General features: G+C 42.5%; 1 protein-coding gene across 1 annotated transcript; it reads left to right on the top strand.

Annotated features, from left to right (window-relative positions):
• The first annotated feature begins 45,875 nt into the window (after positions 1 to 45,875).
• On the top strand, positions 45,876 to 59,126 carry SHH (sonic hedgehog signaling molecule). The gene is made up of 3 exons (XM_074899922.1): positions 45,876 to 46,395; positions 51,185 to 51,446; positions 55,040 to 59,126. The coding sequence occupies exons 1-3, from the start codon at positions 46,087 to 46,089 to the stop codon at positions 55,744 to 55,746; spliced, it is 1,278 nt and encodes a 425-aa protein (XP_074756023.1). The 5' UTR covers positions 45,876 to 46,086; the 3' UTR covers positions 55,747 to 59,126.
• Positions 59,127 to 72,089: the final 12,963 nt, after the last annotated feature.

Raw genomic sequence — 72,089 nt, 5'->3', positions numbered from 1 at the left:
AACAACAAAAGCAATGTTAAAAGCAAAAGATAATTGTGACATGCTGCTGAAACATTTCATGTTAATTAGTGACCAACGGATAAAACCTGTCAAATGAAATTTAGTGTTGATAAATGTAAGATAGTACATACGAAGAGAGAGTATTCTAAATTTGAGCAAAGGCTGGTATGTTCTAAATTAGTTATTACCACTCAGGGAAGGGTATCGTATAAAATTATCAAGCAGCAGATTTAAAATTTAAAAAAAAAAAAAGGATTTTTTTTTTCACATGACGCATAATTAAACTGCGGAACTCATTGCCACAGGATGTTGTAGAGGCCAAGAGTATAAATGGGCTCAAAAAGCAATTAGACAAATTCCTGGCTGAAAAATTCATCGAGCGTTACAAAATGCAAAGATGCAGATACAATCTCTGGCTCACGATGCCCCTAAGGCACAGACTGCTGGGAGGGAGTGCCAGAATAAAGTTTCACTTTATGGTTGCTCTGCTTTTGCACTCTTCTCCTAAATACCTGCTACAGGCCATTGTCAGAAACACAACCCTGAGCTGAGGAAGGATTCCTGCAGCCACTGTTATGGGAATAGGTAGTTATGCATAAAGTTAGGGAAAGAAAATAAAAGCAGGAACTGAATCCATGTAGGTGCTTCATCATTTGTGATTGCTCAAAAAAACTGGGTCAGAGAGGCTTTGACAGTTTTAAAATGAAAAGGAATTGCAATAGAAGGAGAATATCAGTTTTAGCATATGGGCTGATCAACATAAAGTAAACTGGTGTCAATCTTGTACTGTTGCATAGAGAGGATATCCACTAAGTGGCTTCTAAGGCTTATGGAGCCATAAACCATGCTAACAAATGAAGTCCACACAGAAATGCTTTCTAAGACATCTTTTAATAAAAGGCATCAAACCAATCTGTGGAATTCTAAATGTCACTGATACATTGCTTGAGCTTACCTTGTTTTTCACTAGAACCCATGAAAAGACATTTGTATTTAGATGACTGCAGAAATAGTGAATTGTTTCATTTGGGAGTTTAATAAATCGTTTGCCCCAGTTTGTCAGAGTTTTCCGTAATTTTACGTGACTGGCCACAGAAATTTGCTGGAAATGATCAGATAGCAGGAGATTGGCACAGCAGAGGAATTCCAACAGAAACTCAGAGTTAATGAATCCCCACCCATGTCCAGACACGTGGATGGGGAGAAGTCCAGCCAGCAGCATCCCTCTGGGCTCCTCCAAGCTGAGCACACCTACTGTGTGACGAATTGTCTTGCACTGGGGATTGCACCCACAGCGGGTGGTAGAGACTGGTGAGAAACCAACTGTGTCTAGTCCCCTCTGAGCATGGCTATGAAGAGGTTTAAGACCATGTCGCAAAGCAAATTATGATACTATGACACTGAAAATCGTTCCTGTAGTGGATAGAGACTGCCATGTTATACCTCTAAGTGTTAAAAAGAAAAGTCATTCTGGCAACTCACACCCGTGAGCCGTGGCTTGGCGTCGTGTGGCATTTCTTCTTCCTGTTACAATCAATCCAAACTGAAAGCATTTGCTTAGGTCCTGGGTTTTATTTAAAGCATCTCATTAACAGTTTCAGCAATGAGGTAACTTCTTTTCAAGTTCACAAGTCTATTATTTGCCTTAAGTTACCCACGTAGAAACTCTTCCTAAAGTTAATGGATTTGAAAGGAAAAATATGCCCTGAAGTGCCTATGGTTTCTGATTATCCAGATTGTCTGTGCTCTGCAAATCAATGCACATGAATCTGGTCGAATCTATAGCCAGACAGGCTGAGAAAAAATAAATCCAGCAGAGGTTTGAACTTCTTTCATACATCTTAATAGGGATATTATGCTTAAACCCCTTTGTGACCATTTAAGTGATAAGACTATTAAAACCAGTGGCAAAAACAGCCCTCATCATGAAACTGCATTTTAAGTGTCAAGCGGGTGCAGTGTTATCAGGCACCTTGCACAAAAATTCACAAAAATCAGGAAAAAATGCATTGTGGTCCCAGTTTACTATCTGGGGACAATTTACATATTTTTCCTAGTTAGTTTTGCTGAAATGCAAAAAATTCTACAAGGACAAGACTCTTACGTTTACAGAGAAATGGAATATAACAGACTTTTTTTTTTTTGATTTTTTTTTTTTTTCCCCTTTTTCCTCTGCATATTTGGATTTCTCCTGCGCACAGTCTATGACTTTCAGCTACAGGCTATGACTGATCCCTTGACAACTCTAGTCTCTGCGATAAATTGTTCAAAGTCAGACCTGGGGCTGTGTCAGTTCCTAGAATATCTGGGTTTTATATCTTCTCTAGCCTCATTTTAAATTTAAATGATAACAAATGCAATCTGACCTCAGATGGAACACAGCGCATTTTTACATCAGATTGGTGTTTTTACTAATACAATTTTGGTAAGCATCTTAAAACCCCACAATCATTTGTGCTGAACCCCTACATGCTTTCTAAGAGGACGATGTGCCACATGCCACTGTGCAAATGATGCATAATGCCAACTAGAGGCTGGCACTGCCTTGCAAAGAAGCAGTGCCATGGTCTTCTGGAAACATCTATACCCACTTTCGTCCCCGATTCCTCTGTTTCTTTCTGAGTCGGTTTTAGCAAATTATTTATTTGTTTCTTGTGTGTGTTGGTAGAAGGATTTAATTTTTTAATGTTTTATTTTATTTGCAGAAGTTTCTATTACATTTTGAAAACACCGTATAATCTATGCTCTTCCTTGAATTTCACTGTAACAGGATTCAGACCCAAAAGGTAAGCTATTCCCTTTTCATTCTCCCACACCCTTTTTTTTGGACAAAAAAAACCCCCCAAAACTGTAAAATTCTTTATAACAGGCTGGTCCTACACCTCTGTTGTTTGGAAGAGGTGGTCAAAGAGATCCTCAGGCTGGAGAGGACAAGCCACACACAGAGGAGAGAAGAGAACAAACCTGACTATGCAGTTTCATGGCAAAAAGGTTCCTCTGTTTTTGTATACAAAGAGAAATGGCTCATGGCTTGGGCTTTATGGTGACAGAGCTAATGGTCTGAACTGGCAAGGCACTTCTTTCAAACTGGTTGAATTCACAAACCTTTTGCTCTGGTCTTTAAACCTAGTTCTCACCTGTCAGTAATCCCTTTCCCGTTTTCAACCAAAGAGAAGACTTGTGCCATGAACAAAGGGGAAAAAAAACGCCACATATTAGTAGCCAAGATAAGGTACCAGTATTTAAACAACACCAAATGCTCAGTTCAGACAAAGAGGGGTATCTCTGATGAGTCCAGTGCAAATACATGCCCTCACATCTACTGTGGTCATCTAGAGAACCCATTTTGGTTCGATTTTTTTCCCTCTTTGACCCCTCATCACCTCTTTATTCAGCCTCCCCCAAGCAGAGAAAGATGTCTGAGTCAAGCTTTTGAACTCTCTGCATGTAAGTAGGTTTCAAAGTAAGCAAACAAGCTCATACATCCCTTGCCTGTGTAGGTGTGTTCACATATTTTTATTTATTAAAAACAAAACAAAAACATCATCTGATACAATTAAGGATGTATTTCAGAGAGTGCTCTGTGCTGAGAAATGCTTGCACCTGGTATCATAATTTATAATGTTTAAGAAACAAGTTGGCATTAAAAAGAATCAAATGACAATGCAGACAATAGGACCCAAAAGTCTCTCACAAATTACCAAACAGTGGAGAAACGGATAAGATCACTCTGGCTATGTTTCTAATATTCTAGAGTAGTGGTTGCCTGCTACAGTCAAGCCTTTGTTCTCATAACTTTGCCAGATGACAATGAGATAATAAGTGTTAAGGACAATACAGCAAGAATAAAAACCAGCACATTTTTTAGGAAGGCACTGAGATGTGATGTGATTGGTGAAGTAAAGTCTATATTAAGGCAAATTTTTCTTTCAATTTTCTAATGTGCATGCAGAGTTCTGAATAAGGCCCGTTGAAGGAGAATTGATTCAAAATGATAATTCAGCAAATAAAGGAAAAAAGTTATTCAAACTTGTTGGGGGTTTTTTTGGTGTTTTTTTTTAAAAAATTCCCCGAGCTGATGGGACATTTATTATGCACAGTTTTTGCTGCATGTGTTTGTTAACCACATAATATAGTTAACACTGCTAAAGGAGAACAGCAACTGTATAATCAATAAAACAAATGAAAAATTATCCTGATCCAGAAGAAAAAGATGGAAAACCAGACTCACATTTCACATCTATTTTCTGAATTGCTTGAAGCAAAAGCTCATCAGGTCTGTAAGATAATGTCTCAGAGTTTGGAAAGGACCACGAGGCAGAACTCTGTGAGCCACTGAGCCTGGAGAACGCTTTGAGGTACTGAGCCCTCCAGACCCCAGTGTGTCAGTCACAGTTGTGCACAAAGTGACCATGAAAGCTGAAGGTGGATGTGTAGACATCTCAGTGTCCTTTTCAGAAATACTATGCAGCCACAGATTAAGCAAATGCAAGATGGTTAGTAGGAAGCCACAGAAAACAACTGGGTAGTTTACATCCAGGGACCCCTTTTTGCAGCCAGTGGAACAGGGACAGTCCCAGCTGTCAGGAGGGAAAGCTCCTGTGTGATTGCACAGACATCACACATGGTCTCTGCCTGCATCTGCCTTCAGCATCTGTGCATAATTCAGGGGAGAATTTGGACCACAATCTGCATATAGGTCAGAGTGGTGCAGAAATGACAGTGGTCAGAGTCCCCCACTGACTCTGCCTGGCTGTGCCTCTGTCTCAAAAGCTGTGATGCAGATGTGATTGTGGCTTATCTAAGAAAGGCTCCTGCCTTTTTCCCCTTCATCTCTAGGACAAGACAGGGATCATCTTATGGAGGAACAACCTAGTTCATCTGCTGCTCCTTTCCTGGGGCTGTGGGCCTGCCCAGGTACTTCCAAACCCACCAGATTTTTGTAGTGAGAAGAGAGATGGGAATCAGCAAGAAAACAGCTAGTAAAACCAGCTCTGCTCTTCTGCTTCCCTGGCTGGTATACTAGCTGCAAGCAGCTGGCTAAAATAAACGGATATTGCTGGCCCCTTGGCTTGGTCAGTAGAGGAATACATTCTTCTGGCCAGCCTGCTCAAACACAGTCTTCTGTACTTAGTTCTGTATGTATTAATTAGAATAGGCTGAAAGGAATACTCACATACATTTTTATCAGTATTATAGGAAAAAACCCTTCCGTTTTCTCACACCAAATAAACACCAATGACACTCAAAGACAATAGTCAACAAAGGCAGAATGAGGTTCAAATACCAAAGTCCTAAGACCTTGGTTTGTCACTCCTATAGGATTTTCCAATAGCATGTGACTGAAGTTCAACCTAGAACTTGGCTCTGAATCAAACCCAAGGCCAACAGAACCCAAGTTTGTAGTTTTTTAAGAGATCCGATCCTGTCATATGTTTACCAGAGATACCATAATTGTCTTCGCAGTACTCAGTCTGCTACGGATTTTGCAGCAGCTGTCAATAGCACTCATTCGTCACAGGCCCAAGATAATTGAAGCGCTCTATCTGCTGCAAGGCCACTATTATCAACAGTGATACTTGTGTCGGTAACTTACTGAAGAAGGGTCTGAACTTGCTCCTAGTGAAAAAATCAGTGGGAGGATTCCTGTTGGCGGAAGTGGAGGCACCCCTAACCCTTTCAGTACTGAAAACCTGAGCGGCTGCTCAGCATCCAACTGCATGGCACCCAATCCCATGCCCCTGGGTCCCTGGGAGGAAGCAAATGCAGGCAAAGCTCTGCCCTGATCACACAACCCTTGCAAACTAGTACTGCAAAGCACAAATCCCCACTGAGGGAAAGGGCAGGCAAAGTAGAAAATTCAGAAACGGGCTGAAGAAACAGATGATGTCAGCTCATACGGACAAGAGGCAGAATTCAAGTTATGCATTCAGTTTAGAGCCTCTGACTATATAAACAGTCAGGCATGTTTACGGGAAAGTACTAAAGGAATTAATCTGTTACTCAGCAACACTAATCAAGACTCCTACCCCATGCAGTTCATAAAGTCCTACATCCATGCATACCTTTATATTCATGTTCACAGTCAGCCCCATTCCATCTTCTGTCTGCTGTGCAAAGAGAAGGAAAAAAATGTCTGTGCAATAAAACTAGTTATTGTACTAAACCATTATTTTTTCTCAGAAAAAAACCACAATTATTTTCTGTCATTTGCAGTTCTCTTTTCTCCTATTTTTATCTACATGTAAAAAAAACTCAGTAAACAACACCCTCCTTTTTTTCTTGCATTTTCTTCCAAGAAAAGAACAAACTTTTGAAAACCAAGGCAAGATATGACCTTTTTAACAAAGAGGAAAACAGAAGTTGTTGTCTTGCTGTTGTGAATGCAGATGAGATCAAACTAGACTTTAAATCAGAACACCCTTGAACTTTCAAGGTCAGGTTCTATCTAAACTTTACTGCTAAGGTGAGTTAAAGCCTGTGCTCAGATGGATGTGGATAGCTCCCACTGAGTTCAGTCAGCATTCGCTGATTGAAACGGTAATATTTTTGTTGTTTTTGTTTACTACAGTGCAGATTCGCAAGGATCTGACTTCATTTTAATTCTTTCTTGTTTGTACCCTGTATAAGAAAGGCCACTTGCTTGATTACATGTAGGTGCTCTTTATGAAGAGAATGATGTAATATTAGGAAAATGAGAATTTCAGTGAGGACAGCAATCCTTGCAGTGTCACTTTGAAAGTGAAAAACAAAGAGTGCCAAAGGTTCAAAGAAGTTAGTGCTGCAAGGTCTCAAAATACAAAGCAAAACCATGATTTCCCTTTTTGTCAGAGGAGCACAGAATGTAAGGCACTCCTCTGCTGGGCAATGTTTTAGAAGTTTTTTGAAATGTTTTGTTGTTTGGTACGTTCTAGACCTGCAAGGTTTTAAGGGATAGGTAAGATTTTTTATTGTACAATAACCTGGACTGAATTCTCCAGGTTATTGTACAACACCACAAGATGGAGGAAGGTCATCTAAGATCTCTGTATTAAGGTGACTGGGAAGACTGTAAAGGAAGTTTCCCGTGTTGTTGTCTTTGTCTTCTGTGGATATCTCCTTACCTCCTCCAATACACAAGGAGTGAAGGTAGCCTTTTTTTTTTTTTTTTTTTTTTTTTAGCAAAATGGGCAGATGGAAAGGAGAGAAGAAAAAGCAACAAGGAGGAATAGTTTGATGAGTGGCTGAAGTCAAAATAGATATGATCCCAAGAAACACAAAAGTATTCCTTTGCTAAAGAGAATAATTTCATACTAGAAGGAAGAGATTAGATTTTTTTATTAAACTTTGATTTTTAGAAGAGGCGTAAATATTCTGTTTAAAAAAAGATACCATTCTTTTCAATATTTAATGAGCCTTTATTTTTGTGCATCTACTATCAGTACATGAAAACAAACCTCTAACACAGGAACACACTCTCCAGCTGCAGTGTAACAGATGTGCAAACCATTAGTATCTGCTATCCATTCCAAGTCATTAAATCTGAAACCCTGCAGGAGGAGTCAAAGGTACCATCAGGGGACCTGTGGCAGTTATGGTGTTTCTACTTAGCTGATTTCACTGGAAGGGCCAGTGTTTTACCTTGAGGCATAGAGGAGAGTAAGGAACTCAGTGCTGGATTAACTGTGGACAAAATGATTATGAAAATGTACAGCTTGAGTCATAAGATTGGTTTCCTGAGGCCTTCACCATGGTGAAGAGGAAATGAATGGTACCTCACTGACAAGGGAAGGTATAAATAGGATCCAGTGAACTTAAAATTAGAGTGAAAACAAAGAAGACTGTAGGTTAATATGCTTCAGTGTTTGAGGAAAAGGGCAGTGCCAGGATTTTGATTTATGGGGTCAGCTCCAATAGTGAAGTGATTAGCTCAGGTTAGACACTTCAACAGGGCAGCAAGGGAAACCAATACAGAAAGTGGTTAGTGTCCAGGCAGGGTCTTCATCCACATGATGATGGATGTGGAAATTCAGGATTTGGGAACCACCCTGTCATTTGCGTTCAGTGCTCCTGAAACCACTACTTCATCACAAGCTAACCAGCACTGCAAAGGGACAGTCCAAGACTGAATGGAAAGATGCACCTGCCTACGATGCCAACAAGGCTGGGGAGTTAAGGTGTCTTCTTCAGAAATCCTCTTAGCACCTGCCTGCTGAGAATACAGACTGCCCTAGTGGGTGCTGAAGCTGGACCTAGACAGAACCTGACTGATCAAACAAGAGCAGAAACCTCATGCATATTCCAGAAATTTGGTGTCTCAGGCATCCAAATTCCCTTCCCCATTCAGAAGACGCTGCTCCCCCTGGGACAGTATTTCTCAGCCTTAGAATGCCCCAAATTCACAGCATTTTTGCAGACTGTGTGGCATTCCGGCAGCCGGCTGACTTTCTGATGTTGCACGTGGGTGAGCTTTTGCTCACTCTCTTGCCATCTCTCTGCAAGCAGCGGGAGCTGGAGTGGGGCAAGTGTCACAAGCAATATTCAGAGGCAATTCCGGAAACTTTATTGCTCAGAAGTGGCACTTGGCCAGCAGAGGAGAAAGAGAAGAGCTCATAGTTGTGTGCTTGCACACACTGACAAAACTGCTACTGATGAATCAGACAGAGAAATCTGGAGAGGTGACCTTGGGAGGTCACAGAAGACTCGTTTTTGCCAACAAATATGAACATTTGCAATCAGACTGTGGCCTGGTGCCAGTCACTGTTTTATGTGCTATCTCATCAAAACATAAGAATTTTCAATAGCTGGATTGGAGGCCTACTTGCTGCAGTGTTATATCTTTCCAACTCCTACAGGTTTTGAATTGTACAGATACAAAAGCGGGGTATTGAGGAAAGCTGGCACTTGGATTTGCATTGTTCTCGATGAACATTTTCCTGCATTCTGAAAACCGCCGACTGGTCAAGTGCCGGAAGGTCACTAAGCAACATGGCAAAACTGATGACAGAAGAGAGGCAAAAATTCTATGGAAAATGAAACTCCTACATTGTCCAGCCTGGAAGGTCAAAAATTACCATTTTAAGATTGCTTGTGCTAATGGAGGCTCACCCACCCTAGGTGTCAGCCCTTCTGAGAGAACTACTGTAAATATCGCCATCTGTGATGTTCCTGGTGAAGGACTCTGCTGATGTAAAGGTTATTACTCATTTATAAACATATGGCTGTTGTAATCATTCGGTCTTCTATTCATAGCAGGATTTGTGTTTTGATGGAGCTCAATTTCAAAACAAAGATGTTTTTCCACTACTCAGCACTAAGGGGACATTATCAATTTAATTTATATTAATAAAAAAAACAGCAACACACTGTGGCAAATTCTTAAATCAATATATGTGATTTGGCATGGAAAAAAAATCCGATTGAAAGCAGTCGGTTTGAATGAACACCACCCAGTGCAGTTTGAAATCAAATCTACAGTGACTGTGAAAAAGATTGTGAACAGACAGAGGATTCTGCTGTTCATCATTGTCCCAAGTAAACAAAATAATAAAAGCTAACAGAACATGTATGCTTTTTTGACATTATTTCCCTTTTGAAAATCTAGAGATAAAATACTGAGGTTTACAGTACTTGAGGTGACAGCATCTTTTTAGCGATCCTGTGGTAGTGAAGGGTCTGAAAGTGTGTTTTCAAACTATGGATTTTATTGCCTGTGTGTGTGATATGTGAATATTTGAACATGTGCATTTGTGCATATACATGACTTCCAAATGAGCCCTTCAGATCTAAGATCCCATTTCCTCCATATAATCAACAAAGACCATAAAGCAATTTCTGTAGGAGCAAGAGTTCACGTAGAAGACCTGAGAGCTAAAAATTCCCACCAAACCAGTTCAGACACAATGCATAGCTTACCTGTTGTCTGTCTGCTTCCAGAAGCAAAGGGACTGGTTCATCTGACTTATTGTAAATGTCTAGCTCAGGCTGAGATGAATTGCTTCCTAAACTCCGTTGACTTTGTGGAGAGTTTTTATTAGGCCCTTGATTAAGAGTTTTGATGACAGTAGAGCCTGTGTTTGCATAGTTGTCCCTAATATTATGCAAACTCTGAAAAAAAAAAAAATTATTTTATTCATTGCTGTATTGAGATATCTTGCAATAAAGCACACTCTCATCCACAAACAGACATGGCTGGCTTCCACATGCCAAGACATCTCTCCATACTTTTCACCAGAAGATCAAATAAAGAATTACCAATACATGATTCTGTCTCCTAAGAAACATTTTTCCTCATGGGACTCTCATCTGCCATATTTTAGATGATGTCTAAAAAACCTCGTCACTGGTATTGCCTTGAATTACTCTAACATAATACTTTAACACCCAGCCCACAATTCGTCATTAATAATATTTATGTAATGCAGATGCAAGGCTAAGCAGCATTTTACGTCATCTCAGTTGAATGAAGAACAAGTTGCACTTTCTGTATCACAGCACTGTGATGTTTGCATTACATATGTTGAAATTCAATAATGAAAAAATAAAAATAATGGAATCAGCTATGTTGTCTTTAGGATTTTTAAAATTAAGCTTGGGGAATGAAGGTGTACTTCAGCATCAGGTTTTTAACCTTTTGGGTTTTGAATCAAATTAAAAATAATTTTGGGTTTTGGAATGCTGAGGTAGTGATTTTTATATGCAGTCTTAGGTCAGGACTAATTCTTGAGACCCTGAAATACAGTGAATATACACTGGAATCCACTGGAGAATCCATGAGAAAGGTTCGAATCTAGAGATCTGGATTTTTTTTTATGTGAAAGTGTGCGAATATCACTGATTTATGGCATCTGAACACCAAACTGTCATGGTCCTTCCTGGAGAGCTGTGGGACAATATTTGCACTACAACAGAACTGCCTGCACTTTCTTGAAGCAGAACTAAATATATCAGTGCAGTTAGAAACTTCAGTCTCTTGAAACTTCTTGAATGTGCACAGTCTCCCCAGAATTTGGAATTTTTGGATGGTAACAGCTAGTATGTTGAAAAACCTCACCTGTACATGCTTATGTTTTTCCTCTAATATGTCATTTAGTCTTTGAGCAAATACAGTTTCACCCTTGCTACATGCCTGTCATAGATATATTAATTATGAATATTTGAATGGTGAAGAATAGAAACACAGAGAGGATAAATGGCTTGGCAGAGCCAGAAATAGAATCAAGATTTCCTAAAACCCATTCCAATGCTTCAACCACAAACCCATTCCTGGGAAAAGACCAGGAAGTTTATCATACTTTTTTTACCCCTATTTTTTCCATTAAATCACCACAAAAGCTCTGTAGACATTCTTGCCGCAGCTTAAACAGTAGCTTAATTCAGTTTACCTTGAACCTGTTCCCAACAGGCTTGAGAGAAATCAAAACATCTGTGCAATGCAACTATAAGTTTTATTTTTAAGCCTGCTGTTTAACTGCTGATGATTTTGCATAGCCCTGAAACATGGGTCAGAAAAATTCAGATCTGCTTTCTCACACTTTGCAAAATTCATAGATAATCAGAATTCGGGACTTTTGTTCAATTAGCAATTACAAGCAGACTATTTGTTGCAGACCTGCTTCTCTGTGAATTTTAACATTAAGCTCTTAACTACAACCACTCTCCCCAAAGCCCAGAAAATTGTCTATTGTTTAAAAAAAAAAAAAAAAGTTTAAAAAATTGTTAAACTCATTGTTTAAGAGTTTTTACAAAACACTTCCAGAGGCATTTTCATCATTCCTAGACACCATGACTGGGGAAAATACCTGCAGTACTTCTTGGGCTTTTCTCCCCAAAATTCCATAATAAACACTAGAAGTGAGTTTGCAGACTCTGTACTTACAGGCATAATCTCCTATTGACACATGTATAAATTACAAGGGGAGAAGCACTACCCAGTCACAGTGTAACGCTCTATCAGTGAGATTTCTGGGATTTTTGAGGAGTGTACTCTGTATATGGCAACTGCCGGCTAGTGTTTGCCTATTCTTCACTTGCTTAAAGACTCTGGTTTTGTCTTGAGGGTCCACATAAGGTCAACTTCCCACCCCCCAACACTAGCATAGAAAACTGCACTGAAGGTGGAAGAAAATGCCTCTCCTTACTGAGCAGCCAGTGTTGATAAAACAACTCTCTGTTAGAATAGCTTTAAGGGCAAACAGTGAGGAGGTTTACCCTTTCAAACAAAGTTAAGAGTGAGCAAATTCTCTTAAAGATGTACCTATGTCTGAGATCTTTGGTTTGTTTTCAGTTACTTGATAGAAAATAAAGATAAAGCCAAGAGCAGGCTGCATTGAAAAAATCCTCTGTGCTCCTGAAAATCTCCTTTGTGTTCAGGTAAGAAACATAAGAGGAGGCCACTTTTGCCAAACTGGCATTAATACTGTAAAAAAAAAAAAAACCACCAACCCACAAAGTCTTACAACAATTTTTTTTTTTTTTTTTTTTTTTAGCCCTTTTAAACCTTTACTTTCTCATTATTTCTGAAAAAGAGCAAGCATGGGAAAATGGGCAACGCACATGTCTTGCCATGTCTAATTTACTCACTTTTATGTGCTCAGGGCTTAAGAGAAAGCGATCAAAGGTGAGGCTGTGTAGTTTGTAAACATGAGACTGTGGTTATATCATTAAATTTGCATAAAATTCTGTCACCTGTTTCCGTTTGCTTGTCCTCTCCTAGAGCTTCAGATGACATCTACACACGGACTTCCCTAAAAACATATCCATTAATAGTAGGACTGTGGGGTTTCCTTAAGGGTTGTCTGGCTTGGGGATGGGATTTGACTGGTTGGTCCAGTTTCAAATTTAGATGGGGATTAAACTGGAAATTCAAGATGCTGTTAGGAGAGGACCACAAACAAGGAAGGAGTTGAACCCCAAATGTGGGTAAGCCCAGAACCGCCTTTGCCATGCTCACCAGGATCAAATAATGACTCAGAGCTCTCTGAAAGAGACACAAGTCAGGAGCCTGTCCCACTTGAAACACACATTCTCCCACTTCCAGGGGAGTGTCCTTTGAAGTAGATGTCCTGAAATTCATATATAAGTCGCCAGGGATACAGACAATGGCTTCACATGCAGTTTCCATTTAAGGGGGAGGAAGAGAAAACCCCTGTGTCTCTTCCAGCCTCAGCTTCAGCTGGTTTTACATTTTCTGCTCCTTGGAGGTGGAGGTCTCGTCTCTGCTGCCCATAAGCAGACTGGCATTATGGCCTCTTCCATAAGGCAAGTCTCACACTGAGGCTTTCCTTTTCTCCCAGGATGGAGCCTACTCTAAGCTGACTCAACAGGCAAGCGGTGTTCAGCAGAACCATGCTGTAGACTATTCATCCTGCTGTGGGCCAAATCTTCAAATGCATGAAAAGGTTTTAGGCTTGTGTGAGGGGTTTAGGGGTGACCTTGGAGCTGGCAGGACAGCACCCTCCTCTGTGCTGTTCCCCAGTGGCTGCTCAGCCACTAGGAAGGAATGGGCTTTGCTGCCTTTGCCCAAACATGAGCAAACTTGTGGTGGTAGCCACAGCCTAAGAGATATGTTCTGCGTTGTGTGCCTAGGCTCGCTCTGATCCTGCAGACCCCAATGCATTTTCATAGATGGGTCCCTCATCATGCACTGCTTCCCTTGCATCAAGCTTTTTTCAGTGAAGGCTTTCCGCTACATTATTTGTGCTCTGCTTACCAAGCTCTGCCATGACAAAAAAGCACGCTATTGCCCTCGCAGTGTATATTCTTGCTTTAACAGGTTGTTACGGGACATGCCTATTTTTTTGATTCCCTCCTAGATGGTATTTCCACAGAGAGAATCTCAGACCTATTAAATGAGAGGGGGATGGCATCAGAAAAGACAGCACAGAGAACTTCACCTTCCTGAGAGCTATGAGCTCATTCGCAGAGATAGAGCACTTAAAATGAATTAGTGTATTCCAACACAGCAAAAGCTATAAATAGAGTGCTTATAAATAAACCAGTTTTGTCCCTTGCTCAGGCACCAATTCAACAGTCTCTCCCTCTGTGTCTAACACGAGGCGTGTACTTACATCCCACTGATTGCAATGGGATAAGGCATTTGCTTTCAATTAGGCATGTTTTGCTTAATTTTAACCATAATGCTAAAAAGATCCAAGTACCAACCAGGATTCTTTCCTGTTAGATCAATAGTGCTTAGGAACCTAACTCCCCCTGTGAATCCAGATCTTACATTTTAGGACAACTTTAATGTTTTATGAATGAGAGGTAGATATTTCCTCTTCCAAATGCTTCTGTCTGCTGTTCGTAAGTGACTATCCTTCCTTGCATAAAGGAGCTACTATTTGCATAGGACATCTTTCTTATTCCAACACATAAGCCGCCTCCTTATGTTGTGAAAGAAAAAACTTCACAGCTGTTACAAATCTCCTGAAACAAGGTTTAATTTGAAAGCAAACGCTGCATTTATCACATGTAAGCAACTCTAAACAGACAGTGCTATCATATCAAACACATTTTGGAAGGCCTAGCCAAAAAAACCTGAACCTTTCAGAGATGTGCATTTCTGGATTGGCAAGAAGAGCAAGAACATATGGTTCAAACACATCTGTTTGGTCAAACATCCTGAGGACAGTCGTGGCGTACTCAAGGAAGTGGTCGAAAGTTTGATATTATCACATGCAAACTTGGATACAGGTTCATGACTCTACTGCACACCAAGTATGCGCAGACTGAAAATAACCAGCAACCACGATTATGCAGAGATGTTTAAGGTGCCCAAATCGATCTCTGAGCCTATAAGCAGTTTTTTATGTAGCTGACAAGAAGACCGCAGTGACTCAAGCAGGGAGCCTAGTGTAAGTAGACAGGGTTTACACCACAATTTCTGTTCTAACGTACCGGCTCTGCTAGCAGTATCTGATCCTATAGCTTAAGCCTAGCTTGAAATCTTATACTGACACACAGAAATACCTTAGGTAATAAAGCAGCTTAAATACAGCTGTTATTTACCTGTAAATTGCAAACATGTTTTTGCCCTTGCCAAGTTTGCTAGCTCAAGAAATGTCATGTGGGTACGTGAAACGCCTCTGAGCGCTTGCCATCAGGTCACCAGCCTCTCCAATGAGTCTCACTGCCTCTTTAACCATTTTCTCCTTGGCTGATTTTTACATCAGAGTGCAAAGCTTTTTCCTTGTAAAGTTATGTGTGTTCCTACTTACCACCTCATATGTATTTTAATTTCTTTTAATTTAGCTGCAAGTTTATCTCCTTTGCTTATTTTCACATGCTTTCTGTACATGCACCAAAAATACAGTCATCTGTGCTTTATTTTGTTTTTAAATACAGCAGCTAGTTTCAGTATAGGCTGGCACAAGCAAGTGAAAAATCTACCACGTTTACATCAGTTGAGCAACAGGGCCACAGGCTGAAGGCCAAACAATGCCCAATACCAGGATAAGATATTGGGTTTTTAAATGGTCTTTTTACCCAGCCTTAAAAGCTATCTCTTCTAATTGAACGATAGCACTGGGAAGAATTTTGTTGCTTTAAAGAATTCTGACATAATTAATGCCATATATTAAGCTTAATGGTGGATCTGACTATATACTATGAAGTCATGCATTTAAAAAAATGCAGTTCCTCTACTAAGATGCCAGAATACGTTGAACTTCAGGTTGCAGAGCAAGACCTTTGTCAGGGCAAATGAAGCAAATTATATATTATTAATTATTTCAGCCTCTTTAAATAACAAAGTTCCTTGTATTTGTTGGTAGACAAGTTAGAAATGATTGCAGTATCACATGGACTGCCAAATGACCACAGTTGGTCTTTTCCTCTGTCTCTGAAACTTTCTGAGGTTGTCACCAAACCTCTAAGCACAAAAGTTTCTGTGAAGTCCTCTTGTCTTCTGTAAGATTTGAAGCAGCCATTAAGTTCGTCTGTGCACCTCACCACGAAAAATCAAGTCCATTTCTTGCAGGCAATGTTGAAGGTGGTTCTTGTCTCTTGTTTGGGTTGTTCACATCATTTCAGAGAAATCCAGCCTGCAACAATGGCAGGAAGTATTTCACACCCTTAGAGTCCATGCTGATGGTGTCCCAGGATCTTGTTCTGCACTCATGTTTTCTTTAAGAAACGCAGTCTTCTTGTTTCTCCTCAAAAGGGAAATAGTTTCTTTGTGTAACTTTGATTTTTCTGTTTAAGTAAAATGGTAAGAACTTTGAAGAGAGTAGAACATTTCATTTTGTCTTGGTCAATGCTAAAAAATCTTATACTTTAAAACAAATTTATAGTATCTTCCAGTCATGGTGTCTGGAGATGCTAAAAGAATCTGCCACTGTCACCCGGACCTTAAGAACAAACACATTCATCTTGAAAGAAGACAGACTAAAATAAAGGACCGAACTCTGCTCCCACAGAAATTTACCCAGCAGAAACATTTCTAATGCACCGAACAAACCCTGCAGTGGCTGAGTCCTCAAATATTCTGTATTAAGTACTGTCTCTGGAGAGGTGCTTAAAAATTCATAATATGGTGTATCTATTGATGTATTTAACGGAACTCTGGAGTAAGGAAGTAGAACTCTCCACCACTGTCAAGATAACTGCCAAATTTTCCTTTGGATCTGTACACCTCCAGATGAAAACCTGAGTTCCCTCGAGGCCCAGATATTATAGTTGGAGCTGACAGCTTGGATCTCTATTGTGAGAAATTATTCATGATATTAGCAGTTCTTTCCTCTTAAGGTAAGCATGTGAAATATTACATCTTCACTCGGATTTCCTGCAATAACCTGATACATAGCTCAATATTAGGAGATGTCCATCAGCAAGAACAAATGTGTAAGTGTTAGCAGGGCAGTATAATGTAACAAAACTTGATACCAGGATGTAGCTGTTGAAGCAAACTTGCAAAGAATAGCAACTATATAGACATTACATCAAGTCGGGAATCTTTTAGGGAAGGCAGCTATGTACATGTACTGGGAGGCTTTCTCACTATATACCAAGTCTTTCCTCTGTATGAGAGGAGTTTAGCTTCACAATAGAGCTGCAGACTCTATTGCACTGTGAAAATATTTGCCCTATTTTATCTCTTACCCTAGTATAACACTGTCAATAACCTATTTGTTGAATATATGGGAGTAAGCTGTGTGTTGCCATTGAAATGCTCCATCTGAAAACTCTGATATCAAACATGCAAGAAACAAGAGTGATGTTAAGCCCTGCTTTGGAACAGGGCAAAGCTTTCCATTGACTGTAGCTCCTTGGTTCATGTTTTTCTGCTAATGTGTCTCCCTGGTCAGAATTATACCATTCAAGAGTGGTGAGGCACAGGGAAAGGAGATGTGTAGGGGATGTACACTAACATACCTAAGTGAAAGAAAATTTAAGTCATAAGGGAGTCTCGGCTTGAATAAAGTGCAGATTAAATCAACTAACATTATTCTCTATATGTGGCCGAAAACTGAACATGCATAAAATGCTCTGAATCCTGTGAGTTTTTGCCAGGGCCACGTTCTTGGTGTTAAACCCCACCTTCCCATCAGCAAATAGACAAGGATGCAGTTGATGATTTGATTTCAAAACTTTTGTTTCAGGTTTCACTGTGCAATCGTCTTGTAGAAATAGGCTCTTTGCTTGCTCAGGCCAAAGTTATGCAGACTTTGAGAAAAGAGAAGTAAAGACTGAGTGCAAACTCTTCTAACTTCAACATCTGAGTGACCCTGTTCTCCTGAAAAGGAGATTGAGGTTTAAAAGCAAATACCATCCTGTAGTCTATGCAATTTTAAGCAATCAAGGGCACATAAAATGAGCATCTGTAAAATCCTAACAAATGAAGCATCTTTTCCCACCCAAAGCTGAACAGTTCTACAGTGTTATTTAAATTATGCTTTTCCAGATATGCTTGATATGAGGGGTATAGTTCATAGCTCATATCTGCACTAGATAGCTTTATACCATATCTGCTTTCTGGAACACAGCAATCCCTGAAGTACCCAAACAAGTCTAAAGTCTCAAAAGGTCACACATGCAAAAGATTTTGACCTGAATTATCCCAATGCTTCTCAGCACCACCTGTAAAATCAAATATTGCTGGACCAAAGATGAGGGACAGGAGGATGAGGGAGGCAGGGATGCTTTTGCATGGGAAATAATGGTAGAGAAGAGGTGGATGTACAAGGGATAGGAGGAGATTTGGGCTTGTTGATCTGTGATGGTGGAAGGAGTTGGGGCAGTTGTGCTTGCTGCTTCCTGAGACAGATCTCCCCCTTTCCCAGCAGAAAAGCTGCTCTGTCCCCAGCCTTTGTCCCATGATCATCAGCAGCAGCCCATCTAGCTCTCCAGGGCCCTGGCATAAGCAAAGTGAGTGGTGAGGCCCTGGCAGTCTTTGGCAGCCCTGACATAGATAAATGGGTGCTTTTCTGACACCAGATGAATTCATAATACTGTTCTGAAGGGGGTAACATTTTTTTTTCTTTTTCACAAAATTACAAATAGAAAGATTAAAGAAATTCCTTATGACTTATCTTGTGGCAAGTGGCAAGAATAAAATGTGCACTTCCTGCCTGAAAGCCATGCCTTTACCCATAAGGCTACCCTTGCGTCCCACTGACATAGCTGAAGAATTACATTGAATGAGTCACCAGTAACTATTTATATTTGAGGGCTTAGAGCACATGCTGTTAACTAGAACACAAAAGTTACGCTAGGCCGATGCAAAGAACAACTTGCAGAGGCCCAGGGAAGGTCTCACTTGCATTTCCAATCCATCCTCCCACACTATCTTTGTCATAGGGCAACAAGTAGCACAGTGGCATTTTTATGTGTTGGTTTTTTCCTCACCCACTCTGATTTCCGCCTCCAATTTGACCTTTCGTCTGCCACAGATGTCCACTAGAAAGCCAACTGGGTCACCACATCGCACAAGACCAACCCCTACCCATTTTGATGGGCAGAATTTTAGTAGTCACCAGACACTTTTCTACATATTTTCTACTATGGCTCAAAGATGTAAGTAGGAGAGCTGAAAGGTTTGCGTGGCCCATTTTGTAGAAAAAGGTCCCATGGACTCATGCAACATTATGGTCTACAAAGAATGAATCTGGTAAAGTATGTTTCTGTTCTTCATACAACTTACAATGTAACAAACTCTCATTAAGAGGTTTAATCAAGCACATGAGAAGTAATATATATGTTTATATATGTGTATATTTACATGGGATAGACCTTTGGGTGGTGTAAACCTGCATATTATTCTGTAATTCCCATCCACTGGCAATGCAGCCCCCTCCCAGTGTGGAATTTACTATGACCTATGCATATTAGGTTAAAAAGTCCAGATTTAAATGGAAGAATAAATAATTGAGCATTATGTTAAAAGCTATAATAAAGCTATGATCGATTATTAAGGTACGTTTAATAAATTGTGATTCAGTTGTAAGAGTCCAACAGGCTTCATGTAACCAGAGCTTACAAACATCTATTACATTTCCTTTTGATGTGCTTATAACCAGCTATAATAATTATGTATGTAACACACTCATAAATCCCCTGACTCTATATTAAACCTCTCTGAACCCTTCCTAAATGGAACCTTAATACAAAGAGTAAAAAAGGTACTCCATTATGGAAATAGCTCCAGAAAGCAAGAAACGTCGAACGCTAACAATTTTAAGTGCATGTGAGAGAACTACAGTATTTTGTCAGTTGTGTACAACTATGTGCACAAAATATATTCTAATCAAAACTGAAATAAAAAATTTATACAAATATATTCTGCAGTGAGTTGTAGAGTAATAGGTATCTAAATGCTGCCCTACTAATAGTTATCTCGCTGTATAATAGATATAATATATCTAATAATATATACCTCTTATTTGTTCCTTCAAAGCAATGATCTTTTCTAGAAATGTTTTTCCTTCAAAATCAATAATGAATATTTCTAAATCAAAATCAGTAATGCATATTTCTAAACACAAGTCAAGAATTAGGTGAAATTCTGCTCTTCACTGCAGCCATTTTCCTGAAAGTGAAATTTGAGCACTTTGTAGAAAAAACATAGGACTATCTTGGAGAGAAGTTTGCATGACAGTTGCCATACTGCTTTAATAAAATGCAAGTTTTGTCTCTCTCACATGCAAATTTGTTCCCATAGACTTCAGTGGCCAGAAGCTTTAACGCAATTTAAGCATTTTTAAAAGAAACTAATAGACGGATTAATGCTAAAGCAAAGCGTTTAGACACTTTTGCATAGGTTTGCATACCAGATTGTCCACAGAGGCATTTCACAACCTTCCTTAGTCCCTGACTAAGGAAAAGAAAGAGGCATTTTCATTTTTCAGTGGTGCATTTATACTGTGTAATCCTGTCCAAGGATCACCTAAGCTTGATTGTTTAATCATTTCTTTAAAATAATGCAAATGGAAGGCAAAGTTATTTTGCTCCACCACCACAGGCTGAAAGGCCTTGGATGAGATTTCATACCAGACAATAGAAGAAAGACTGCAAGGAGATAACAAGGAAAACATGATTAAATCACAGAAGTGACATAAAATCAATAGAAGCAGGCAAGGATCAATAATTCTTTGCTCTGAGTAACAGTCAGTAGCCCTTGTACTCATTTTCAGATTTTTCCAAGATTATTTCCTATTTGATTTGTGTAGACAGAGACTTTCTTTACAATACTGCTCTTTTAGCATTTTTATTAAGATTATTCTTTTGTAGGTATTTATTGCCCAATTCATTAGCTACATTGGCTTCATTTGTGCTGGCTTACACAGGAGCCTATGACTAATAACAAAATAGCAATCTATAGCAATTATTTAAGAAAAGTTGATGTGAATTTATAGTCATAGTAGAGAGGAATTTTCATCTTTTCATACCAGTATAGCAGGTTTCATCTAGTTCTTCATTTAGTGAGTCACTTCACAGCATTTGTTATTAAAAATCCAGAAGACAAGGACAATTTGTTAAATCAAGATGTTTTAGAACAGAGCAGCTGAAGCAGAGAGATTCACTGGCATGGAGTGAGAAGGATCTATTGTATTTATGCTGGGGCAAAAGAGGAAGAACACCAGACAAATTGCGTTTTGCAAGTTACCTGAGTTGTACAAACACATCCCAAATAAAATGTTGAAGCCTATTTCTCAAGGTTTCCTAAAAATGCCTGTTACAAAGCAGCCCAAGTCAGTACAATACTTAAGCAGAAACAGCATGGATGCAGACCTGTAACACCACCGATTCAACCCATGGTGGATCAAGAAGACAATATATAAAGTCCTAGATCTGGCTTAACAATTAACACAATGTTAAACCTCAGCCCCTGAGGACTGTTTGTGTACTTGATTGCCACTGGGTCTAAGGATATAACTGCCCCGTATGCTGTGCCTGCACTTTGGTGACCAGCATTCACAGACCCCAAGTTTGGGTAGCTTGCCCATTGATGTCAGTTTTCATCACTATTCTCTGTGGACCTATCTGACCATATCAGCAGTTTAAAAATCACCAGTCAGGGTACAGAAAATATAAGGCTGGCTTGCAAACCTCTGGTGGCTAAGAAAAGGTTATTTTTCTTTGCAATCTGATGTTTGTACTGATAGGTTTTATTCCTGTCTAGTTTCTCTCTACATCATCAAAGTTTATTTCTTCCTCAACAAAGAAGGAAGGGAAAGACTTAATTTGTCACTTGGGTGACTCCCATAGCTGACATTTAAAACACCATCAAACCCCACTGCAGTTGACTTATGTTTCAATATTTTGATCCCAGCAGGGCCAAGATTTTGTCCCAAAGACTTAGTCAAAATCATGACAGTTGGTAGTATCAAGCTGCTTTATGTCCTAGGAGGATTTTAGCTCTTACATCTAAAAACTGTGAAGACCCCCATCAGTTCATCTTGATGTCTCTCTCCCATCATGGCACAGTAATTGAAAGGGTTGGGTTCAGTTACAACAGTATGAAGTGGGAATAACACCATGACAAAAAAGGCCCTCAGAAAGGAGTGAGTGGTATAGAACTATTACCTTCGACTCTGTCATACCTGTAATCATCTACTAACTCTTGGTGTTATTTCCCTCAGGTGCTTTGATTTTAACTCCTTTCAAATACACCTAATATTTTAACAAGAAACTTACTTAAATTTCAATGTAATAGAGCTTTTCACAGTCTAGCCTTGATCCACTGGCCAGATGAAAGAGAAGGTCATTTTCTGGATGTGGCAGGAATTTAGAAAGAAAGATATTGGAAGGATGAACAGAAAATAAAAATAAAAACCCCCACAACTCTGCAGATATGTGAGGCTCAGATGACAGTTCATCTTTAAGTATAAGAAATAGGAAGCCTTGACAACACAGTCCACATATGCTCTCGGTAACTTCTAACTAAGGAAAGTGCAGCAGACATGGATACTTCCTGACTCAGTGATCATAAAAGGGGAAAATGAAAGAAAATCAGCTGAACTGTTTGATCACCAAAATGCCCTACTAAGATGAAGAAAACAACTGGAATAAAGCTGAGCTGGTAAGACTGTCAGCTGTGTGCCAGTGTTGCCTATTTTAGGTAATAATGATGTCCTCAAGGAAATTCACATTTCTGCGTGTGCACAAGACTGTGAAAGTCCTTGAACATTCATCAGTATAAATGATCGATATCCAAGTACATACTGGTTGATCTGAGTGCCTTAGGTACACGCAGTAGGTATCAGAATTATAGAAAGCAGTATTCTCAAAAAAAATATCCTTATTTCAAAATATTCACACTCAGTAGGATGTGTTTCATTATAGACAAGTATATTATTATCAAGCCAAACTAGTGAAAAACATCTTGTTAGATCTCGTAATTATCTCACAACATTTCCTCTCTAGTCCATATCCAGTGCTAGATATGGCCTAGACAGAGTGAATAAGAAACACCAACAATGGTCAAATTTTGTTCTTTGGAAGCTCCCCCAAAAAAGAGCACAAGTTGCCAAGGCACAAAGGAGCTAAGCAGACATTAACTTCATACATCTTTCCCATTCAAGCCTATTCTTCTAGAGATTAAAAAGGCCTTTGAGAATGGATAATATAAATGTGCTACAGGGAAGACTTAATACCACACATATATTAGAGTCAAGGATGCACCTTTAAAAGAACAAGTTCTTGTCTTTCATTTGCTTACACAGTAAATAAAGTGGAAGAAGATATATGTATTTTGGGGCCATATACAACTTCTTCTAGTGGTCTTCTTAAAAAGAACGAAAGAGACACACCTCCAGCATATCCACTGTTTAGACAGGACATTAGTATTTGACAGGGATATACTAAATTACACTAACCTGTGTGAGATCCCTATTGCAAGAGAAAATGTAGGAGAAATATGAGATTCAAGCAGTAGACAGCTCATGGAAAATCTCAGCCTCTCTGTGACTTTTTGGTTTGTTTCCGGATCAGAAATGTCTGTGTGCCCTAGTAATAGCATTTCACAAACTGCTGTAAGCACCAGGGCTAAAACTTTAGCCCTGTAGATGACAAGGCTAGAATAATACTGGGCAAATAGTATGGGACTGGATAGTGACAGTGATCCTACCAAGACTTGCAGCGTACACCTGCAAAAGGTTAAGCAAAATTCAAATTCAGCCTGCCTAACTATGCCTCTTACCTATAGCCCTCCCTATTGGTGACAAAAGTCTTCAGTGTCCAGCACAGCTGGACCCATGAGTCAGAAGAGAACAAAAAGTGATGGGTAAGATGATGGGTTTTCTAGACTCAAAAAATTCTAAAATATTTCACTTGTGAAGTATGTAACAAGCAACATACAATTATATGATGAGCTGTATAGTCTCTTCTTTTGACTGACAGTGAAACAATTCTTGAACGGTATAGATTCACAGACCCTCATATAAACCACAGTGGTATGATGATGTAACACATATACATAAGAATACAAACACAAAGGTTTAAATGGCATTCCTGGACTGTCTGCACCTGCTTACACCTTGCAAACTCAACCCAAAATGCTTTATATCTTGGTCTATGTAATCACATAACAATACACTCAGGAGCATTTTGGAGGTAATATTTTTCATCTGTAGACACTAACATCTCAGACTAACGCCATACTGGGAAATACTACTAACTGATAGAAATGGAAATACAATGTTTGAGGAAACTAGCTTGGGTAACAGCAAAATGGACAGAGACTTTCATTGTGGTACCAAGGAAATTTGTTTTCCTCTTCACGAGGACTTACAGGATTCAAGTTACTTCTTGGACAAGGAGCACTTGGGAGCACCCCAGATTGTTCTGTTGGTCCACAGTTCTTCTGACAAAACATGAGAAGAAGGTGTCTTCCTCTGGGCTGAGTACACATTGGGTGTATAAATAATGAAAAAAATAAGTCTGTAGCCGTTCAAGAGTGGTAAGGTAGCACGTTTCTAAAATACTTCTGGAAAATCCACAGAAAATACGGACTTCTAGAAGTTTCCTTTGCCTTCTAGTATGAAAGGACAAAAATAAACCCAACTATTGATTTTTTTTTTTTAAAGACCACATTTTAGTCCTTTATATCTTGCTGTGATAAACAGACACTGCCTTTAAGCTGAAAATTTTCATTTAACTACTTTTTAATTGCAATCAGAAGTTGATAGTCCAACTATATAACCCTGTAAATCACAGTTAAAATGCCTCCAGTCATGAAACAATGACCAGAACAGAAATCACTGTGTGTATATCAGAAGTGAGAGATTTACACTCCAAGACAATAGCACAACAAAGCAAATGTTTGCAGTCTTCAAGAATATCAATGTCATTTATAAAGTATGAGTAATAAAATCGATACTGTTGATATTAATCAGTATCTGGGTGGACCTTGTTCTTGAACTTAAGACAGGCTTTCTGATAAGATAGTTAGCTGTTCATATTCCTTTTTAGTAAATAAAAATATTTTTTCTTGAAGATATAACTTTCCAGCTATAGTAATGTGCCAGTATGTTGGTGATTGAGAAACGTATTATAAAACACAGCAATGCAACAGCTGTGGAAATAAAATAATCAGCCTTCCACCTCTCTGTTACATTAGGTCAAACCTCTTATGTGCCTGTAATGACAATAAAGAATAAATAAATACCCAGGTACCTGATGAGGGGTGTGAGGCTGGCTATTCTCAAGCTATGCATCACAATCAATGATGTGTACTGAGGGAGCTGAATGACACATTTAACCACTCACTATTTATAGGACATGTAGAGGATGTCTGTTCCAGAGACTCTTACCTAAGCTGAACTAGAAAGGCACTTATAAAATTGAATCTGCTGCTCAGAGCTTGAACTCTGCTGTAAATTGCAGTCTATAGTTCTGCCTGACTGCTGAACCACGATGAGTTCACTAAGCTGCTCGAATCCTTGCTGAGGCTGTGGTTTCAGTTTGCATTTTATGCAACTATCCTTCTATGTCAGACACACACAAGAAATAATAATCAGGAGACATAGAGACACATCACCAGGAAGAAAATATTTTGCAAGAGCAGCTTCTAAAAGGATGTATTACTTTGTCTTTACAACACACTCCTGGCTCAGCAGCCCTGCTGCAATCACATAGTAATGTTGGTAGAATTAATCCAAACTTGTACCGGTTTTATGAAGAGAGGAACTGATCCTTTGCAAGTTATAATCTTTCTCTCTGTTTTCCCTCTCATTTGTACCTCTTTTATGGAGCTCCATCACACTGTGGCATTTGCAGGCTAAGGCAGCATTCATTGGGTGTAACACTTAAGCTTATCTGCAGAAAAGAACCTGGCAATGATCTACCTGGAGTTCTTTTACTGTTGGAGATGATCCAGGTTTTCCTTTCCTTCCTTACTCCCACCTTCTCATTGTACGAAGAAAATACTAAACCTATCTCGCTGAGCCTGTATTTTGCAGGAAGGGGACTGAAGGTCCAAGATCAACAGAAAATCACTTCCATCACAACAATGGGACTATTTGGGGTTTTACATCAAATTGCAGAGAGCAGGTTTCAATCCCCCAACCAGCACTGTAAATAAATCAGAGTCATTTAGCTGTACAGGGAGACACACAACACACCAGGTAATTCAGCTGGCTAACAAGCTGCAGAAAAAAATTCAAGTTTGCGTCCAAAATTAAATTTGCATTTTTGCTGTTAAAGTCGATCAGAGAATGGTTTATTCAATTCTATTCAGTTCAAAGTCTCACAGTAGTACTTGCATGTTTCTTACCTTTTGATTAAAGTCACTAAGAATTATCCTCATTGTGTGGAGACTAGCAAAGTAAAACTAAAATATTAGCTGTTTTGTCTACCAAGAACAAATAAGTGTTAAGCTGGCAGAGCTTGAAGCCTACCAGAATATCATGATTTCAGTAGTTGCATTTGTCCAATAAAAATAATTCTGAGCATTTTAGATCTCAACACATCAACTCACAGAATAAAAATAGAACGCTTTTGGATATCAGTTTTGCAGGCAGACACACACTTTCATGGAAACCAACTAGATCCAGCAGACCTGGGACTGCTCCTGTAAAAAGTTCATGGTCATATGAGTTCAGCAATCCAGAACACAGGCTGCTAAAGCAGTGATCTCAGTAGCAAGATTTTTGTCTTGTCTCACCCCACCAAAATGGAAAATATTGTCAATCTGGAGAACAACTGATTTGACGTGTGAGCTGGACTGGATGAATTATAAAGAAATGAAACAAGTAAACCTTTTTTATTGATGTGTCCTAAGAAATATAAATCTTGATACAGAGTATACATATCTATATATACATATGTACACACACATGTGTAATGCATCATAACCCTAGAGGTACATCAGTGGTTCATGTGTCCGAAGTCTTTCCAAGACAGAAATGTAGTCTTACAACCAGATGGATTTATTGTTGTCATTGTTGTTGTTCCTCTGAAGACAAATACATGCTTATCTTGTACCAAATTTTCCTCTGTACACAAGTTGTCTTATCCAGGAAAGTGATCAAAAATAGCGCTTAAGATCAAAGGGACGAGAAGTTATAATCCAGCTGGAAAATTAGGTGTGACAAATCCTACATCTGTGAGCTGGCAGGGAAGAGACCTTGGAGGATTCTCCACCACAATTACCTTCTCTTGAATAATTCTGCAGCAGGAACTCCATTATCTCTGTGAGACTAACAGGTTTCTTCCTAGCTCCCCCTAGTGAACCCAGAGACTGTCTCCTGCTTCATCATACTGAGATACCCTCAGTCTAGGCCAGGATTTACAACAAATTGATATTTTCCTTTAGTGTAGACACTCCTTGAATGTAGTCACAGATAATATTTTTTTCCTGAGTCACTGACGGGTCAAGATGACGCCTTTGGAAATTAAGGGTGGGATCCACTTATGTCATGTCTAACTATAGCCAATGAGAAGTCAGACATTTACTCTAAACCGGTTGTCTGGGCTCCACCTATAGTCAACGCAGAGAGACATAAATACCTCCAGAAGGCCATTCATTTCACTCTATCTCTCTTCACTGACAACAGGGGAATCCTAGACAACCCAATTAGATTAGATAACTGTCAAGGAGATAAATTTAGGTGAGATGAATTGCTTGTGATTTGACTTCTCACTCTTGACAGTATCTTCAAGACCTCACCATTCCTGCCCATTTGAAAATTTATATATTTGATTTGGCGTGTATAAACCTGATCCTTCTGTTACTCTTCTTGTTAAAGCATGTTCATCTCTAACAAAGTTTGTTCCTAGCCACAGTCCGGAATTGTGAATGGTTTGATTGATTGAACAAAGCAGAAACAGAGAAGCCTTCTGAAAATGATGTGCCCAGCACCATCACAAAGCAGGCAGTAGGGTATCCATATCCTTCTCCAATGGAAAATAACTCTTGGATGAAAATGCAGAGTATTTGAGTTCACTGCAAATTCAGACAACCTTTGAACCATTGACATAGAAGTGTAAATCTGCAAGAACTAAGCAAATAGTTGCTGGGATGAGTTCATCCTTTCTTCTTCTGTGAAGTATCCATAGGAAAACATTTTCTTGAATAACTTCTCACTTTCAGAGTGGGTTTCTACATGTACCTAATAGACTATTCATAAAAATTTCACTCTGAGAATTGAAACAAACTGATTATTAAAGGCTGCAATGCAGCAGCACCCAAAGGCACTGACCGAAACTGAGGTGCCATTGAGTGAGGAGGTGTGTAAATACCTTGGGGCCAGACTCATGTACTTTTGCTCCCATTGGATAATCCAAATAGTCTCACAGAAGCCAATGGGATTGCTCAAGGAGTATGTTACTCAATGGGAATAGATGTACCAAGATTTGGTTTACCCTGAGGATCTTGCAAGACTAAAGAATACGGGTGAAATATCTGGTCCCATTAAAGACAGCAGCAAAGAAAGCAAAACAAAACAATTAATTTCAAAGAGTAATATTTCACCCAAAGAATAGGCAAAGAGAGAAGGACACATCACCTGCACAACACAGTCAGAATGGCAGCAAGCACTGCTTGTCTACCTGTTTTTCATTCCCAATGAAAAAAAAACAAAAACCCACAGAAACATGAAAAACTTGTGGAGAAACAAGCAATCAAATGTCTGAAAACGTTAATATTAGTATACAATAGATATGTACACTTACATTACCATTGTACACTTCTCCTTTAGTTTGTTTTCTAATTTGAAAATATGAATTACACTGGTTGGTTAGATCATACAACATGGCCTTTTTTCTCTTTCCTGATGGCATAAACCTACTCACAGTCAGAAATGGTTTTGATCAAAATATTTTTCCATCAGAAACCTCCAGTTAGGTGTAAACAGAGCTTGCAAAAAAAACCCACACTCATTTAGTGTCAACACAAGTCCAGAGCAGAGGTTCTGATCTGGAGTGTGTATATGAAAAAGAGAGAGTAAAAGTTTTGGTAAGTTAATGGCTAGGCCATAATGAGGGATTATAAAAAAAAAAAAAAAAAAAAAAAAAAGGGATACTGTCTCTATAGTGATGAATTATTAATAGAGATGATCAAGGTCTCTCAGGAAAGACTGACAAAATTTACTCCCCAAACAGCTCAGTGGTTAGGACACATACACCAGAAATAAGGGAAACCCAAACTTCAGTCTCTGCTCTCCAGCAGGCAAAGCAAAGCCTTCCTGTGGTCTTCTGCATCCCAGGTGCAAATGGAGACTGCTGTCAAGTATGTTTTTCTGTCCTTTTTTTTTTGGTGAAAAGTCTGCTGACTCTTACTTTCATCCTCATGTGGAAAGGGGTTGAAGTTCTCATTATGCTTTACGGTGGGAAAAATTCAGACCAAGTTCTGCCACTGAAGACTCACATCATTCAGACAACTGGGCTCACATCTGTTAGGGGAGCCAGCATAAAAGCAAAGTTACTGAGTTTTTGGAGGAAATCATGCCACTTTTAGTATCATTCCTTTTAGAAAAAAAAAGCTCTAAACTCAACTACATAATGGCAATTTCCTCATTTAAACCTTCAGCAGGGCAGGTAGGAGCAGGGCCCAGGAGTGAGCAATACCCACTCTGGGTCATGGGGTGGGGAAAGGACAGAAGTGCACTACTCCAGGAAATACCTGGAAATGCTGGGGCTCCTTTGAATATGAGCACTGTCTGATTGCACCATCACACCTGCCAAAAACCACTCTGGCTCTCAAACAGACTGATGCAACTTTCCGTGCAAATGCTATAAAGGTACCCTCTAATCCTTGCCTCGGTAAGTGCCTTCATGTCAGGATTCTTAAAAGAAGTTTGCTGAATATTACCATCCTAACAGCCTTCTGTCTCATATGAAATATTCTACTCCCAGTGGAAGTAGCCAGGTGTGGGGAAAACACAGCTTTCCACAGGAATTTCTATATGAAATCCCCTTTACTGAAAATCAACAAAATACTTGTGGGTAAACATAAAGGGAACAGAGAGGGGAACACACAGCATATGCTATACATAGCCATTTTTCTGTTCTGAATCTTCCTGGGTTTTGCAGCATTCACCCAGTGTTCTGCAGGTCATTAAGAAGATAAAGGTACATGATCTCAGTTTGCCAAGCAGCCGGGGACAAGTTGGGAGTGAGTTGAAATTTTTAGCTCTGTGTGTGTGTGTGTGTGTGTGTGCGTGCACACCCACGCATGTTACACAGCAAAATCTTCTAGAGTTTACAAAGTTCAGCTTTATTACAGAAAAAAAAAAAAATCAGTCAATGGTAGTATAAAAATTATAAAAGATTGCAGATTTTGATTCATAAACTGAGAAGTTACTGGAAACATTAATCAGGAACACAGTAGGGGAACACCTAGAAAGCTATTGTTTAATTAAAGATAGTTGACATAACTACAGAGAAATCATGTGTAAGCAAATCAGAATTCTTGACTTCTGGACATAGTGCTATGTAAAAGCATAACAACATACATAAGTATTGGTTGAAGAGCAAGCCACACTGTTGATAAGAAGCTGGCCTATAGATTAAGTCGATGTGAAATCAGGTCAGGATAGGAGGGCAAAGCTCAAAAGGGTTAGTATGTGGATGAGATCTGCTCATACACGTATGCCAGTGATGTTGAAGAATCCAATGAACCAGGTGATTAAATTAGCTGGACTGTACCTGCTTGGAAAGATGGTCATTAAAGAATGCTCCAAAGCTGGGATTAACTTCTTGAATTAAGAACATGAGATGAATGAGACTGAATAAGATAGAGGATATGTGCTGTCTAATAGAAGCTAGTTCTAAGGACAAGAAAGAAGTATTAAATAGAAGAGGAATATTTTTTGTGTTGGTCTAAATCTTCCTTTTCAATGTGGGTGAATTTTAGCACTCCCTCAGTGGCAGCAGCTGTTGTGCAATGCCATGTTAGACAAAGAAGGACCAAGATGCTATAGTAGTTGGTGGATCCAGAGGGAAGTTTAGAGAGTGAATTCTGCAGGAAACTGGACAATACTGAAATAAAAAATAAGAAATCTAAAAAAAAAAAACATTAAAAAAATCCACATAGCTCCAAGACTGAAAATCAAAGGAGACAGATTTCAGACAGAACAAATGATCTATGGTAGAGGTTGTAGAAATATAAATATGTTCAGGCCATAGAGCTCTGCCAACCTGAGACACAGACACAGTAGTGGGTAATAAAGTCCCCAGTCAAAGGGAATAATGTCACCTCTACCACTGTGCAAATCACTTCTGCACTTGAGTTACAGTAACACTCTTACCCTGTTGTATTTGTTTAAATAACAGTAGAGTTGTTTGTGACTTTACATTTAAATGTAGCTAAAAAAAATGGGACCGTGATTTCACTGATGGTTTGTAGTTGTCATTTTAATAGAAATAATAATAGCAGATGTTCATTTAGTTTTAAAAGGATACAACAGAAAAAGAAACAATCAGGGGCACTCAGAATGATACTCAGATTTAGGAAGTTCATCTGCCTCAGAAAGGATTGTTCATTATGAAGGAAAGTACACATATGGCACATGAGGGGCCTGATTCTGTGTCTTTTAAACTGACAAAGTTCTTCCAAATTATTTATTGTAAGGTTTCAGTGATGAGAGAGAGTATTAAAAAGGTCTAAGCATACTAGGGATGACAAGAGGTTGTCTCCATTATTGATAGACTTTTCCTGAAGACAAAAAACTCATGAAGATAATGCTGAAGATAGCTACTGAAGGCATCCTCATCTAGACTTCTTTTTGCAAAGCAGTTGTAAACAGGAGCTATAACTCACAACTCAGACAGGACGGATCCAGATGGGCCCTTTGGCTTCTTTCCATAATAAAATCTTTATTTTTTCTAAAGAAAATAGCAACTTCATGGACATGCTGCTTACTTCAGAGCAAAACTTCGTTTACAAACTCAAGTAGTTTAAGGATTAAAAAATTTAGTCTATCTCTGCAAATGAACTTTATCAAAGTGCAGGTAAAATCGAGCCTTCAGGTAAACAGGAGCATTTGCCAAGTGGAAATCCCAGCTCTTTGTATATTTAGTAATGAGTGAAGATAAGATTTCTCTTTTTGACAGCATGATGGATACAATCATAAAAGGAATCATGCTGCTGTAACAGAGTATACTTGAAGAGTGAATTTGATGGCTACGGCTTTATTCCCAAACATGTCTTACCTTTCTTTTATTTAAAGTACATGAAAGGTAGTTTTTCAGGCATGTGAAAATGTTAAAGTTCTGTTGGTTTTCTTCTTTACTTCCCCCACCCCAATATGGATATGTTACGTTTAATTGTCAAACTCAGGTCTGCTTCCCAGTTCAATAATCACTGACTCATTTAAGCATATTTATTTAATTTTTTTATAGATAGAAAGGTACAGTAAGCAAAGAAAAACAAGCTCTTGGGCGAACACGAGCTCATAAATTGTTACATGTGATTCTGCTACTGTGGGTTAAAGGAGGGGGCAGCACCAAGAATGTGGTGAAACCAGCTGGTTTGAGCCCTGGTATTTCAGTATAAAAGCCACATTCAAATCTGCCATAGATAAAAAATGCAATGAGTTTATTGGTCTCAGCCTGTGATTTTTTGGATGCTTATCCACATCACAACACCAATAGAATCTGACGTGACTAACAGTCTCTGCTCAGAGGAAAACCTCGTAGCTGCTAGCCACTTGTGACTGAAATCTAATGACCCAGGTCTATTGGAAAGCTCATGCAAAGATAAATTCTACTGTACTTCACTCAAGAGGTATAGCACCAAGATAACTATCTTTAATTAGTCTTAGCATTCACCCGAAACTTGAAGGTGCTTGAAGCACTCACACAGAGGACATAGCTAAGCATATGTTCTGAAAGTGTGGTGGGCATTCATCATTAGGGATGCTTTAGTAATTTGTGTGACATTCTCTTTTCCCTCAAAAATCTGCTGAAGAAAGCCCAGGGCACAATATTTCATAACACTAAGCTCACAAATTGCACAAGTAACAGAGTCATCTTGCAGCACACCTCCTTGGATCCTGGGTGCATCAAGAGATCCCAGCAGAAAGAATATAAAGGCATGAAAACAGGTTTACCCCACAACACACTCTCAGTGTTAGATTCCTGTCCCATGATTGGCCTGAAAATGAGGTTGTGAAGATGAAATTAAAATTTTAGCTGATGTCAACAGGCCAAGAGGGCCCAACTTACCTACCTGGGTAAAGATCCTGCAGGTCACTGACACCTGTGCCTTGTTCTTGGTCTATGGAGGAAAGGGGGCCTCATCTGAGCCAAGCCACATCCTTCCACAGCACTTAGATCATACAACAGACATTTGCAAGGTTGAACTTCTCTGTGTTTAATTAATCTCGGATCAAAAGTAGATACAGGATCCCAATCCAAAATAAGATCTACACCTTTGTACCAAATGCAGTCCCAGCTGAGGTCCTTCGCACTCTGGTAGCTGATGGTTTACAAATGGAGAAAAGTTCTTATATAGTGGGGAAAAATGCTCCTTTTCACTCTTCAACTGAGAGAGAGTAAGGAAAGTCTACCATTCTGAAAGGAAAAACCAGACATGCTATTTTTGATCATACTACTTTTGAAAATGTCTTTAAGTTCAAATCCTCTGCATTTCTCAGCTATGAAGAACATAACACAGTTCTCAGAAAAAAAATAAATTGAAAAAGTAGATTTCCATTCATGAATACATAGCAAATCACCCACAAAGGTACTCATTGCAAAGGTTGTTACCTGCAGACCTCTGTTATTCCGGGAACAATGGTGAAGGAGGGCAACTCAGTGATGATTAGAGCTGGGAGCACTGGTGGCAGCAGCCCAAGCACTGGCAAGAAGCTAATAGTTGTAAATTGTCCCATCTAAAATGCAATGGATTGGGAAATTTCAGTCATCCCAATAATAAATTGAGAGAGGAAGGATTGGAGATGAACTTAGTAATTTATTTTATAAAAAATGATCTCCTCATAGTAATTTTAAACATTTCTTTTGAAAAAATTGTTAGAGAAAAATTGTTAGGTTTCTATGTTAAGAAAAAAATTGTATATTTTGATCAAAAATTGCTATGACTTTGCTGCTTAGGAACAGGTATTTTGAGTTAAGGTCTGCATTTAGGTGAGAATAATTATATATTTGTTCTGGGAAGCCTTTATCAAAAGCAAAAAATAAAAAAATTAGGTTCATTGGCAAGGAATTGTTTATGATCTCTCATAAACTATATTAAGCTCCAATAACTCTCATGGGGGCATTCTGTGAGCTGTGTACATATAGAAAATCTGGTCTAACAAAGTCCTAATAAAACAGGTTTGTACAGAAAGGTGTCCATAAGTGCAATAGATATCATTCCCACAAAATGCTCTCCTCACAGTGCTCTGAGCAGCATGAAGAAAACACTATCTTTTTCTCTCTAATCTGAAGAGAAACAAGTTCCCTCATAGTTTTGCTTTCATCTGCCTTATTCTCAACCCCCAACACTTCTTTGTTTTGTAGGTATTCTATAGAAAATTAAGAGTAGTAATAACAACATATCTTAATTACTGCGGCATAGATCTTAGAAGCTATGCATTGTTTTACGAGGGCCTCTTCAAAGTCGTCGTGGTATTTTAGAAAAATATACAGTACAGATGCTTTGTCAAGAAGAGCTTTGCCTTCCTAGAGCCTGTCAATGTGTTGCACTAACATAATCAGAGGTAAATCTTCAAAATGATATAGTATGTGAATATGCCAGGTTAGGATATTACTCTTACAATTATTGACAGTATATGAACTAAACATGACTTCTATGGAGTCATTCCAGTGAATTCTGCCAATGCAGATCAGAAATAGTGTTCACAGTACTTTCTTTTGAAATGCTCAACAGGAAGTTACATATTTTCCTTAGGGGAAAAAAAGCTTGCATAAAAGGTCAAAGAGTTTGAGGAGGATATAGGCAAACGCTTCAGCCCTCCTCTAAGAAGTGCACATGGTCAGCAGTTACCTATGAAATATGTGCTGCCTGGGAATCTGCAAAAGGGCTGAAATGGGATGTTGCAGTTCTCTCTTAATGAAGCACAACACAGGATACACAGTGTTGTAGCCACTGCCTCTAACACGCACTTGTTCAAAAATCTACACGTTTAGTAAGCCATCTATATATGTAAATAGGTGATCCTGATCTGGCACAAGATGCAAACACAGATAAACTTCTTGGGATAATTTCTGATTCTATCTCATAACTGTGCTAACCAGAATTTAGGGTTTTTTTAAACAGCAAATTTGACGGTTCTAATACTTTTTAACTTGGAGGGGGGGGGGGGGGGGGAGAGGGAAGAAAAGAAAAAACTCTGTCCTTAATTCAGGGTGTGAGTCATTTAATACATTAAAAAGACTCTGGTTAGAACTAGCAACACAGGGCTTTCCAGCATCCTGGCCAGCTGGACATGGCTTTGCAGGTCTCAGACTATATGGATCACAACAGAACTACATAGGTATAAGCAAAGGAAGAATTTAATTAAAAGTACACATTTTATTGCACAATACTCTCTCAAAAATGCCTACATGAAGTAGAAACTTGACGCTTAGTTTGATCATTTGTTCAGTGCTCTTTGTTAAACAGAATGAGTGCAATGTAATATGCTGACATCTTCTTACAGGTCTGACATTTGCTAAGGTAATAAATTAAAGTAATTTTGTTAATGTATAATAAATGTATTCAACAGGAAATAAAAGGTGTACAGTGCAAGAACAAACAAAATTATTGTTTTTCTAAGTGGCTGTCATGTTCAGAAGACTAAGATCTTAGAGATATTTTGGAGGTCGATAATATAAGCATAGCTTGAAATAATCCTTATCTCTAGTGAAAATATAATTTAATGTAATGACCTTCAAGACATCAGATTAGAAAATGGCAATACAAATTAAAGATATCCATTCTCCATGTGGTGAAGAAAGAAAGGCATGAGGTTCTTTTCCTTCTTTCTTCTGTAGGAGACTTGCCATCCGCCGTCTGATTCTTGGTTCAGTGAACAATTTGGACAACATTTTCATACCTAAAGGACATTTTCAAAATCCACTAAGACACTTACGGATCTGTAGATTCAAAGAAGTAGTAAGGTGAAAAAGCTGAATTAGCTACCGTGCTGCAACTCATCTACTATAACCAGCCATGCATACTCTCCTAGATTGCTGCACCTACCAAACAACATGAGCTTGCTTAGACTGCCCCATAAACCTCTTCCCATACATTCAGTGTGAGTCAGGATGACCCCTCAGACAGTGACCATGAAGTGACTTGTGAAGCTGTTGCAGTTTGACCTTGTGTTGGAGCTTCCAGGTGAACAAGTCACTCCTTAAAAAGGGCCTCTGTGCTACCAAATCATCAGGGGTCTTTAAAACCTTCCCCATCTTGGCTCCAGCCAGACCCAGTCGCTACAGTTGGCTGACCCTCAAAATGGATATTTACACAATAAGGTGTTTAAAGGGAGAGTTTCCTCCTGGCTCCAGATAATTAACGGAACTTTCTGTCAAAAATGACTAAAGCTTGCACATCATTTAAAATTGTCTGCTCAGCATAGGTTCTGCAATTATGCAAGTTTCCAGTCCTTTCTGAAACACTCTGAATATAATCACCTCAGCAATATCTAGAGATGAGGTTGGCCAGAAAGCTTTAAAATCTGTAGATGAGACCTTCAGCCAAAGCAAGTGAGGTATTTCTCACACTACATCCTATTAACAGCAGCTGAGGATTTTTATGAAGTTTCATTTTGCTACATCACATTGGAAATTTTAATATACCTCATTCAGTAAATTGTTCCACTTACTTCAGTGGGTCTTCAGCAGATAAGGTGAAGTACAATCAGTACAAATAAGAGGGTAGGTTCTTTGATTTGTTTGAGTGGAGCTTGGTAAAATGGTGCTTGATTGTCTGTTGGCTTCTAAGCTTTGCTACAATAAACAGAAATGAACAAAAATAGAAATATCAAACTGCACTGATGTCTGCAGCCTATTTGACTTGCCCTGGGATTCAACTGGATACTAATAGCAAAAAATACTGATTAAGGCTGAGTAATTTTGCCCCAAATTGAATTCATTTTAACAGCATAGAGGAAGGGGAAATATCATCCTGCTCTTTGCTCAGCATATTTAGATATAATGACATAATATGAATGCATTCCAAACATTGCCTGTCTTCAGGTAGTGCATTTTGGAGTGATTTCAAAATTCCCTTAGGTTATATCAGTGAAATGTTTTCCCCTGACTGAAAAATCACTAAGCTCTCAGTGCCCAATTGTCTGTGTCACTTACCTTGTTTACATGGTGGGTTATTTTCTAGCCTACGGTCTGTGCCTTATTTTGCCAGGCTGCCTTTATGATACTTTGTGACTATTTTGATTTTCAAGCCTCCATGCATAAATTATGATTTAGTTTGCTTTCTGAAATGAAGGCTGAGTGAAGTAATAGAGTGTGGGATTTTTGGTTCGTTTTTTATTATGAATATTTCAAGAGTGCTTTTTTTCTTATGAAGAAAACCCTGCATTTCTGTCAAATTTATTTTTTTTTCTTCTATATAGAAAAATACACACAGAGAAGAGCTGAAATAAAAAGAAAAACAGTATCTTTTGTTTGAACCTTAAGAGGTGTTAAGTTCTCATAACTCCAGCATTGGAGTGAGAGATACATCCTACTCCTCAAAAGTGGCCTTCTTTTGTCATTAACATTAGTTTACATATAGCTGGGCACGTGATGTGCTATAGTATTGTCAATGCATTGTTACTCTATGTCCAGAGAGAAGCCCTGTGCAGAAAACATGGTTATATGAATAAAATAAGCATCAACATCAACACTGTCTGATTTTGAGCATCAGTGAGGCATGTTACTCTTCAAAACTTACTTAGCTGTTTTTATCATAGCAAGAGCCAAAAGATGAGGGCATAATTGAACTATTGCCCAAAGGCAATTACTGATTGAAATTGATTAATTCTAAAAACAAATTTGACCAATAGATTAGTTGTCACGTTAGAGAAGATGTGGGCAATACTGCTGCAGTTGTGAAGGAGATATAACTGTCTAGCATGAATAGTTAATACAGTTTGTTACACTGCAGAGCTGCTTGTTGAGTTACCCAAGGAAATCTCACCGGGGAACCGAGCAGGGCATGCTACTTTGATGCTATAAAACCATTGTGTTACCTCTCTGCTTTTATGTATGAATCTGAGGAATTGTTAACAACACCAAGAGCAGTTTTCTCTGAGCAGCACAAATGTATCAGACTTAACATCAAAGTGATGCAAAATCCACTGAAAACAACAGAAAGGCTCCAGCTGAATCCAGAGGACTTTGAATCAAGGCCTACCAGGGTCAAGTCTGCTGTCCTAATGGGTTTTCTAAGGGGATCCTGTGGGAAATTGGAAAAAGGATTCCAGTTCCTTGAATCCAGGGATTACTGAGACTTCAAGCTACTGCTTTTGCCAAATCGTTGGTTCATATTCTGCTTCTTTCACCTTCCAGCCCATGACACAACAGCACAGACACTCTGAGCTTCATGGTTGCACAAAGGATCCTTTGCACCCAAGAACCCTCCCTCCCACTCTCTCTCCAGGAAAGATACTCCAGAAAGCCATTTGAGATAAAAATGATCAATGCTGCTACTTCATACCCAGAAAGAAGCTGCACTAAAGAGTTCCTTACATCATCACCTGTCAGGGGATGGTGGGGTTTAGATGCAAACCTTGCTACAGTTATCCAGTCCTGAAGATTAAACAGCTGGATTGGGCATTTTGTTACATTATTTCTGAAACCAGTCTGGAAACTCAAGATGATGTGGAGTGTGGCAGCCTGCTCCTACTTCTGGCTTCATGCTGATTCCACTACTGCTATTGGTGACTTAGTTTGAATGAGTTTCTACACAAAATTCAAGGCTTTGGTTTTGGCATAGAAAGCCCCACGTGGCTTGAGATGAGTGACCAGAAGACTTCCTGAACTGTCACACAATCCAGTTGCAGATGTGGTCAATGAGAGATGTCCTTCTGAGGTTTTCTGATGTTAATATAAGTAAATTCATTAGTTCACTGTGCAGAGGATTGGGCCTGTTCGTAAGATGGTGTTAGTTGATGGAGCATCCCACACACAGTTTCCTGAGCTCTCGTATCTGCATCGTCGCTTAGAAAGGACGGGGGGGTTTAAGCTTTCAGGAAAATTTCAGAGCCCTTTTTTCTGCTATCAAGGTGTTTTAGAGGGAAAGGACATAAATGAGCAATGTGATAGATACTGGGGAGCTCTTATTTTGGTTGGGCAACAGATGAGGCATATGGGTAATTTATTGCACTATAATTGTGTTATGTGATATCGATGCTGCAGTATTAATGACTGCAAAGTGCCCAGATTGATTCAGATGGCCATTTACTGTCATTATTACAAATCTAAATAAATAAATAAGAGCAATTGAATTGATGTATCTGAGAAGTGTTTCAAAGTCACCCAGTGACATATATGTAGATGCTTGTGAACAGAGAGCGACTCAAACAATATCAGGGACATTTTTTATTGGGGTCAGAAAGAAATAGAACAATTAAGTCATTTTCAGTCATATACAATATATTAGGAACTGTTTTAACAAGCACATTGCTAAACTGACTGGCATGAACAAAGCATTTTAAAAAGCTGGGGTGTAAATATGCCAGGAAAAAAGAAAGGAAACATGTAAACTATGCTCAAAAATAGTCTGCAAATGTAAGGAAACAAGAAAAACTAAGACAATCATGCACATACCTCTCCTGCTACCATGGCCCAGTGAATACAGTGGTTACCATGGCTGGATTTGGCTATGAGGTGGACTTTAGAGGGCAAGCTTTGTTTCTGATCTCTGCCCAAACAGAGAGCCTTGATCCAGTCTGTTGGTTTGTGTACTTTGGGCAAGCCAACCTCACACTGCAAGAGCCAGCAAGTTAAGTTTGAATTTATCTCATGCCTTCAGGTTTCTCTTAGCATCCCCTGTCTAGCTGTCATATCATACAGACCAAGAGATATATTACCACTCATATTCCAAAATATGACTCTGCACTTTTTCCCTGAAATGCAGGATCAGTGCAAATCAGGCAGCTAGCATTACTTGCATTTCACCGTGCTATTTAAGTCTCCACCTTTTTTATTTCTGAACAGAAAACAGTGTCTTAAAATGTAGATCTTGCTAAAGGATAATTCTATTAACCATTTGTAGTTATAATAATATATATCAAACATAGGCTTTTTTTTATGTTAAACACTTTTATTAACTTCAGTAATCATTGGTCCTGGAAACAATGAGAGCAAGCCTGTTAAAATTAATAGCTTCTTCATACTCAGAGGTGTATTTGAGAATAGGTGGGACCTCAAGACAGCCATGTAAAAACCTGCTAGTATTGATCTGCATGGGAAAAAAATCTGGTTTGGCTCTTCATACACTCACAACCTCTAATGATCATTGACTCAGTTGTCCAGTTAAATTCCTTAGATAAACAACCAAAACCCAAATTAGCATACTAACCATTAATAATCCAGTTAACAATTTTGATAACAACAACAAGAAAAAGATATGATTTCTTTTGAAGGTTTATTCTTAGCAGTGTTTATGTGATGCAAACATTGGGTCTAAGTCACCTGCCAACAACCAGGAAAGCAAGTCAACATTACAATTGAGACTAAACTGTTGATATTCTTCCACTCATGGTTGGTGCTTAAGCAGCTACATTTCAATATCTCTTAATTTTACAGGTCATCAGAAAGTTAAGAAATATGTGCTATGGTTAGTTCTCACCTCCATGCACCTGGATAAGACCAAACACACATAAACACACATCACAATTCAATGTACAGAGGGACAAGAAAATAACTTTCAAATACTTGGCTACAAAATTATCTGCTATAAAAAAAAATAAAGCTCAGAAACTTGTCCATTTGGTATGTTGCTGCTTTTTTTTAAACTTAACACCTGCTTTCAACCTTCCACTCCTGTGGACTGCAGAAAGCTGTGTAAACTGTGAGGAAGATGCTCGGAGGTTACTTCCAACATGGAGCTCCCCTAGTGGTTATTTCCCTCCCACCTTCCCTGCGTGGATAGAAACACCTCGGTTCGGATTTTCCCCACTCATGACCAGAAGGAAGTGGCTGAAAAGGGATGCAGATCATAATCCAGGAAGGAAAAGGGGAAAAAAAAAAAAAAAAAAAAGTGATAATCATTCCTACCTGGGGCTTTTGGTATGGGAAGATGTTGGGTTATACAAGGAGAAGCAAAAAGACCTGAAAGAGAAATCTAAGGGTTCCTCTATAAATCTATAATCAGACACTATGTATTGCCCTGCTGAGGTTATAAGGAAACCTGTTGGAAACTCAGTTTTGAAGTTTGGGTCAACAGCAAATATACATACAAAAGAGATAATAATGTCCTCTGAATCATGCTGCCTAAGTTATTATTTGCATGTATGATGGAAGGTTCTGTTAACCATATTCAAGCCAATGATTAGCATTAATCTGCAAGCAGATGGATATGAAAACTGCAAAATCAATGCACGTAGACACAGTTATTCTGGAAAGCAACCATCTTCTGCCTCTCCATACGCACAGAATATTTTTTTCCTGTAGCAGAAATGCTTATAGACTATTGCCAGACTAAGGACCTCTCAAAGCAGATACCTCAGTTGCATGGCTTCCTGAACGTTAGTATCAAACTAAAATGATTGAAAACCTATGAGCTGGATTTTTCCTGTTGGTGACCGGTTTGGAGCTTTTTGGAAGGACATTCCAAGGAAAAAGACTTGTTCTGCTTGTCACTGCAAAGGTATAGTTGCCAGGTAGCCAGTAATTCTGAACTGGAATTTCTAAATTGATTTTCAAGATATTGCAATACCACCAGGATAGGCAATGAGGGATGTGTAAAAATTCCTTTAAATAAAATAGTTTAACATTGCCATGAAGGAGGGTGGGCTATATAAAAGAAACAAACAAAGCTACAGATGGAAAGCCTGTCTGAATCTCCTTCCACTGACACCAGTACAACCTCTGTTTTCACTGAAGTTATTCATGATTTACTTGTCAATGATCGCTTTGGTCCCAGATTTCTTGGGAAATGCCACAGGTGCAAAGAGGCTATGAGAATGAAGATTTAACACTCTAAAAATGGATAATTTATTAAAAAAATCATATATTAATCTTGAGCACAAATAGTGGCCATTAAGGGTGAGAAGTAATTAAGACCCAGTTAAAAGCTACACAAACATTTGCTTCTCCAGTTTTCTGAGGGAAACGTCCTGCATTTTGGGATTCATCAACTGAACATATCTGTGCGAGAAAACTCAGGGAGCTTAAAATGGCCAATGAGCAACCTTGCTTGCTTTATGCAGAGCGAACAGCTGGCAGCAAGTCCAGATTTCAAAATTAAAAAAAAAAAAAAAAAAAAAAAGAAGATAAATAATAACTGAGATTCTCAAATAGCTTGGCCTGGGCCTGGGTGCACCCACTACCACCCCTCCTCAGCTGAGGCTCTGTGGGGATGGCCCAGGCCAGTGTGGCCCTGTGGCCCTGTGCATGGCCCCACAGGGTGGAGAAAGTCTTGAAGGTGCCATGGGGTTTAGCAGAGCCACTGGAAGAGCCCAAAGATCAGTGAGGAAAGCTGGGCCATGGAACTGTGATGGGTGCTTGCACAACAGCAAGAAAAATAGGACTCCCTGATATCAATGGTAGATGATCCTAGGACTGTGGTGTTTGATGCACCTGGGAGGACGAGGGGTCTGGATGACCCAAGGGGCTCCCCACCATCCCACCAGGGCTTTGGGGCCTAACAGAGAGCCTGGTGGCAGCTCCTAGAAGGACCTGGCCCTGTGGGCAGGGTTAGTGGAGCAAGTGAGTCTGCACTCTGGGGCCTTGCCTGGCACCCTCACCCCGGGCAGTCCTGAAGGGACCCTGGGGGCTGCTCCCCATGGGGGCAGCAGTAGCTTTGGTTTGTGGTGGCATGGGCAGAGGGGTGCAGAGCATCCCACTTCCCCCTAGAAGACTGGGACAGCCCCAACATCCCTCTCCAGTCAGCAGAAGAGAGGCCTGCTGGTTTGGGGGCAATGGGACATAACATTGATTTTTATCATCCATGGGCAAGGAATTAATCCCTCTGAAAAAGTCATCAGTGCCAAACTGGTGGCTGTTGTTGCCTGAGTGTGAATGAGGGCAGGGATGGGTGTGGGTCAAGCACTGATGCTCCTCTGACAGCACTGAGCTGGGGCTGATGGGTGCCTGTGCTGGCGATGCCAGGGACCAGGAACGGGTCACCCATCGGACGGAAACGTGCTGCGGTGTCTTTTCCCGTTGGTGTGAGTCGGGGCGGGGGGGAGGGGGATTTGGGGGTATTTTTTCCCAGCAGCTGTGGCATTTAAAGGAAAAAAAAAAAAAAAAAAAAAAAAAGAAGCAAAGAAAAGAAAAGAAAAGAAAAAGAAAAGCTTAACGTGGGTAGGAGAGGCAGGGCGCATCCCGGAGGCCCGGGGAGCGGCGGGGCGGGCGGACAGGCGGGAGCAGCGGCCCGGTTCCCCCCGGCTCACCCCGGCTCCCCCCGGCTCCCCCCTCCCTGCTCCCGGCGGGGCCGCGGCCAGCTCCAGCCTGCGCTGAAACTGAGCAGACCCTCCCCGCACCCCCCAGCTCTGCTTTCTTTCACATCTAATTTGATAGGAGGGTGATTTCAAGCTTCCCACAGTTACAACTTTTCTTGATTTCTCCCTTTGCCGCCCCCCCCCCCCCTCCCGCGCATTTATTACTTGCATTTAATTAATTCCTTCTTTGCGTTTCCTTTCCTGTTAATCTTTGGGTGACTGCTTTGTACATATGGCAATCTGATAATGAGGGAGTTTATCCTTATGCTCTATACTTCTTCATTGCGATGTCCACTCGTCTAGAGCCTGGGATATCGATCATCTTTCCTTGGGGAGGGGGACAAGGTAAGAGGGGTGATAAAAGATTTGCAGTATCCCACACCATTAAGAATAGCTTTTATTCCTTGGCACTGTTTAATCAACTGTTATATCAAGTCATGCTGTTTAAGCAACCACATCAAAAGAACATACCCTCTTTTGTATAAATTATATATTCCTTGTATCTGTCTTCTCACATGCACACAGACGGGGAGATAAAACTTAAGTTTGTTTTTTAATAGCATGAAGCAGGTATTTAGCTGTTACACAACTTGTTTCTTTAAGTAAGTTGGTTGATAAAAACCTAGAAGCCAAGCTGCTGACTTTCTAACTTTTTACCCATTCCCAAGTCAAAACTCCTTAATTTAAAGCTCGGAAAGACAAATCAGTGATTCACTGAAAATATAAAAAGAAACATAATTAGCAGAAGAAAAGTACAGGCTGAAAAAGAGGGAAGAGCACCAGTTCGAGTCAATGTGAGCGCTTCGGATCACTTCTTTCGGCTATTTTCTAAAGTTTGCTTTAAAAGACCACTTTGTCCCTTGAAAAGTCCGTGCTGTCCTGCTTGTTACAGTTTACGGATATACAACTCTTTTACCACTTAAAAACTAATTTTAAAGTCAATTTTCACATGGTTTAAGTTGATTACGACTCAGCTCGATGTCACAGACCGGAAAACTCCCATATAATTGCTCGCCCCAAAGAGCTTTTTTTTTTTTTTTTTTTTTTTTTTTTTCTTAAAAAACCCGCTTAAATAAAGTTGGGGGGGTTTGTTTTTCTGAGAGAGTGGACTTTGAATTGCTTCAGCATGTTGTCCTGACATTTTTAAAAACTCCTGAAAGTTTCTAGATCCTAGGACAAATTGTATTTTCTCTGGAGCAAAAGTAGATGAGCTCTTTACAGGCAGAGAAATGTTTGTTCATATGGGACCCTGCTTTTCTGTCTAACCTGCTCTATCAGCCCCATCTCTGCAATTTTGCTCGTCTCTCATCACCTTTGTCTGATTAGTAGCTTTTGGAGATCGGGATAAAGACATCACTTGCCACGCTGCATGAGATAACAATTAATTTAACATTAAACTTATCCCCTTTCCATTCACTTTGCTTGGATCGATCTCTGTTAATTGTGTTTGCGGATGCTTTCAACACTATGCTTTTCTTAAAAACTTAATGACACCCCGCAAGGAGGTGTAAGACTCTAAAACGCTCCTCTTCGACTTCGACCAAAGAGACAAAGAATATAGCCCCAGCGTGCTCAAGAGACCATCTATTTTTAATCAGTTGACTTTTCATGCACTTCTGAAGATACAACATTATTTTAAACTGGGTGATACTCCTGGTTATATTTTAAAGGGGGGAAGAAAAAGTGTCATTTAGATCTCTTCACATTGCAGTTGTGTGCCACAGCAGTCAGACACGCTGATTTCATATAACTGCCGCCTCGCGTCAGACTTACTTGTTTCTGCCTTTAAAGTAGTCATTTATCAGCTAAAAGGCAAGTGTGTTTAAAAAATGCGTGTCTTTAGGAGGGAGATCAACCTCCCTTTTCAGGAGGAAGAAACCTGTTACAAAGCCAGTTAGGTGGGTGTGCTCTCAAATGGCATTATTCCCCCCCTGGGCATTAATATTTCCCCAATACTTTTCTATTTGCACGGCTCCCCGATAATTCGACATTTTATTTAACCGCAACTGCCCTTAGAAACTTGTCTTGCACTGAGCCAGCCTGCTAATCTTTTTTTCCCCCCCCTCTTTCACAGAGGCATCTGTTCCTCTTGCTGACAAATGTACCATTCTGCCAAGAAAGTTTTTGAAAAAAAAAAAAAAACCAACAAAAAAAAAAACAGCGTGTAATTGATGTTATCCCAAGAAAGCGCGATCTCCACCCCTCTCAGCTCCAAGCCCTTCAGGTAAAAGGAAAAAAAAAAAAAAAAAATCTTTCAAGAATTTGTTGCCTTTTTGAGGGTTAAAACATCAGAAGACAAGCTTGTCTCGCCTTGGCCAATCAGCTCTCGGCCCTGGCAGCTATAATATAGAACTAAAGGCAGACTCCTCTCACAAGCGTCTTGCTTTGCTACCATTAAAATCAGACCCTTTTTTGTCTCTCGATTGCTGTCTCCCGACCAAACTCCGATGTGTTCCGTTATCAGCGACCTAAAGCCTGCCATTCCAGCACCTGTCTTGCTAGGGATCGGTGGATAGTATACGATTCAGAAAGCAGACAAGGACATAGGAGGAGAGAGAGCTCTAGAGACAGCCAGGGATAGGCACAGAGAGCTTTGAAGTAATTGGATTCAATGGACGAAATGCTGCTGTTGACAAGAATTCTCTTGGTGGGCTTCATCTGCGCTCTTTTAGTCTCCTCTGGGCTGACTTGTGGACCAGGCAGGGGCATTGGAAAAAGGAGACACCCCAAAAAGCTGACCCCTTTAGCCTATAAGCAGTTTATTCCCAATGTGGCAGAGAAGACCCTAGGGGCCAGTGGAAGATATGAAGGGAAGATCACAAGAAACTCCGAGAGATTTAAAGAACTAACCCCAAATTACAACCCTGACATTATTTTTAAGGATGAAGAGAACACGGGAGCTGACAGACTGATGACTCAGGTAGAGCCACAGAGATACCTGTATTTGTGTTTGTTAACCTCTCTGAGCAATCCTAAAGGACGCATCTGTCTTAGTATTTTTGAAAGCCCCCCCTTTTCCCTCTCCCCCTCCTCCCCCCGCCCCTCCAAACTCGGCTAGTTTCCCCCATTGAATGTAAATACCATCTATCCAGACAAGTTAGCCGGGGCTGGAGCTGGAGCTATCTAGATGTTTGGTGGGGGAATCTGTGTGATACAGTCATTACCGTGCCATGGCGTTCCCTGTAACTTGGTTAGAGCTTGCTGTTTGCATTTGTCCCCAAGGATGCACTTTGATCAAACGAATTGCATACAGCTCAGAGGACCCCAAGTGTATAGTGACCGCCAGGCCACTCACTCATTATTACAAACGTAGTCCTCGGTTGCTACGCCTGCTGACTTGATTCTTTAATATCTATTTCATTTCATTTCTCCCCCCCCCTTCATTTCATTTTAGCCGTCATTATTATTATTTTTTTCCCTCGCGAGCATATTCTAAATTTAGTAGGCATGCAGTCGTGCACTCACAAAAGGCAGCTGAAGCCGGATCGACCATTCCTCTCCTGATTCCGTATTATATAGCTCGTATTGCAATACCATCATTTGCAATTGTGCCCATCAGAGCGTAAATATATTGATATTTCTTTAAGGATGCTCGCCACCAATGCTCTGGTACTTCCATAGGGGAGGGACTTGCAACTTATCGGCATTGCATCACCTTCTGTTTTAAAAAATCTGATGGCACAAGGTTTACAACTGGGTAAATATTGGATCTCGGGTGGAATCAGATTGCGGAACCATTTTATGGAAAAAAAAAAAAAAGAAAGAAAAAAAAAAAGAGCGAGAGAGAGAACCTCTCCGAGAGTCACCTCATAATTATTATTCATGCTCAATAGAGAGCTCGGTGAAGTCAATTGCTCTGCCAATCCCGGAGTTTCTGAAACTACATGCGATCTAGACACTGGAAATGGGTTTCCTCCAAATATAGGTCAACAGCGCTTTTTTAATATTAATACATTTAAGCCCCACCTTCAGTGCTAGAACAGGAATCGCCTGGAAGGACTAGGCGGGGAGTGGACGCGGGGAAGGGGGGTGTGGGGTGGAATTTCCCAAACTCTCCCCGTTCCTCGGCCTGATTTTCCGCACGTTTGCCGGATCTCCCGGGGCGAGGGACCGGCGGCCGCCACCATCTCCTCCCGACCACCTTAAATCGCACCGTACCTCCGAGCGCGGCGGCGCGCTTCTGCCCGCCCGCCCGCCCCTGCCCCGCGCAGGGCTGCGGAGCGGCGCGGAGCGGCGCGGAGCAGAGCGGCGGGCGGAGCGCGTCCGGCTGCGCACCCGCGGTCCTCCGCCCTCGCTGCCCCCGGTGCGAGGCGTGTGCGAGTCAGCCGCATCTCTCGCATTTTCAGCTCCACTTACTCTCCTCGCGTATCGATCGCGGCGGGTCGGGTTTCACCCTTCCCTCCGCAGCCCGGCGGCGGCGGCGGCGGCTCCGCGGGTGAGGGGCTCCCGCCGGGGCACGGCGCATCCCTCCCTGCGCGGCTGCGCCCGTGCGTGTGCGCGACGGAGCGGAGCGGAGCGGGGCGAGGGGGGAGCCGGGGGCCGGTTCGGAGAGGTGGACTGCGAGCGGGGGGCGGCCTGCGGGCTGACCCCGGCCCCGCGGCTCTCCCGGGGCACGCCGCGCCGGCTACGCGGCTGGCCGCGCTCGCTGCATTAGCTGGCAGCATCTGAACTCCTGACCTTCTGTCAACTTCCCTCAGACGAACGAAACGAAAACAAATACTTTTTTTTTTTTTTTTTCCCTCCCCCTCCTCCTTCAGTGCTTATTCCCGTGCCCTAGACACAAAGCGGGGAGGTGGGCTGAGGGCAGCGGGGACGGGGAGGCCGCAACGCCGGTACCCGGCGGCAAAGAGGGCAGCGAGGTGGGGGACCCAGCCAGGCTCCGGCGGCCCCCGGCGGGGCAGGGAACGGGCAAGCGGAGCGAGGATGGGGAGCGGGCGGAGGGGCCGCCCCTGCCCACCCGGGCCCGGGCACGGCAGCGCCCCGAGGTGCCTTCCTGCCGCCCGCCTCCCTGCCTTGCTTTTCTCTCCTTCCCTCTCTCCCTCGGCCAGCAAGTTCTCGTTAAATCCCCGCCTTGAAACGCCTGCTTCGGGAGCCCTTCAACCATGGAGAGATCTTCCCTGAACAGAATCGTTAAACTTGCAGCAGAGTTGCCGAATGCATTAGCCGCTAGTTAATATTAACTCCAGACGTGGAGGGGAGGGGGGGGGGGAACGCAAACAGAGGTAGGTAAGTCAGGTTCTCAACTTTGCAGGTGACAACAGCAGTTTGCTGAAGGCTCCCCCCTTCCTCCCCTCCCTCCCCCCCACCCCAGCCATTGGCTGGATTCGGAGGAGAGATAAGGAGGCCAGGTCAGTATGATAAAGCTGGAATTTGTATGAAATAAAATAGCAATCTCGTGTAATGCAGGCACACAACCGGTGCGTGATGTGAGGAATTTAGAGATCAACTTGGCATTTAGGAAGCCCACCAGGTTGTTTACACTGACAGGTACCTGTTAAGTGTTTCCTTCAAGCAATTCATTTGTGAAGAGATTAGGAGCTGGCAGGAGAGGGCTTGTTGAACAACTTTGCCTCCACACAAAGCGTTAGTGGAGGCAGCCCTGCTGAGCTTCACGGTGGCTGAACAGAATTGGGCTTGATTTGTGGCACACGACCCAATGAATTAATAAATAGTCTGGGCTTCACGGCTTTTGACTCCGACAATCCAGCTCAGGCAGTATAAAAGGGAGGAAAGTCCTTTAGGAGGTCGTTTCTTCCTTATTTCCCCTGAAGGCGGGAGCTGATGCTGGCAGGGCCGGAGCGGCAAGAGCCCCTCGGCGCTGCCCGCACCGCTGCCCGCACCGCTGCCCGCCCGTCTCTCTGCGCCCGCTGCCTCCCGTGCGCTGCGGCGGGACGAGACATCGCCGTGCCGGGCAGGGCTGCCGCCTTATCACTGCCTGACAGGTTTGATCCTTCGCCCCCTTCTCCCTGTAAATCAGTGGAGGAGCGTATCCATCCTCTCAGGTGTGCGAGGGAGAGGGGCGCGGTGTGGGGGGGTTGGGAATCAAACTCAACTTCCTTGTGCTGCTGTGCTTTGCTGCCGGGAAGGGTGCCGAAACCCAAACACCCGGCTCTTCCCATAAAACGGTAGGCCAGGGAGTCCAAAGTGAGCTCACAATTGCGTTTTATATCTAACGGGGACATGTGTATTGCTGGAATTGATTTTTATGGCTGTTGATAGACACACGGGAACTTTCCTGTTGAGCAACCTTGTCACGTCCCTAAAAGTAGCGTCGTCGGGATAATGGAGGGGCTTTGCCGTTCTGGGAGCTGTGAAGGGGGCCTTTGCGGTCTGTTACTGGGCATACTGGGAGCACACTGGGGAGAATGGTCCTGCAGAAGGCCAAGCATCCCAGCCAGGCCAGCAAAAGTGAGGGAAGAGCAGCTTACTGCATCCCGCCGTGGCTTTAATCCACACCGTGCATATCCACGAGGTATTTTCCTCTCAAAAAGGGGGGGGGAAAGTTGGCAACGTGTGTGTTTCTAGCTCTGCACTTTTAGTCAAGCGCTTTTCAAGCTTTCGGTGCTGATTTCCTATTTCTGGGGGACTGCCAGTCCTTTTCCCCTACCGCCGGCGTGTTGATTCCCCCACTTGTCTAAGACAGGAATCCCACTGCGCCCCCCGGCCCCCGACTTTCAGGGCTTAATTTAGAGCTCGCCCCTCTCCACCGCTGCAGCCCCCCCTTCCCCCCTTCCCCAGCCCCCCTCATTTGCTCGGTCCCCGCAGCCCCCCTGTGCTGCAGGGCCCGGTTCAGCCCCGGGGAAGGCCGGTGGATCCGGAGGGGCGATGGAAAAACCTGTAGTGCTTCTCCACGGAGTTGGAAACGTTTCACTCCACACAAAGGGTCTCCTAGCTTGCCTAGCATCCCTGCTTCTCTTAACTTCCCTCCTCGGCCCTCCCTTGCTTTTCATCTTCCCACTAAGAGCTATATTATTGTATGGATTTGCTCGGCTTTGTAGGCGAGCGCCGATGTATGTTTGAAGCGGAGTGAATGCTCCAGCCCGTGCTGCTTTGAGGGCTCTAATGAGTGATGGGCGAAGGGAGAGAAAAACACCCGCACCCCTCCCTCCAGCACATAAAGGCTGTTAACATGTATTGAGACCCCTTTCAACACAGAATTAAGCTGAAAAGACCCGGAGAGACATTCCGGGGGGGAATCTGTGACTCCGAGATACATGGCGAGTGTTTGTTCTCGGCAAAAACTTTGCTTTCGGGAAGGGGACAGGGCACTTAGCGGCAGGAATTTGCTCCGTGCAGGTGGCTTTGAACCGACACACTCACACCTCAGCGCCGGTCATGGGGCGGGGGGGTCCCCCTGTCCCTGCGGCAGGTGCCGGCGGAGGGGCCGGCTCCATCCCTGTGAGTCTTCGTGGTGCTTCACCCCCTCTTCCTCCTGTGTCCCCAAGCTTCGCCCCCCTCCTCCTCCTCCTCACCTGCCTTCCCGTTTCTCCCTGGCAGCGGGGGAGAAGATGCTCAGCCCTGGCTCGGCCCAGCCTGCGGCGCGTTTTGCCGGGGGGTGGAGGGGGGAGATGTCGCGCCGCCGATTTGGCTGAGGAGGGAGGGCAGAATGCGGCCCTGGGGGGGATAGATGGTAAATGGGGAAGGGGGGTCCGCCCCTGGCTGCAGCCCCCTCCGCAATGCGCTCTTCCCCCTGTGCCCGTATCCCGCAGCGCTGCAAGGACAAGCTGAACGCCCTGGCGATCTCGGTGATGAACCAGTGGCCCGGGGTGAAGCTGCGGGTGACCGAGGGCTGGGACGAGGACGGCCACCACTCCGAGGAGTCCCTGCACTACGAGGGCCGCGCCGTGGACATCACCACCTCGGACCGGGACCGGAGCAAGTACGGCATGCTGGCCCGCCTGGCCGTCGAGGCCGGCTTCGACTGGGTCTACTACGAGTCCAAGGCGCACATCCACTGCTCCGTCAAAGCAGGTGAGGCGGGCAGCCTGCCTACGGACACGTTGGGGGGGGGGGGGGACACACCTCCGGGCCGGGGCTCAGCCCCCCCGAGCTTTCTCCGCCTTGCCCGGTGTCTCCCGGGCTGCCTCCTCCCCGTCTCTGCAGGGTCCCCATCAGCCCTGCTCACCCCTTCGGGGCTCCTCCGGGGATGTGAAGCCCCCGAGGGCGTAGTCTACACCCCCCCCCCCCCCCCCTCCGCTCCCGCTTCTTAGTGATCCCGCCGGCGCAGGGGTGGGGGAAAAGAGGGGGAAGGGGGGGGAACGGGGGGGAACGGGGGGCGTTGGGGAACGGGGGAAAAAAAAAAAAAAAAAAAGGCCAACCAGCTGCAGCACTTTTTGACAGCACTTTTATTTGGGTGGTTTGCTTACCCAGCCTTCCCACGAGCGCTGCGCCGCAGCCACACACCCTTCTCCTCCCCCCCGTGGGATTTGCTGCTTTCCCCATCCAAAGAGCATGTTCAACACAAACACTAGTGGCCGTCTCCACTGGCTGCACGCCTTACTCACGATCTCTAATCTCCGAGTGGGAGCCGGCCAGGAAAATAAATAAGTAACGCGGTCCCCTGCCTTCTTCAGCGGAAGCCGCTAGGAAATTCCCAGATAGGGATACACACACATACAATTTTTTTTTTCCCTCCCCTGTGCTTACAACGCCACACGCTGTCTCAACCCGGGAACAGCTCGCAAGAAATCCCCGACTTGCTGAGTTCATTTTCTTGACACTTGACAATTTTTGGGGGGAGTGTCAGCCTCCTGCCCCCCGCCTCCCTCCACCTGGTGGCATAGCAGCTAAAGCACGTTTTAATAGCATCCTCTAGCACAGCAGCCAGCTGGAAGTGTCAAGGAACACTTGGTTGCAAAAGAAAATCATGGGCTTTCTTTAAATATAGCTGTTTGCTTCGAAACCAACAGCCTCACGGCAGGGAAAACAGCCTGGCTTTGCCATGCCTGCCTGCAAGAGGGGCTCAGCCCCCCCACTCCAGCTCGAGGATCCCCAGGGGCTAAGCCGAGGTAGCACCTCTCTTGGCCCATGTGGGCTTTGTCCTGCGAGCCTGCTACTGCTATTGTTCAGCTCCCGGGTCCTTTCTAGCCAAAAGGAGGCCCTGCAAAGCTGTCAGCCATGCAGTGATATGAAACATCCCTTTCAACTCAAAGATGGGCTTTACAGCGCAAGGTGTCCGATTGTGGCGCGCAATGACCTTAGCCCAAATGCACCCCCTAATCCACCCCCACGGGTATTTCATAGGAGAGGAGCAACCCCAAGCTGCTCATTGAGATTCGGCACACACGGGCTTGGGGGCAATATTTAGAGGGTGTCAGGCAGGGTCGTGTGACTGTACCACGCGGGCTGTAAGGGAGCAGGCTTGAATTCCACCCGCTCAGTCTGATTTCAAACTGTCCAAACCTCATTTCATGACAGAGCATCTTATGAGAAGATTAAACCCCATAATGCCAGGCAGGAAGATTCTTTATCTAGATCTCTGTTTGCAAAAAGTATGATCCCGGAGACTGGAATGCAAAGAAGAGTTCCCCCAAGGCTGAATTATTGTCACCAGGACAGAGGAGGGAGAGGCAGGGGTGGTAAAAGGGACATTGATAATGCGCTACAGCAAGTATTTAGAGCAAGCTTCTACATTTAAAATTCAAATACAGATCTTGAGTGCCTTGGAAAAGTGGCTCTGCTGTGCAAATAGTGCTTGGAAGGTCCTGGGTTTTTTGGAGAGTATGTGTGTGAATTGGCACATAGGGTTTCTGCACCTGAACAAATAGGGAGGGGGAGAAAAGGGGGGGAAGAAGCTGGGAAAAAAATGGAAGTGTCCTCTCTTCCAAGAGTGTCTGCATTTATTACATGAATCAGAATGACAATGCTGATCCTTTATTGGATTTTAATTAGAGAACCCAAACAAGCACTGCTCAAAGAAGCAGATTTTCACACCTCTGCCAATTCACTGGCATGTTTGTAGAGCTGCTACACTACTAGATCTATTCATCAAGTCCCTGAATATGCAAACAAAGCTCTAGCCAGACCTTTACCACCGGCTTGTAGGAAGGTGTAGTTTGCTAGCGGAGGGCTCCACATAAAGCACATAGCTTGTTTGTTGCCATGTCCTCCCTGAAGAGGCCTTGGAGATCTCGCTGCTTCATTTCTGAAGGAGAAGTGATAAAGTCATTAGCAAATCAATAACGGTCTAATTTTCACTCTTCCTGTCCTTCCTGAGAAAGTCATTAGGAGACACTCAAGGATTTATTTAAATCATAAGAGCTTCAGTACCAGCCACAGAGGCAAAATATAAAATCTGACTGCCTTTAGGAGATAAATCACCATGACTCTAATCTGGCATAGGGAGTAAGTGGGAGAAACCAGGGGAAGGCGAGGGAAGGATGAAGAATATCAACCGCTGTAGCAAAGACACTGGCTACTGTGACGTACCACAGACTACAACCCAATATATAGAAAATCAGAGTTTTCAGGAACACTGCAGAGTCCCTTGGTTAAGTCAGGGACCGGTCTGGAGGAGGCCAGAGCTCCTCTCCCACCGCCTTGCACGTGGCTGAGCTTCCAGAAAGGGGTTTGCAAGAGACAGTCTCAGAGCTATTTCTGCTTTCTTTAAACCTGCCATAGTTCCTCTTGGTAGCACTGGAAAGCAGCAGCAGCTGGCGACAGCATTTAGTGTCTAACTCCAAGAGCTGAAGGAGCTGAAGGAGGGATGTGCTTGAGTCTGGCATAGGTGTGGGGCTGCCTGGGAACCACACACCCTGGGACAGGAAACAATATCCTCCTTCCAGTGGGGTAGGAGAGACAAAGGAGATGATGCTGTTTTTTTGGAAAGAGGAACGAATTGGAGTGCTGGGGATGCCAGGCAGGGTGGTGGCATGTGCCTCAGCAGCCCCCGTGCCAAGCAGGAAGGCAGCAAGGGCTGGAGGCAGCATGGGGTCATGCACAGGGAGATGGAGAGGGGCTCAGGAGATCTAGGCTGTTGCTTTCCAGTGGGGTGATAGGCAAATTCATGTGCTCGTTGGGGTAAAGCCTTCTCCTGCTCTCTGCTGTCTGCTGCCCTAGATGGGCTCCTTGAATAAGAACATGAGCACCTCAAGTATTGTGAGCACAGACACTCGCCTAGAGGAGAAACCTCATCCCAGCAAAACTGCCTGGCTCTGAAAGTCTGCTAGTCGTCTGGCATCAGGTGTTGGTGCAGGGCAGACTGTGGTCAAGTGGGAAGCTCTTCCAGAAAAGATTTGTTCTGGAACAGCTTTCTCAGAGGAAATATCTTGGTCCATTGCCTCAATGAGAAAAAACACCCTTGTAACTCCTAACTCAGGGGAAGAAGCACCGGCTCAAATCTCAAATCTGGCAGGAGGAAAACTCTCTCTTGACCCTCTGAGTGCAAATGAGACACATTCGTAGATGAGAATGGAGGAATTTTGGAGGGGATTGAGGCTGCATCCTCCACTCGTGCCTCACGGGAAGGTTGGGGTGGCTGGGGAAGCAGCATGTCCCCTTGTGCCCCCATGCTGCGGCCTGGCAGGCGCCCCCTCTAACCCCTCTGTACCTCTCTCCTTGCACAGAAAACTCAGTGGCGGCCAAATCAGGTGGCTGCTTCCCTGGCTCAGCCACGGTGCACCTGGAGCAAGGCGGCACCAAGCTGGTGAAGGACCTGAGCCCTGGAGACCGGGTGCTGGTGGCCGACGCGGAGGGCCGGCTTCTCTACAGTGACTTCCTCGCTTTCCTTGACCGGGAGGATGGCTCCCACAAGCTTTTCTATGTCATCGAGACACGGCAGCCCCGGGCCCGGCTGTTGCTGACGGCTGCCCACCTCCTCTTCGTGGCCCCCCAACACAACCAGTCGCAGGTGGGGACCCCCAGCAGCCGGGCGCTCTTTGCCAGCCGCGTACGGCCAGGCCAACGGGTCTACGTGTTGGGCGAGGGTGGGCGGCAGCTTCTGCCGGCAGCCGTGCACAGCGTCTCACTGCGGGAGGAGGCTTCAGGGGCATACGCCCCACTCACCGCCCAGGGCACCATCCTCATCAACCGGGTGCTGGCCTCCTGCTATGCCGTCATCGAGGAGCACAGCTGGGCTCACTGGGCGTTCGCTCCCTTCCGCCTGCTCCAGGGGATGCTGGCTGCCCTCTGTCCCTCTGGCGGGGGGGCCCCAACGGGTGCCCCCACCAACCCCGGCATCCACTGGTACTCTCGCCTCCTCTACCGCATCGGCAGCTGGGTGCTGGATAGTGACTCTCTGCACCCACTGGGCATGGTGGTGCCGTCCAGCTGAGAGCATCCCACGCTGCACCAGCCACCCGCCAGCCTCCGAGGGAGAGACAGACACAGAGAGAGAGAGAGAGAGAGAGAGAGAGAGAAAGAGAAAGGAGAAAAAATGAGAAAAAAAAGAGAAAAACCTAAAAGAAAAAGAAAAAGAAAAAAAATTACATATTTTTAAAAGAGAGCACGGATTAAGACTTAAAAATAATAATAATAAAATAATAATAATTAAGTAGGACAGTCCAAAGTAGACTTTAAGGGAAACAAAGACCCCGGGAAATTCTGTTCCGTTTAGTTTATAAATATATATATATTTTTATTTGTTCTTTTGTTTCGTTGTTTTGTTTGTTGTTTGGTTTTTTTTTTCCTCCTCTCCTGGATATTTATTTCTTTGGTATTTTGAATAGATGTTTTAAATGATATGAACCGGACCTTCAAGAGCCTTAAATAGTTTCTTTGATAATTTATTATCATGTGAACTGTACTCACAGGGGAAAAAATTATTTTGTGAGGCCAAGCAAAACTGCGCAGAGTCTATTTTTCTACATGTCACGTGTGTCCTGACTTTCAGAAAGCAAAATTCTGTACTTTCCCATCTCTCCATTACATTGCTCCTTCATTTCAGCAAGTCTAAAAATCAAGTAAACACACAAAAAAAGACAAACTTCATGGGGGTCCGTAAATTATATTTTTATACACAGAATTGTAAATTAGATTTTTTTGAGAGATCAATACTTAACTGAATCACATTTCGTTTTTTGAAATAGTGTAAAATATGAGAATATATTATTTTAATTTAAATAGCTTCAAATGTAATGTCATTTCCTGTATTGTTTTCCATGTTTTGCTTTGTAAAAACACCATTTGGCCACGTTCATGGAAGTCAAGACTGTTACACAAACTTTTTATTTGAAAAAACCGTAAGAAACTTTGTTATTTTTAACTTCAAAAAAAAAATTTATTAGAAAATAATATTTTTTAAAAAGCGCACATGGCGGCAATTCTGTGACGATGGAGACGGTAGTTTGTACAGAGGAGAGAAAAGGATGTTTTGCATTAATAAATTGAGAAATAACTGCTGTAAATTTACTAAAATGTATTTTTGAATATTTTGTAATAGTTTTAATAGTTTTATAGAAATAAAATGTGCCATGCACAGTCTGGTTAGAATATAATAACTAAGAGTTCCTGGTGCATCCCATTTTTTTTTTTCCTTTTTGCTTATTGGTTTAGGAAACATGATCCCTAAAGGAGTGCCCATTATTTTATTTAGATGTGTTGCTTATAACTTTTAATTTTGGTACTTTAATTAAGGAAACAAATCCATCACATCCGCGCGTAACCTGGAATCTCTTGTACTAACAGTAGAACCTCACTTATTTGCACGAGTGACCGGGAGATGCGGTTTCCCTTTGCTGGAGCCCTGGCTCCCCGTCCACCTCCCAGCCTGGTCTGGAGACCATAGACAGCTCTTAAAATTGATTTCTGAGGGTGCTAAATCAAGTTTGCCCTTTGAAGCGTATTAATCTGAAGACAGGCAGCTGCCTTCACCTTGTGGTGGCACCATGATTTTAATTGGCTTTAATTTGGGTGTCCAGAAGATTGAAATCTGGGGTAGAGACACTGACTTTGGTAAATTAACTGGGATTCATGTGGCTTGATGCTGGAAGAAGGAGGTGGCCACCAGATTTCACTGGCCATCTTGCCTGAGTAACAATGTGGGGCTTGGGGCTACCAAGAAAAGAACAAATCACCCTTTGCAAAACAAAAGAAAGGGATAAAAATGTGTTCATTTATTCTGAGATGTTCCTTAGCTGTAATGCATCAGAGTTTGCCCTGAGCCACTGATGGGTGAACATATTGGAGATGTGTTTTAGGAGCCGAGTGGTGGGGCCAGTGCTGCATCCCCTGCCTGGTCCCAGCCCCAAGCCCCACCGAGGGGCTCACTCTTGCCGGGTGCTGATGAGTGAGGTTCTGCTGCGCTGCGTGCTCCTCCCTGGAGGGTTTCCAGGATCCCTTTAAAAATTTTGCAAAACATTATGTGTGCGTGTGTGTGCGCGCATCTGCGACAGGACCGTGCCAGAGGGAGCTTTCCTTGAATGTCTTCTCACCTTTTCTTTGGTTTCCATTACTCGCTGGTCTAGGATGTTCATCTGTTGGGCAGTCTTTTGCTCCAGAGACGCAGCCACGTCCTCCGCCTGGATGGACGGCAGCTCCAGGTGGCCTCCTGGGATGTCCTTGCCTGGTGCCACCTCCTAGAGAGTGTAGACCATGCTCTTTCACACTGAAAGCCTGGGAGTTTCTGGAGCAGGAGCTGGTGGCTGAGACCCAGGCACAAGCACCCCTGTGTCAAGCCCTAACAGATGTATGTGGTCTCTCCTTCCCGGCAGCTTCTAGTCCAGAGCCACTTCCACTCTCCAAAGCTTGGACATGGCCAGGGTGGTGAGATTTCGATGTGACCACCAGCATGCTGCAGCGCCCATGTGGACTGATGGGATAAGAACCAAGCCACTTTAATGCCCACATGGTGTGGGGCATTGCAGGGGACTGTGGACTGCCTGGTGGGTGCCGGGGACCTGCTGCCCGCCCTGGCTCGGACTCTGTCATCTCCATGTCTTTGGGGGCTGCTGGGGTGTTGAGAGCTGCAAACATGGCTGGTTCGAGGCATGTAAAAATGTGATCGTGGAACAAATGAGTCTCTACTGTAAGAGTCTGGCCTTCATACGCAGTGTCTGGGCATCTCAGCTCTCTTACACCTGTCTCTGACTGGCAGCTGACATTTTGTAAAGCCTTTACACTCTAAAAACAACCATGTTGAAGCCCACCTTCTCCAGAGGTCATGTGGTGGAGGTGTTTAGGGATGTCAGTGATCAAATGTAGAGCCGTTGTCCTGGGGGCCTCAATCTAAATTATAACTGAGATGAAAAAGACCCATTAGACCAGAGTCCATGCTTGTGTCAGGGTAGGGTACGTGACCCGGTAGGGCATATCAGATATTGTTGCATTCAATCTTCACCGAAAGGCCAAGGCAAGCTCAGAGCTTTGTGGTGTGAGAGAAGCTAAGATGCTGTCTTATACTAGGATCAACAAGTTTCACCAAGTAAAGAAATTCTGTGCTGTGTTCTCCATCACACGTATTTCAAGTGACTGTACGCCTCCCTCTCACCATATATTTATTACATCTCTTCCTTTGGCGCCTCACATCTGGATCACCTCTCCGTGGTATGCATTAGAAGTGCTTTGTTAGATGGACCGATCCAACCTATAGCTACAGCTCTCGTATGAAGGATGTACTGTCATAACATTGTGCAAAATGTCTAGGAGACGTCACCATCCATTTTCAGGGTCCAAGTATGGCAATAGTTTGTATAAAATGTACACATAGTGGTGGCTACAGAATAGTTTATGACTAAATACATATCTATTACTGTTAAAATAATGTATAAGAATGTACTTGAAGCTATTATCTTTGTGCTCTGTTGTCTGAATAATTAAAGAAATTACAGAGACTTCCTGAAATGTCTGATATGTGACCGCATTCCTATCATACACTCTCAGCTCTGTTTTTTCCTCCAGTGATATTGAAATGGGGTATGGGGAGCCCAGTGCTCAGTCCTGTGGGATTTGGCACAGGATCCTTCAAACACAGCAGGAATTATGCCCATGCCACCTCATGTGATGGCGTCAACCTCCCTTGTCTCCTACCTAGAGCCATGTAGAGTCTATCATTTACCTGCAAAATACTGCATGGCTCTGCAAAGCCAACTCAGTTGGCAGGGATCTGTGGGGAGACAGAGATGACCTGAAGGTCAGCCCATCAGTGGTTGCCTGTCCCTCCCCAGCCTCCCTCATCCAAGACAACATGCAAAGTGACCCTAATGAGACAGGGGCTAGTTTGTGTTTACCTGACTGGTCTTTCATGCAGTGCCCCGGTGCCCAGACACCAGGTAAACTAACCAAAGGGAAGCTTCGATACGCCAGTAAGAGAGGATCACATCCACAGCACAGTTAAAATCCAAGCCAAGCACTGGAGTAAACCAAGTCTTTCACAGCCAGCAGCTTTGTGCCCTCACATATGAAAGTTTGCTTAGCTGTATCTTTTTATCTAGATATGCACATATATGTCTACATATATAATAATATTATTATCCCTATATTAAGAGCTCAGCATATCCTACCGGGCTATAAATATGTTTACATTGGCCCTCCTGAGCACTTCACATTCACGCCAAGGTTGAGCGGGTGATGTAAATCAGCCCAGTTGGGTGATAATTGGGCAGCAGTTTTGCAACTCCAGTACAACATCTATTTCAATTACATGGGGAAGGAAATATGAAAGAGCATTTTATTTTACTCATTACTGCAAGCCATAAGGGACCACTAGATTTCCTAGGCTTTTGAAATTCTCTTTTCAGCAGTTTCTGACTTAGAACTAGTGCAATCTTTATGAAAAAAAAAAAAAAAAAAGGTCAATTTTCCATGTACAGGGAGCAGTGTTAATGCAATCCTTGGCCTATGCAGGCTGAAAGAGAAAAAAATCGTAATTAAAAAGTGCATCTTTACAAGTGATGGGTTTTTCTCAGATTTTGATGGGAGCAGGATGAGGCCCACAGGCACTGTCTATGCCCAGATTGTTAAATATAATTTTTAATGCTTTGCATTTGGGATCTTTAGGATTACATATTTAAATAATTTTGGTTTCCAGGACTGAAATGAAGTGAGCAAATCCAGGAAATATGAGTTTAATAATCCTGTCCTGATTCCAGTAATCAAGAGAGGCATTCAGAACTGACCCTGGTGCACAGGGAGTTGTGCTGTTACTTTAAAGCCCAGTGCAGGACGCTGTGTAACTTCTTTTCCTTCCATTTTTAAGTGAGAGAAAGCCAGCTTTTTGGACAAATATTGCTGCGAATCAGGAGTGAAACCACAAGGTTAGGAAATCCGTTTGGGGTAAAAATATTTGTTTTGATGTCCTGTGACCTAAATGTGAAATAAATATTAGATTTGCTCAGTTTGGTGTAAACAGATGTCCGTTCGTATTACCAAGGAGGAGAGGTGACAAGGGATGATCTGTGTGGCGTGAACGCAGAGGGTCCCTTGGCCACCAAACTCACATCTGGCTGTTGCCCAAGGGCAGAAGAGCTTGGACATGGGCAGGGGAGCAAGGATGCTGTGGGAGCACCGTATGCTTTGCGCAGCTCTGGACCCCTTCCTCACCCCATCGCTGGAGAAACGCTTGTCTGGACCAGCTCTCTGGGACACCACAATGTCTCCCTTGAAAAAGGGATGTGCTCACAGGAAAAATATACTTGGGAATGCTGTATCGTTCCAAGTCTTGAGTCTTTTGATGGCATTTGCTACAAGGGAATGGAAGATAAATCTGTATGCAATTACAGCAACATCCTTTTGGTATCATCACACACAGGCACTATGTCACAGAGCTGCCATAGGGTTTCTCTGGGTGGAGGAAGTTTTATTTTACAAGCAGGGTATAGCTGAGGCTTCATCCAGTTCAGAGCATTAAAATATGGTTTTTTGACCAGTTTAGGCTGGAAGGGGTCTCTGGTGGTCCTAGGTCCAGCCCTGGCCCATATGGAGCCAGCTTAGAGCAGGCTGCTGGAGGCTATTTCGTGTCTCCCCCCACGTGTCTCCAAGGATGGAGAGCTACCATCCCTCTGGGTAACAGGTACTGTTAAATAAACTAATATTTTGCCTAAATATTACAGTATCACATTTCATCTACCAAGAGTCTTTCTTTATATTCTCTTTGTATTTATTCTGGGGGGAAAGAAACCCATGAGTTAAAACAAGGTTAGTTAAGAAATCCCATGTTCAAAATCTGGGATGTTCAGAACTCTGCTTCTGCTTCTTCAGCCTGCACTGAGCAGAGACAGTTGAAACATTACTTGCTCAGCTAGCCTCTTCTCTGTAAGTCAGTCCTGTCCTGTTTTCTACAGCAGTAAGCACTGTTTTTAATTATTAGACTGTGATGAATGCAAATAAACATTAGTCTTGGGATTGTTCATGAACAATTCTCTTGGAATAGTCACCGGTTTGGTGCAAGCTTTGTTGGCTTTGCCAAATTATGCCCTTTCTACTCTGCAAAGTTTTTCTAGAAACAGGAGTGTAATATACGTACAGTATCAAACAAGTCTGTTCTGGCACAGTATTTATATGAATAACCATTTTGTGCTAACACCGATGGAAGCTAAGGGGTTCACAGGCATCAGAAAGTCCAACTGCCATTCAAATATTTGCAAATAATGAGTCATGTGATCCCACAAATAACAACAAACCAACCTGGTTGCTTTCATTGAGGAAAATGATTATGAATCACTGTGTACTGTGAGCTCAATCCAACAACCACCAGCGTCAAAAGAAGCCTTTCCACAACTTCAAACAGGCAGGGAGCTGAGCTGTGTTTGCTCAGCTTTACTTGGTGTATCTCTCACTTTCATATTGCATGATTGAATAATAGAATTTATCAGGCAAACAGGAATTTCCTGGAGCAGCCGAGAGTGGGCAATTGTCATCTCCTGACTGCGTATGTGCAGCTCCCACTGATGTCAGTAGGGTTATGTATGGGCGAAATGAGGTCAGGCTGTGTTGTCCTACTTTACATGCCCTGTGGTATTACACTCAATTAAGTTTTGTCTCCCAGGACGCAGCCTCCCTCCTACTTAAGTCACCAGGAACTTTGTCACTACACAGCAGTGCAGGAGAAGGCATGAAATATTAGTCTTTGATCTGGAGTGCAATAAGGTTTAACTCCTGTATTTAGGAGCACGCAGCTGCACTTTGAAAAGGGGGGGGATTAAACTCAGTAGAAAAAAATGTATATCCATGAAATCCCAGTGTGGGACATCTTCAGGAGAAGGTAAGAGTTTTTGCAAGCTCATGCACAGCCTTGCAAAACATGGTGGCGTTAGAAGACCTTCTTTCCAAGGCAACAGGGCATCTTCCCTGCCCTCTGCCAACAGCTCCCCACAGTTCCTTGCAGAAAGATGTTGAATATAATGGGCAACACTTTTTAGGCAGTGCAGGAGAGTCAGTCATATCTTCTGTGTGGGTGACCACATTTTAGACTACTTTGAAAATATTAACCACTGGTTATAAAGTGAAACTATAAATAGCCGTAGGAATGCCAGCTGAAGGAGAAAGCAGTAGAAAAATCCCTCATTACAAACAAGTTGCCAGAACGATGTTGTGCTTTGAGTGAACCAGGTTTGGTCCTTACCCCTTTGATGGGGTTTTTTCTAATTTTGGCCAAGTAGCTTGTTGTCTCTCTGCCTTCATCAGAGATGTGCAGAAAAACATCTCTGAGGATAATTTTCTGTGGTCTGTGTGGTCTACATGACGAGAAACACAGTGATTCAGATATCATCTACTGCCTGTGTGTCAGTGAGGGATCTCCTGTGTGTATATAGTGAAACCCAAGGATGATCTAGAACCTTTACATGGCTGCCTATTTGAAAGCCCTTTTATTTATGTATTGGTTTACAAATTGCATTTAATTTTTAAATCTCTTACAACTGCCAGTATTAGGCATCTTTATATATAAAATAAACACGTTTCCTACGGGATTTTTAAGTCCATTCTAAATACCTTTGGAAAAGAGGACAACTGGCTTTTTACACCACGTTAAACTTTGCACTGTACACAGAAGTCACAAGGAGGACCCACAAGGCAGTAGCCAGCTCAAGGCTAAGACATGATTTAGGCTTCTGATTGTGTCTCTGTGTGTCTCCTAGTGCAGTCAGTGGGGCCTGGAGGGCAGTTTGATTCCTCCTGAAGTAGGTACCTGCTGGCTGGAGGGGTCTGGGTGGACAAAACCTCCATGGACTAATGAGGGAGCTGGGACACCCAGAGCTCACACAGACACCTGCAATTATGTGTCTGAATGTAGGTGTTCTAATTTAGAGCTAAATCCAAATGCCAAAATGCCAACTGTAGTCCTCTGTTTTCTGTGAAGGGTCCCCATGGTGTGTTAGGTTACATTTGGGCCATCCTTGACTCATCCAGTGGTCCTGGTGTCGGGTGCATATAGACTTTCCGTAGCTCTGAAGAGTGGCAGAGCTCTGGGCGTTTACATATTCTCTCCTGCTCTGTGTCCACACTGGGGTAAGCCCAGTGTAGTCCAAAGACAGTGTAGTCCAAAGATTCTCTGGGGCTGCTCCTGTGCTGTGGGATGAGCTTAGGACTTCAGAGCAGCCACAAACCTCAGTGCCTCTCTTTCCAAGAGCAAGGCACGCTTGTTCAGCCTTGCCTGAGTTGGTATAAACACTCTGCACATACAGTGTAGTTAATTAAAACTATTCCCACTCAGTTTTCCCCCGGGGAAAGGAAGGGAGAAGAGATAGATGCTCATGGGAGAGGTGCTATTCACATTGCTTAATGTGATCTGGAGGGGGACATGCAGTGCCATGGGGATAAAAAGCTGTGGAGGGCTGAGGAAGCACCATGGAGCACATGGAGAGATGTTCCTGGAAAGAAATGTCTTTAATCTGTGCATTGTCAAAGGACAGAAGCAGTGTGTTTCTAGGAGAGAAAACAAGAGACCAAGACCACCCACTCCCCAAGGAGAGGAGGTGTGGATGGAGGCATGCTTGCCCTGACACCCACACTTTTACTTCTTGCCTGAGACCTTTTGGGATCTCAGGAACCTCCCATTCTCCAAAGCCCAGTTTTTGAGAAGCCACAAGCGGCTGGGTGTGAGCATGACACAGCTGGGTCTGCTCACTGGTGCTTGGTCTTGGTGACTCAGCCCTGCCGCCAGGAGCTGTCCTGGGCATCAGACACAGGAGAACAGCCTACAGGTTTCCCGTCCACTGCTCCTGAGTTACTCATGTAGACATCAGGGAGTCACTTAAGCCTTTATTTTGTGGTGTGTGGATGCAAAAGGGCTTGTTCACAGAAAATAAGTGCCCTGGTCTGTTTTCCACCTCTGGGAGAGGCTTGGTTCCCAAGCACAAGGGCAGGTGTCCTCTGCATTGAGCACAGGATGGGGGATAAACCCTTTTGAAACATTTTAATTTCAGATCATCTCTGGCGTCTTGCTTTTGTCGGTGCTGAGCAGCTTAGCACTGAACTGGTGGTGCCACAATGGGACAGATTCAGCTGGTATCCACCAGTGCTTGGGGTTGTGCCGCTTCATCGGGTCCCCTGGTGCCTTCCAGCAGGTGTTGAACAATAACAGGTGAAGAAGAAAAGGTGAAGCTTTGTGGGACCTTACCAGTGATTCCTGGCAGATACTGCAGTGGTTTGCAGCAAAAGCTAACATATACACAGCAAGGAAGACCTAGGCACCACCAAGGGATTTCCACCCCTCTGGTTAAGGTCCTGGAGGTGCAAGGGGCTTTGCCTTTCCCAAAACAGGAATAAGCCAACTGCACTTAGTGATGGTCAGGATGCTGTCGCTCATCAGGGAGGGAGGGTTGTCTCCGTGCAGTCCCTGCCACGTCAGGGACTAAGCGGGCAGGCAGCTGGGCAGCAGCGATGCCATTTTGGAGGGACTTGTGTCACGGGTTCTTCACCTGGGGCTCAGGCGCTTGTGACTCCACAATGAGAGGAGCCAGCAGGGTAGGGCCCAAGCAAGCCCAGACATCTGAAATTAAAGAAAAGTCAGATTTCATGCTACCAGTTAGCAAGGAGGCAAAGTGTCACTTAAATATAAAAGAAGTTTAGGCTCCTTCTGGAGTTGCTCTTTGCAGCAGGAAAACCATTTGCCTTACCAGGAGGTGTTCATTTTTAGGTGATTTTTTCTCTCATTGAGGAAATGTCTGCACCTTGGTTATTAGCAGAAGCTGAGAAGGAAACACACCTAAATATTACTTCAGCTTTGGGTATAACAGAATAAGCAGCAAAATTTGAGTGTCTTCTTTCAGATTTATACATCAGAGCTATTATTTTCCTATTTTTAGGGATCCTGACAGGACAGAACTATTTATTGAGAGTTAAATAATGACATCTGTTATCATGAATATCAAATCCAGTGGAAGATGTTTCATATTAAAAAAGAAACTCAGGGCCAAATTTCCTCTTGATGAATATAGGCACAGCTTTATAAACTCCTTTAAAGTTTCACTCTTTACACCAGAATAAAATTCAGCTGAAAGAGCTTCTATAAACAAGTACTATGCACATGTGCAAAAATACTTTGCTTTTAAAAAATGTCTTACCGAAAAAAGAAGCAGAAACAAACCCCAGACCTTTTAGAATTTGTTCCTTTAGGTGGAATCAAAGTGACCTCTAGTGATTCCCCGTTAACCATGCAGCTCAGCAGCCTACAACACAGAGCACGAGTGGTGCAATGGTACACTGCTCTCTCATCTGGTATAAATGCAATCAATACATGATTAAAGCTAAATTATAGCAATTAATGACTGTTACAATGACCATTCCTACAATTCAAGTATAAAATATTTTCCCAAACTCTACTGTTTCTTTTCATGCAAGTTGCACACTGTTAAAAGAAGAGTATTGTTTTTATTAGCCCATTAAAAATAAGTAACACAATGAATTTATTAGTAACTTATCATCCATGTGTCTTCTGGCACTGCTGACGTGCTGTTCTTTAGGAATAGGCAGGATAGGAAGTGCGCTAGATTTGTGATTTAACTCGTTTGTTCTTACTTTTTGGAACAGTCACAGGCTGATCACAAAATTATTAACAGTTGTGCAGTTAGCATGGAGTGCTCCTGTGGGGTTAAGCCATATCCATGCCTGGGTTCAGCCAGGCTGGACAACAGGAGAGAGATTTTCACCTCTACAAGGTCATCTTTTTCTCCCAAACTATCAAGTTTTTTTTTTTAAAAAAAACCAAAAACACCAAAAATTCAGGGAGAGGATATAACAACTCATCAGCAGTGAGGGAAAATAAAAATATGTATCAACCAAATTATGTCGGTTTACCATGAAAATCAATAGAAAAAGGGGCTACAAATGGAATGTAATCATGCAGAGGCAATGCAGGGGAAACTCAGTCAGCAGCAAGATGGTTGCATGCTCTGGCCTAATATTCCCCAGGGATATTTCAAGGTTGGGGAAGACAGCAAAAATCGATTCCTTTGGCACAGAAGATAGGGATGGGCATGAAGGAGATGCTGAGCTCTGCTGACACTCAGAATGCAGATAATTAAAAAAAAAAATATCTTAAACAGGTTAGATGTGTCAATCTCTGAACCAGAAATGGGTGAAAAACAGGTCAGTATTCCTGCCAGAAAAAAATCACCCAGCTACTTTAGTTTCATACGTGTTTCGAAGAAGTTTATCTCTGACCTCCTCTTTGATCCTTGTCCCTCCATCTCCATTAAAGACCATGAGGTTTGGCATCTGCAAGAAGAAGGACAAAACATGGCTTCCCTCTTGCTCTCTTTCCCTGTTGCCAGCAATCTGTGATGGTCATGCCAAGAGCAAACTGCTGTTTGAATCCTTTCCAGGGTTGCTTTAGCATTCCCTGTAATTTTCACAGAGGCTCTGCCACAGTCGTAATGAAACGTTCTCCCTTGTTGTGGTCAGTGTTACTTTCATCACCCAGTTGCAATAAAGCTCCTTTTTTTTTGCCTGGATTTGTCAGCACCTTCCACTCCCACCAGCAAGTACTATTTAGGACACTCCTGAGATATATTTCAGAAGGTCTTCTCATGGAAATGAGATGTTTTGCAACTGGTGTCATTTGACTCGTTGTCTTGGCCTGACCCTCTGCCTGCCCCACCAGCCCTGCAAGGGATGCTGGGGAACCCTCCTGCCTCTCTGGGTGGATCCACGGTGTAAAACTGGTCTTTATTACTAATAACACCTGCTCTCTACCTCCAAAATGCCCAGGTCAGACCTGGATGCTGGGCTGTTATTGCCAACCTATGGTTTCACCTGTTGCCTTGCGGGAGCATCTTCTGAATTCAGCCTCCTCAACCCTGAGGCGTGAAGCAACTTGAATGAGTAAAATTATGCGTGTGTTTGTCCAGGGCTTAGATATTAGCCAGAGAAGATGGATTTGTCATCAAATAATGAATCCAGCTATGAGAGAACCAGCCCAGGCTCTCTGGTCTGCCTGGGTAAATCGGAGCCATGGCTTGGGGGCCAAGTAACAGGTCCTATCCACGTTTCTGTGTGGTCAAATATGAGTCGATCTGTAGTGGCTTTTAAGGCTTAGGGACTGAAGGAAAACATTTTTATTTGTTGTGAGAAGCAAAACCAATAAAAACAGGTAGGTAAGAAGAAATAGGGTGCTCAACACAGTGTGATCCAGTGCTACCTCTGAATTTTCTTTTAGGCCTAGATATCTTTATTGGTGTTAAACCAAACCAGTACCTTTCTGTATTTTGGGTCATTTCTTTCCCAAAGAATCTTGCACTTTTTTTTTAAGCTCCTTATTAATTTTAGTTTCATTTTGGATAAAATGATATAATTTTAATGAAAGGCAGCAGCTAGAAAAATGTATTTTGTCTTGAAAAAGACGCTTTCTGGTAAAGAACCATTTCCTTGTTTTTAAAGCCAGGGCTGTGATAATCCAAAAGACTTGCATAGTCTTTGAGTTCCAAACCTGAAAGCTGTAAAAATATAATTTATTTTATACATGCATGCTGTGGGTTTATTTTTCCAGCTAAAGAATGAGAATACAGAAGCTGGTTTCACTTTTGTGGTCTAATAGGTCAGTGCAGATTTACCATTTTAAACATGTGCAGCCATAAATACACGACAAAACAAATTGTTGCTGCTGCTGTGATCCAAACCCCAAATTAAAAACAAATACAAATTAGAAATCCCCTTTAGAAATCTCATCTGTCTAAAGCTGTTGAAATATCAGTTTGATGACAGAACTTCTCAGATAACAACAGTGCATAATAGTTGGACTTTTTAGAGTATTTTTACTAAACTTCTTTTTTGTTTATTTTGAATATCCTAATACTCAGAGGCATTTTTAAATTTCTAACTCCGTGAGCCATGTGATTGCATGTGGATTTCAGATTATGTTGGGTTTTTTTCAAATTAACTTCATCCTTCATCGTTTGCAGCAAAGATGTTAAGAAGGTGAAGCTGAAATCTTGAAGACCCTGAGGCAAAAGAAAAAAAAAAATTAAAATAAAACTTGAGTTTAAAATAATCTTGTATTTATGTCATGGTAAAGTTTGCACAGTTGAAGTTGGCATCAGGAGACGAGTCAGAAGTAGCACAGTGGAATATTTAAATTCTTTGATGCTGAAAGCTACAGAAAAGTATAAAACATCCAGCTGGATACCAGCCCACCCAGCTCAGCCTGTCTGCAAGAGAGTAGGTCACCCTGGTCCTCCAAGGACACTTGTTTGAAGGAGGTGAAACATGATGGAGTTGCATATTTTATAAAAGGTTCACTGCTGCCTGAAGGAAAGTTTTCCTAAGGCAAGTAGGTTTGATAACCTGTTACTTAGAAAAGATCTCATCAGATTTATTGGGAATGAAACCAGTGGTGAAGCACAGAAACAAAGTCTACTCAAACAGCCTGGAGAAATAAGTGGTGCATAATATACTCCTGCAGACCCTTCACAACTGTCTGTGGAGTTTTGTTTTTCCTACCCTAGCATCCAGGATTTGATTTAGAAATGCCAGAGGAGTGAGCAAGTGAGAAGAGGGGTTAACATTGGGGCTGGGAAGGTCCCTTCTGCACCCGCCTACCCAGCATCTCCTGACATGGGTTACCAAATGGAGCCAACCTCCCCAACTTCCTTTATACCAGAGGGGACCGAGTCACAAAATTATAACAGCACAAGGCTCACTGGCTCTGGCAGACCATTTTGGGGCCAAATGCAAAAAAAAAGAGTTTGCCAACAAAACCTTGTGTTAACGGGAGTGACAATGTCCTAATGCTCTGACCAAACACCTTGTGAAGCCCTTTGGAGGTATTAAAACTAACGGCGATTCTCTCTACATCTTCCTGGGCTGTGTCTGCATTTTAGCCAATTTTGTGATACCAATAAAGTGTTGAAAACGCATTTCTAGTCCTCTTTAGGCACTGTTCCACAAAGCATAACTGGACACTGACATAACTGCAGGCAAATCGCACTCCTGGAGACAAGCTGGTAAGCCACTGAGCAGCAAAGGAACTAATCTTTTTGAAGGTTTACAAGGAAAATTGCCAAAGTCAGGTTTTGTAGCTTGGCTTTGCATAGGAAAGAGCTAAAGTTTCTCAGAATATCCAGATAAAGATAAAGCTGTGCAAGGATAACTTTGTTCACCCTGCAGAGAGGATGGAGTAAAAAATAACTTGATAACTGGCTTTAAAAGTACCTTGCCATGGTTTGCAGGAGGATGCTGATATTGTACATGGGAGGAACAGAAAAATGGCTCATGGTAACAAGAGTATGTACGGAAATTGACTGCATTCACCATGGAAATTAAACTTGTTCTTTTATGCCCTTAAAAATAGAAGCCTTGCTGCTCTCCATGCAAGAGCAGGAGGGAATCAACATGTGAGATGATGTGTCCAGGATGGATAATGTTAAACACATCCGTCAAGTTGACTGTGTTAGCAGGTGACTGGTAGGTGGTAGGGAGGAGGGGGCCTGAACAAGTGCAGGGCAAATATCTTGACCCCAGAACTGCACAAGAAAACAGAACAGGTTTTGGATGAAAGAGGGGAAGGATCAAAAGACAGAAACAAACAGAAATAGGATGAATAGTACCAGATTGATTGCGTTAGTTAATGTAGGTTCTTTGATAAAGTCAGCAATTTTATTTTATTTTTAGACAGAACAATTGATCTAAGAAGAATTTGCAATGATGTTACATTAGTATACACTACCTAAGCCCAAGAAGGTGGCAACAAGTGCGTGAGCTGGCTCACCGTGAAAATGGAAGGAGGAGACAAATGGATTTCCTCACGCATTGATTGTTTCACTCATTTATTCTAATACCCCTGGCAGAAATTTAGGAATATGTTGTGGTGGGTGTCAAGATGAGAGCCACCGTGGTCAATAAAGGTGACCAAAATGCTGATCAGGAAGCACAAAATAACCTTGACTATACAATAGAAACAATATGATAACGACTAATCAAAAGTGCTCCTTGTGCACCTAAGGAGTAAAAACACCTATTCCTATTAGAAACTGGAGGTAAGAGAGGATAAAGGAGTCAGTCCTACATGCGTTAGCCATGTCCATGTAACTGTCATGAAGGTGGCATGCCCACCCAAAAAGCTAATATGATGCTAGGAGGTATCAGGTGATGTATCTCCACCAGAGTTAGAGGAAAAGCTCTGGGTAGCAGCACATATGCATAGGAAGGAAGAGGTTTTGAAGTCGAAGTTTTTGCTTAGGATTGGAGTAAATCTCATGATGACAGACATGTAGGAAGAATCCCAGGGGGCTATGAACTCTGAAAGATGAAGGCTTAGAGACAGACCCTCTGCTGAAAGGTTGCCCATCATTCATGTCCGTTAACATTGGTCAGTCACACCAGCCATGGAAAAATAAGTACTCAGCAATACATCACATCTCTCCAGGAATTTAATCAGATTTCACAGATATCTCTATAGCTAATTACTTGTTATTTAAAGCAGTGTTTAGCTTGCACTTATATGTCAGAACAGATTTTCAGGGCAGACAAGCCTAACCTGTAGATGTAGGAGCAGCAGTCAAGAGATGGATAGATGCATAGGTCACACTGAAGATATCCAGTCAGATTCAAGCACTAGTAAATCATGCATGTCAAACCCAGAGGTTAGGTGTTTGGCAGGAGAGAGCTCCAGACTCAGCTTACAGGGCAGGTGTGCAGAAACACAGCTATGGACGGCATGCCTGAATGGGATGTCCAGATGAGATACCTGGGAGGGCTTACTTATGGCTGATATTTTTGGTGGCTGCAGTGGAAGGGCTGGCGTGGCATGGGTTAGGAAGTGACATTATGACCTCTTCAGTGTGGGCACAGACCAGCTCTGCTCCTGTCCAGGAGCATCACCCCACCACAGGAGGGTACACAAAGCAATGGAAGGTCCAGTTTGGGGCTGTTCCTGCATGGAGCAACAGAATGCACTGATCAGAGCAAAGCCCAGTTTCTTCCCAATATGGTGAAAGGACCTTTGCCTGGCCAAATTTTCAAGTGAAAAAACCCCGCCCCAAATATCTGCCCCCGGCCCTGAGCAGGTCTCTGTGCTCAGTAGCATCCCTGCCTGCTCCACGTCCTGCCCATGCCACAGCCTGCTACAGGACCTGCCAGGCCTGGGCAATACTCTGAAGCAGCTGACAGAGAGAGCTGAGACTGAAACCTGTAATTATTTAAGATGAATTTGCATGTCATGCTGGCACTTCATTTTCTGTTAAATTTGTTGGATTAGTGCTTTAATCAACATGCAGGGTGCTTCCAGGGCGAGAGCAGGCTCTGTGA

Source organism: Athene noctua, chromosome 2 (assembly GCF_965140245.1).
Source record: "Athene noctua chromosome 2, bAthNoc1.hap1.1, whole genome shotgun sequence".
Classification (NCBI taxonomy): domain Eukaryota; kingdom Metazoa; phylum Chordata; class Aves; order Strigiformes; family Strigidae; genus Athene; species Athene noctua.
The sequence above is the reverse complement of the archived record's forward strand: the minus strand, read 5'-3'. Positions and strand labels throughout refer to the sequence as shown.

Coding starts and splice junctions, on each gene's coding strand:
- SHH (XM_074899922.1), top strand. CDS start 46,087: ATGGACGAAATGCTGCTGTTGACAAGAATTCTCTTGGTGGGCTTCATC. Junction 46,396..51,184: donor CTGACAGACTGATGACTCAG/GTAGAGCCACAG, acceptor CGTATCCCGCAG/CGCTGCAAGGACAAGCTGAA. Junction 51,447..55,039: donor CCACTGCTCCGTCAAAGCAG/GTGAGGCGGGCA, acceptor CTCCTTGCACAG/AAAACTCAGTGGCGGCCAAA.